Source organism: Pristiophorus japonicus, unplaced genomic scaffold (assembly GCF_044704955.1).
Source record: "Pristiophorus japonicus isolate sPriJap1 unplaced genomic scaffold, sPriJap1.hap1 HAP1_SCAFFOLD_382, whole genome shotgun sequence".
In the NCBI taxonomy this organism is placed as follows: domain Eukaryota; kingdom Metazoa; phylum Chordata; class Chondrichthyes; family Pristiophoridae; genus Pristiophorus; species Pristiophorus japonicus.
In genome coordinates, this window is record NW_027253674.1 from 438,527 (window position 1) to 510,615 (window position 72,089).

The following is a 72,089-nucleotide window of genomic DNA, read 5'->3' on the forward strand; positions in this document are numbered from 1 at the left end:
TTATGCGGAACTATTTACACTGAGGCTTTTTCCCCGATATCCCGTATACGTACTTATTGTCCCAACACTTACAGTACTTATTTACATTGTCCTGACGCACCTTTCAACTGGATTTACTGGCTGCATGGACTCTACCTCAGATTCGTTGAATCTCTGGTTACTTTGCGAGGAGAATTTCTCAAGGTAACTCTCTACTCACTCATTATTCGGTTGGTTTGGCTTTTTGAGTACAATCTGCCCGTCCCGTAGATCCTGCTGACTGCGCCAAGTTGTTAGAGTTAACTTCAAACCACCACTCGGAGATACAAGCTGGTAGGTGAGCTACCCTTGAATGAATGCTCAGAGAAACTGCCAGAGACATCATATTTTATACAGTTTCAGATTATCGTCTTACTTAATTATGCAAATTACAATTAATATGTGCTGATTAATTAATACATGATTATCTGGGAGTTTGCTTCCTCCAATCTGGCCTCTATATACTTTAATTAGTAATTCAGGATACATGTTGTTCTGATTCCTTTTATTTAACTTGTATCTTATTACAGAATTCAAATTCTATGTTATCTGTGTCTGTGCCCAGCTCCCAAGGCCTTTGGTCTATGAATTGGAACATCTGACCCTCTGCGGAAGGCATCCCACACATGCTTCCCACATTCTGAAAAACAGGCTGCGGGATCTATTTTAAAAATCTGCTAACTCCATTTAAAAAATCACAATTATTATTATTAATTGTAATTACAATTTGTGATGTGCCCTTTCAGTCGATTATGGGGTATCTTATCGAAGGCCTTTGGAAATCTAGATAAATTACATCTACTACATTACGTTAGTTAACGCTATCTGTTACTTCTTCGAAAAATTCAAAGAATTTGGTCAATTCAAGACTTTCCCACTTATAATCCATGCTGACTATTCATTTTTGGTTTCTAGTTGTTCTTCCACTTTCTCCTTTAGTAGGGAATCCATTATTTTTCCTCCCAACGATGTTAAGTTGACTGGACTATAGTTCCTCAGACACGTTCTACCTCACTTCTTAAAAATAGGTATTATATTAGGTATCTGCCAATCCTCTGGCACTGCACTTTATTCGAACGAAATATTAAATATGTTTATTAATGCCTCTGCTATCTCTTCCCTCGATGTAATTTGTCCGAAGCCGGCATTTTATCCATTTTCGGTTTGATTAGTTTATATAATATTTTCTCTTGTTTTTTCAAATGCAGTTATTTCATTTCTAATATCATCCAATGTCATGTCCACCTGTGTTGACTCCCTGATAAATATTGATGCAAAGTAATTGTTTAATATTTCTTCCTATCTCTGCCTGTGGGCAACCTTCTGAGCCACGTACCTTGGTATGTATTGTGGATGTCCTCCACGCAATCATTATCCTTATCGTTGGGCAGGAGCAGTGTCTCATTCTCAGCCTCTTCTCATTTCTCGCTTCACGGCACCCAATCAGCCACGGACTTTCCTGAACCTGCGCTTTTCTGTGGGATGTGACTGATTTCTGGATTAAATCACTTATCCTGTGTGTTTCAGAGTGTGTCGAACTCGCACTCCAGCCCAATTACCCTGAGCCAGAGCGAATAAAGCAGAGACATTTCCTGCAGATGTGGGAATGTGGGACAGATTTGATGTCCACAAACTCACACACATTACAGTCTCGACTCATTGCCTAACCTGCTATCTTTAGTTATTTTTTATAAATGTATTTGCTTATTTACACACTGAATTAATTTAATTACTTAGTTTTTATTCAATGGTTATTTATAATGATATTAATTAATTAGTAATTATAGTTAAATTATTAATTGAATAAAGTATTGTTATTGCTCCCAGGTCTTAGTGTGGACCAAGCTTCGAGAAAAAAGGTAATACTCACCAAACGTTCATCTACCTGCTTTATTTTGGAGGCCAAAGCAACACCTCCTTCAACCACTGTTCCCATTCAAACTCTCACCACATTCCGTTTAATATCACTGTGCAGAACACACTGTGAATCAGCAGTTCGTGTTTAGTTTTATACCATTGGAGCCACACACAAGTTACAAGTGCTGTCTCAGCTCCATGCCCATTGCTCGCAGTAATTAGCACATATTTAAGACTAACACTTACAGCTGACTGATAGTTAACTATCACTAACAGGCAGTTTCTGCTAACTTCTGTATTTAAAGTTCTAAGTTCAATTCAAAACGTTAATCTAAATGTCCCTTTTTACAGCTAATACTCAGCCAGACTCACCCCGGACTTACCACTGAATCTCACTTTCTCTACGTTCCCAAGTTTACCACTCTCTTTGTGCACTCTGTTTAAGATCAGGATGTGGTGATAGAGTAAACTATCGCATGCTCTGCTGGGCTGAAAGAGTCGGGGTGGGGAAGGTCGCTCTGTAAATTTGCAGTCCACAGGCAGACGGGCTGCTAACTCCCAGCACCCCCAGGGAAACCTCAGGGGAACGCCTCAGACCAGTTTGCAGCCGCGAGCATCGAATGGCCTATTTCTGTGCTGCAGACATTAAGTAACTCTATGTAAAGTGAGGTGTGAAGGAGAAGGGATGTCTGAAATGCGACTCTGGGTCAACCACAGACCAGGGCGTGGTCAGAAGGGCAGGTCTGTGATGTCACAATACTCAGGCACAGTGTCATGCAAGTCTTCCGGCTTTATTACATCACACATACTGCAATACCTAGCAACAAAGCTCGTTACCACCCTCCCTGAATGTTGCATATTATGGGCTATGTTTAGCACGGAGATTATTGAGAGAGTGAGGAGGAGCTGAGTTTAATGTGTGTCGAGTGTGTACGGGTAACACTTCATCCTGCAGATCACCGCATTGTTCAGGCAAACTTACAAAGGAACGTTATAATGGTGAATGTCACTGGGATATACTCCGTCTGCAGGAGACCCTTTAATCCCAAAGGTAGATTATCTGAAACAAGGATACGTCGCTATCACCAGGCGTTGGGGCTGCTCAGGTTAAACCCCATTGGGAGAAAAACACAAGGAGCCTGCAAAGGGATGAAAGCACTGACCTTTGAGCCTTTGAAACCTTCCCTCCCTGGCTGTTGTTTGGTCCCAGGCCATTTCCCTCCAGCTTTCCCTGGGAGTGCTGGGGACTGAGCGGCCCGCCCGTGGACTGAAAAGTAACAGAGCCACCTTCCCCGTGCCGCTCCCTTTGGGTAAACACATCCGACACGAGCCTGGCGGTCGGGAGCTTTATAAACCCGTCCCAGGCCGCAGCAGACGTCTTAGTGGGGATAAAACCTGCAGGAGTCCAGCGGGACTGATCTCCGTGGACTTCCCCACCTCTATCATTTTTGTTAGTCGCTGAATCCGCGCGGTGAAAGATGAAAACAGGCCTCACTGTGTGTGTATAACAGAGATGAGGGGATTGGGCAGAACACCCGCCCATAACATTGTGTGATTCTTATTATTTAATACATTTAACAATTACAGTAAAGGGATATTTCACCACATTCTTCAACTCCTCTCTGAATTTCGACTGGGTCACGGCATAAATACATGTGTTGGTGCAGGAACTCAGGAGCTGAAGCATCAATCCCATTTCCTGTACATATTCAGGTAGATATACAGGAATAAAGTTTAACGAATACAATCGTTTAACCACAGAATATAACAGAAACACTGCCCATAACAGGATAAAATTGCCGGATATAACAAACAGTAAAATGATGGATTTCCTTCGCTTCTCCATCTCTGGGTCACTGGGAATCTCCCCACTGCTGTGGGCCCGGAGTCTCCTGCGGGCTCTGCTCGATACTAAAACGTGTCTGACAGTTAAAGTATTGAGCAGAAGGATCAGAACAAATGGAATAAACGGTGTTATAATATAATGAAGGAATTCAATTACTGCCCATGATAGTGAGTCAGAGAATTTCCATGTAACAATACAAAACCAGGGACTATTGGAAATATTATACATACCTCCATACATAAAGTACCAGAAAGTGTTCTTTACACAGAACAGCGCACTCACTGTTCCCACAACCACAGTCGCCGTTTTCTCGGTGCAATATTTGGTTTTGAGCTTCTGACAACAAATGGCTATACATCGATCAAAGGTAAAAGCAACTGTGAACCAGACGGAACAGTCTGTGACTGCGTAAAACAGGATGGCATGGATATTACACACTTTACTCTTCCACATGAACTCAAACGCGGTCCAATAAAGAATAGAAATCTGCCTGGATATCAGGTCGAGGATAACGACCAGTAGATCCGCCGCTGCCATTGCCACCAGGTAACGGCTGACACACTTGGAGAGACCGCACCTTCCTCGAGACAGGATCATTATCGTCACTAAGTTCACTGCAAGAAAGAGAAAAACGGAATTTATATTTCAGATTGAGAGCAACAACAGCTGTCTCAAAGAATTATGTGTGAAATGTGTCAGGATTAAATGAACCAGCCAATGGGACGTGTGGTGTTTGGGTCAGGACTGATTACACCAGCGGATGGGTCGTGTGGTGTTTGGGTCAGGACTGATTACACCAGCGGATGGGTCGTGTGGTGTTTGGCACAGTTACTGAAATAACCAATATATAGGACGTGTGGCTGTCGGGATAAGGACTGAATGTACCAATGGATGGGACGTGTGGGTGTCGGGGCAAGGACTGAATGTACCAGTGGATGGGATGTTTGGGTGTTGTGACAGGGAGTGAGTGAAGCGGTGGATGTGATGTGTGGGTGCTGGGTCATGACTGAAAGAATTAATGTGTTGGACTTTTGCCGGGGTTTTAAAGCGCTGAATGAGACTAATATATAACGGCATATCCAAGTCAGAGTGAGCAATAATTCAGCACAAGAAGCCGCGAGTTTGTCAACAACCTGTGTCCATTGAGGGGAATAGAGTCATTGTCCAGGGATGGGAATGTAGTCTGGGGACAGCGAGGGGAATGGAATCTGTATCCAGGGAGGAGAATGGAGTTGTGGGCCAAGGGAGGAATGGAGTCTGTGGCCAAGAAAAGGAATGGAGTCTGTACAGGGAGGGGAATGGAGTCTGTGGCCAAGGTGGGGAATGAAATTTGTTGCCAGAGAGGGGAATGGAGTCTTTGGCGAGATTATGGCGGTTGTGTCAAAGGCTGAAGAAGATGACTTGAATTGCATTATGTATCGAAATCAGAACCTTTCCAACAATTGTATTGAAAGTACACTTTGTAACTGGCTTAAGCTGACTTTCCAAGAATATTGCAAATAATCTTTAAAGAAGGGACTGTCGCTTTACAATAGACTAATGATGACCCATGTTGTATGATGTCACAGAGGATTTTCGAACGTGTCTGTTTACAGCTGGAACAATGTCAACCTGCTGCCTTTCACCTGGTATGAGAAAGTTACAGACTTCCAGTTGACAGAGAGAGTTTGAGACTGGAAATATTAAAATATTTCACAATATAGTGCTACATTTTGAATAGTTGCTACCGTGCGGCCCACACCGAGATCCCCTGAACTGTGGCTGAACAAGGGAAATAAATCAATTCAAGCACAACTGAATAAACATTTTACTGAGTCCGTATTGCAGTTTTAACCCTGTCCTGACCATCTGGAATTAGTGACTGTGAGGCAGAGCGGGAGGCGGTGAAAATTACGACAACTGTCTATAGTGAATCATTAGTGGATAATGTCTCATATCTCAATGTATTTGTGAAGGGTCTCTCAACGCTGATTTCCACAGAGCAGTGTCATTAACAATAACCAGCGGTCCTTAAAACACGTATTACCGCTGAACACATATTTATTATCCAACACTGGGCATCAGTGCAGAAAGCTGACTGCAAGCTGTTCAATAATCTAATCGTTCACTAACATATCTGTGTCAATAAAATCAAATTTCTGTCAAATCCTGTAAACCACTATTACTGGAAACAAGTTGTGGAAACAACACACTGTTTACTGAACTGGGAGCAGCGAGTCAGCAAATGATCAAACATTATATGACAGAAACTTCTGTGCATTGCCAGACACAGAACAAGAGGTTTAAATTGTGAAAACAACATACTGTTCATTGAACTGGGATCAGCGAATCAGCAAATTATCAAACATTACATGACAGAAACTTCCGTGCATTGCCAGACACAGAAAACAGGTTTAAATTGTGAAAACAACATACTGTTCATTGAACTGGGAGCAGCAAATTAACAAATGATCAAACATTACATGACAGAAACCTCTTTTCATTGCCAGACTCAGAACAAGAGGTTGAAATTGAATACAATTAATAAGTAGAACTAAAGGACAAGGACAGAAAATACAGAGAAACATGGGTTACATAATTAATTGCAGATGAAGGACTCACCAGGAACACCAACAGCAGCGAGGAGCGGGTAATAAATACGTTCCACTTTAAAAAATGCCCACAGGATCCAAAGCTCAGTTGGAATCTCCCAGAACATGATTTGACTTTCTGTGACCTCCAATGAGCGCTGTTCGTTTTAGACAACAACTTCAGTCAAACATTGCTATACAGGCTGAAAGAAAATCCCTATTTATAGCCTGAGTGAACTCTCCAGTGAGACAATTAAACTGCACACTGAAGGATATTATTCACAGTCACTGAATAAACAAGTTGTCCGAACCTTTTCTTTGCATCACTTTCAATTGCAAAATATCTTAAAAGCAACGTGGCTTTGAGATCAAATAACTTTATCCAAATCCAAGCACTATTTGTAAAAGCAGAAATAGTTAATTCCACAGAATCACAGCATGCATATGAAGGGAGCAACTTTCATTTAGGGAGTTTCTATTATTACTGAGATGTAAAATAACTCTGTAATTTCAGATTTTCAATTCACTTCTCGGGGTAACACAAGTGAAATAAAACAAATGGAAGGATAGATGCAGGCTAAGTAAAGGTCAGTAACATGCATGGGGACTGACAGTACAGTGCTAATTAAGGATACATGGGCACTGATAAAACAATGGTCAGTAAAGATATATGACGACTGATCATACAATGATCAGTAAGGATACATGGGGACTGATAATACAATGGTCAGTAAGGGTACATGGGGACTGATAATACAATGGTCAGTAAGGATACATGGGGACTGATAATACAGTAGTCAGTAAAGATATATGACTACTGATCACACAATGATCAGTAAGGATACATGGGGACTGATAATACAATGGTCAGTAAGGGTACATGGGGACTGATAATACAATGGTCAGTAAGGGTACATGGGGAGGATAATACAGTGGTCAGTGAAGGTACATGAGCACTGATAATACAATGGTCAGTAAGGGTACATGAGGAGGATAATACAGTGGTCAGTGAAGGTACATGAGCACTGATAATACAGTGGTCAGTAAGGGTACATGGGGACTGATAATACAATGGTCAGTAAGGGTACATGGTGACTGTTAATATAATGGCGAGTAAGGATACATGGGACTGATAATACAGTGGTCACTAAGTGTACATGCGGATGGATAATACAGTCGTCAATTCGGATACATGGGGACAGATAATACAATGGTCAGTAAGGGTACATTGGGAAGGATAATAAAATGGTCAGTAAGGGTACATGGTGACTGTTAATATAATGGTGAGTAAGGATACATGGGGACAGATAATACAGTGGTCAGTAAGGGGATATGGGGCATATAATATATTGGTCAGTAAGGGTTCATGTGGACAGATAATACAGTGGTCCGTAAGGGCATATGGGGGCAGATAACATATTGGTCAGTAAGGGTACATGGGGACAGATAATACAATGGTCAGTAAGGATACATGTGTGCTGTTAATACAATGGTCAGTAAGGATTCATGGCGACCTATGCCATACAGATAGTCACACGCCATGCTATTGTTTATTTTCCTCAGAGCAGGGAATGTAGAGACTGGAGGTGAGGAAAGGCGATGAAAGGAGCAGAGAGGTGAGGAGGGGAGAAGAGAGAGGACAGGAGGCGGGAGGGGAGTAGGCGAGAGGAGATGAATGTGGAGGAGAGGAGAGGAGGGGAATAGGAGAGCAGAGGTGAGGGGAGGAGATGCGTTGAGTGGAGAAGACAGCAGAGCAGAGTAGAGGATAGGAGGTGAGAGGAGAGGTTGGAGGAGGAAAGAGAGAAGATGAGCAGGAAGGGGAGGAGGGTTTAGTGGAGGAGAGGATAGAGGAGAGGGGAAGTAGAGAGGAGAGCAGAGCAGAGATGAGTAGAGGAATGGAGAGGAGAGTTGATAAGAGGTAAGGAGAGGACAAGAGAGGAGAAAAGAGGGCAGAGGAGAAGATAGGAGAGGGGAAGAGAGGAGAGGAGGGGAATGGAGATGAGAGTGTAGGGGAGATGGTAGGAGAGGAGAGTGGAATAGAGGTGGGGAGAAGGTAGGGGAGAGAAGAGAGATGAGAGGTGAGAGGAGGAGAGGAGCGGAACGCAGAAGGGAGGAATGGATGGAAGTGGAGAGGGGAGAGAGGATGCGAGGGAAGGAGAGTAGAGCAGAGGAGAGGGGAAGGGCGGCGGGAGAGTAGAGGAGAGACCATCAGAGGAGAAGAGAGGAAGAGAGTAGGGAGAGCAGGGGCGAGAAGAGATGAGAAGGGAGGGGAGGAGAGGGGAGAAGAGAGGGGAAGTGGGGAGGAGAATGGAGGGGAGAAGAGCTGTGGAGAGTCGAGCAACGGAGAGGAGAGTAGAGGAGATGAGAGGAGAGAAGAGAAAAGAAGAAAAGGAGAGAGGAGGGTAGTAGATTAGAGGAGAGGAGAGGATGAGACATGGGACAAGAGAGGAGAGTAGAAAAGAGGGCAGGAGAGGAAAGAAGAGTGGGTAGTGGAGAGGTGAGTAGAGGTGAATGGAAAAGAGGGGTGGTGAAGTTAGGGGAGAGGAGAGGAGAGAGAAGACAATGAATGAGAGGAGGAGGTGAAAAGAGGGTAGAGGAAAGGAGAGCAGATGGGAGGAGAGGGTAGGAGGGCAAGGAGAGGAGTGGAGAAGAGAGGAGTGGAGAGGGTACAGGAAAGCAGAGGGAACGAGAGGAGCGGGAAGGAGAAGAGAGGGGAGAACATCAGAGGACACAAGTTGAGGAGAGGAGTTAAAATGAAAGGGGAGAAGAGGTGAGACGGAGGGGAGAGGAGAAGAGGGGAGAATTTAGGGGAGCGGAGTAGAGATGATTGGAGTGGAGAGGAGAGTAGAGATCGAAGCGACTTGAAAACAGGGGGGAGGAGAGGATAGAGGAGGAGAGGAGATGATTGGACATGAGAGAGCAGAGGAGATGAGAGGAGAATCGAGGAGAGGAAAGGGGAGGAGAAGAGGGTCGGGTGAGGGGAGAATGGAATAGAGGCATGGAGAAGGTAGGCGAGAGGGGAGAAAATGAAGACATAAGAGAGTTGAGGAGAACAGCTGAAAGGGGAGGAGAGTTGTGTAAAGGCGGGGAGATGGGAGAGGAGAGAGGAGAGAACGGGAAAACAGGTGAGAGAAGTGGAGAGGAGAGAGGAGGAGATGGGAGAAGGGATGAGCCGAGTGGAGAGGATAGAGGAGGAGAGGGGAGAGGAGGAGAGAAGATGAAAGGAAAAGGAGGTGAGCAGAGGAGAGAGGAGATGAGAGGAGTGTGGAGGAGAGGGGAGGCGAGAGGAGGAGAGTTGTGGAGAGGGGAGGATAAGAGGGACGAGCGGAGAGAGGAGGGTAGAGATGAGCAGGGAGGGGACGAGAGTGTAGGGGAGGAGAGGTGAGAAGAAAGCAGAGCAGGGGAAAGTAGAGGAATGGAGAGTAGATGTGATGAGAGGAGAGGAGAGGAAATTGGAGTGAAGAGGGGAGGGGATTAGAGGAGAGGACTGGGCAGGGGACAGGAGAGGGTAGGGGCGAGGGTAGGAGAGGAGAATAGAGTAGAGGAGGGGAGAAGGCAGGGGAGAGGAGAGGAGACGAGCATAGGAGAGATGTGAGGAGAGAGGAGAGGAGAGGGGAGGGGTGAGGAGGGGAGGTGTTGGGGTAAAAAGGAGGCTTCTCTCCTTTAAGGTGGACTAACTGATGTAGTTAAACGACATCTCGCCCAGCTTCCCACTGTATAAAGACCAAGGAAGTAAACAAACGAAACCTCAGGTTTATTGGTTTTATTCCGAGCAATGCACGGGAAGGTTCAATCTTGGAACCTCTGAAATAGAAGGGTTTTCAAGCATAATTTATACAGGTGTTGGAGAGGAGCTTTCCTCCTGAAAAATCATCGATAGGTCTATTGCTATTAGCGAAGTTACATTGATTTGTTGACTCTTATCAGACGGGCTGTGAGTGGTACATGCAACTGCCCATCTCTCATCTTTGTTTTGTTCCATTTTGCCCTCTACCCCAGTCTATCCGATGCCTGGTATGGTTGTCCTGGCTTCTTTATCTCTTCTCAGGGACTTGTAAAGAAAACTGCTGATTTTGGCTAAGGTTAAGCTATAATATACTGCGTATAAGTGTGTTACACCTTTATAAGCAAGTGTTACATACATAGGTAATTGATAAGTTCACAACCTTCAGCATAATTCTGACCCCATATCTACAACCTTATTATTTATCCTTTACAATTCCCCCTAATGGCCCTTGGCTATATGCCCAAGATAGGCCATTTCGCAATTAATTCCACATGGGTGAGCTTCCAGGGGTGACCTTTCACTTGGGTAGTGCTACTTCCCAAGCTCCTGGACCTATCTGTTGGTTTTCCCATCAAGGTTATACTAAGTCCTTTCTGCCGGACTGTCTGATTTCCCTTTCTTCAATATTTTATCCATAGTACGGACTAGGGCCTGCCTCTTACGTCGGTTACAGCTTTTTAAAGGATAATACTAGCAAGGTGAGTTCCCTTGCACTACAACCAGTACATTGAGTGCAGCATAGTTCGTGTATAATTCCTTTCTAGCCAATATTTTCTCGGTGTTCGAATTATGCCCCGCCTGGGGTATCCTCTCTTTCTTCTATTTTTCCTCCACTTGGGGTCTTCTCTATTCTACCGAATTCCTGCCCTGCCTGGCGTATCCTCTATGTTGTCGAATGGCGTTCAATTCAGTCCAGTTTGTTTCTCGTTCAGTTGGAGTATTGGTTTTCCTTGTTGTCCGATGGCCTTCACATAACCTCCTCAGGTACTGTCCATCATTGCCCCGTCGATCTTTCCTCCTTTAGCTCAGGGGTTGTAATAAACCCATTTATATCTGTCTCGTCAAGTGGAGTAAAGCAGAAGTCAATATCCATAATGGTGCATGAGGTGTTCCTTTCTTCATTTCAGTTGCCGTGGTGCTCACACATCAATCTCCATATCCTCGTGAAACAGCGATAATTTTGTAGTCCTGTGTTAGTGGGGGTGATGCTCAAGGTGCACCCGTCCACTTGGTTATATCCACAGTCATCTTTGATCATTCGTAGTGGATCTCGACATAAAGCAACTTGGTTATTTTTATAACAATCTATATATGTTGAGACTCTTAGTACTGTTGTTCTCTTCAATTACATTTCTGGTTTGTCATCATACCACACGCGAGTTTGATTCATTTTTACTCCTACATTGTTTGATGTAGAGTATCTACCATTGTCACATCATACTGTCATATAGATAATAAAAAATCTATTTAATGTGCGGTAACACAGCTGGCCTTTGAAACCCAAGCATGACTGTTTCTCTGAACCTCGCAGGCATGAGTCATGTTTTTGTCTAAGGTCCAGTTGGTAAATATATCGAGTGTTATCCAATCCGGCACCTTTCCAATCTGAAGCTTTTCAATGTTATGTTGTATTCCATTCAGCAACCATACTCCATATCCTACACATACTAGTTCTGTCTGTATGGTTTTACTTAAGTTCGTTTCTGCTCTATTCATTTATATTTCTGGCGTGGTCTCGCAATGTGTGGGCCAGTTTAATAATTCCCTTTCTGCGCCATTACCCAGTTGTGTCTGTAACTTTTCATGATTCTCATCCCTTTCCAGCAATCGCTGTAAGGTTTGTGTTTGGGCATTAACTCGATCATCTATCGTGTCTGGCTCTATAGGTTGCAACTCCCGCAACGTATCCCACCGTATACCATTTCTAGCATCCCTCTTTTTCCCCTGTCCCGTTTTTTACCTGACCCTCTTTCGACAATAAACTTCATGGTTTTGGATTCAGCGCCTTTAGTGCTCGAAGGATCATGTTTCTATACAGGCTTATACTGTTTAACCCGCAGATGTTGGGGTAGCTTTATTGTTTAATTTTAGGAATACAGTAATTATTCGCTGAAGTACCCTGAAGTGTATCTTATCCTTGGTCTACCTTATCAATTTCTCTTTTGCCCCAGTGTTCACAGTTGGACACGTTTGTGGCGCTGGGGGTGTGATGGTCGAGGCCCTGGTAATGCTCACTGTTGCTAAACTAGTGGATGGGACCGTGTTGGTGGGTCTATCTCTGGAGATATCCCTCCACCACCATTCATAGATGTTAGTGAAATCTGCACCCCCTTCCCCTGTTGCAGTATGTTTGTCCCTCCTGATTATAAAACACACCGCGGTCTTATTCCCACTAATTATGGTTCTATATTATTGGCTCATCCCCAATGTTGTTTCGTTTCCTTGTAACGTTGTTTTATGCCCGTTATTTAACTCTACTGTTGCTCCGTCCGACACCATCAGTGTTTTTGATGTTTTATTAAACTAATGTCGCCCAAGTCCCTGTAATACAGGCCTTGCCATCCCTCAGTCTGTTGTCCCTGATATGAGGCTGCGTTACTCCACGTTATTTCCACGAGCTCTCGAGTCCTGCAAAAAGCAATATTTTCCGGTCGTCACTGGTTAGTTAGTGACCATGCTTTTTTAACTGGGTCCAGAGTTTCCACTTGCCGATACTCCTTATAAGTACCATAACTTACCATGATTACCTGATAGAGACCGATCCATTTGGATGCGATCCCGAACCTCTCTGGGGTAATCTCTTGACTGCCTATTTGGGGTGTTTGGTATTTCTGTTTCTTAGTGTCATTCTCTAAATCCATCACCAGCATCTGGACATCAAGCTTATCATGTTGGTTCTACCTGTATGGACATACCCGTGGTATAAATTTAATAGGCTCCCCTGGATGCATTCCGGGGCCACCACATTCCCATCTTTTCTCCATATCCCGTTGGTCCCTTGTTTGACCCATCTCTGCTTCCACTCCTCCTGTTCCTGCGGAGTGGCCTCTCCCTGTACCTCAAGCATATTTACTTCCTCAGGCCCAATTTTACATGCTCTGCCTTGGGCTTCCCCGGCCAGTGTACCTGCCACACGCTTGGCTGCTTCATTTGTCCATGCATTCCCCTGTTCATACTGATCATTATTTTTTACGTGTACTTTGATCTTTATTATCGCACACTCCTGGGCTAGGAAGGAGGCTTCCACTAGATGTTTCCCAATCTCCTCATGTTTAATCGGTCCTCCTCCTGAGGTTGTGTATCACCGTCTGCTCCAGGCTATCATATAATCATGCTCTACTCCGAAAGCATATCGACTGTCTGTATAGATATTTACTCATTTTCCCCCAGCAAGCCTCAGAGCCTCAGTGAGAACCACTAATTCAACCACTTGAGCTGATAGATTCTCTTCTAACCGTCCTTCCCCTTTGACCTGACCGCTGCGATCTACCACGACCCATCCTGTCTGTGGTGTCCCATTGATATAGCGCCGAAACTCATCTACATTTCGATCCATGTCTGCCTCCTCAAGCAGGGTTTCACTTGCCTGACTACTTCCCTCATCTTCTGTTGTGCTACACTGATGCTCCTCTCCCTCTGTAATGATCCACCCTGCAGACGTCTTTTATTATTGTTACCGTCCCGTTGGGTGGGGTGGGGGGTGGCGGGAGAGGAGGGGGGAGAACATTATTTACCACCTCGCCATTTGTGCATCGAATACATTTTTAGCCTTCCAGTGTTAAGTTATTCTACTAATGTACGCTGGGTATGTAGAATAATGCACCCTGACATTATTATTGGTTCGTTAACTCTGATGGCCCAAGCCGCACAGTCGAGGGCAGCAACGCACCTGGACAGTCCTGCAGCTACAGGTTGCGGTTTATCTGAGTAATATGCCACGGTCTATGCCTGTCGCCATGTAATTGAATCACTACCGCGTTATAATGATGGTTAATATGGTAGGTATAGACGTGAAAGGGCCTATTCTGGTCTGGTAGTCCCAGGGCTGGAGCAGTTGTGAGAGTTTGTTTTAACCGCACACATGCAGTTTCTTGATCTAGGCCCCAGTTTACTGGCTCTTAGGAGGGTTTCCACCCTTTGACCTGTTTCTGTATAGGTTAGGCCACCTTGGCATATTCGGGAATAACATTTCTGCAGTAGTTTAATAACCATAGTACCTGCCTGACCCCTTTCACGGTTCCTGGTCTGGGGATTGATTGAATTGTTCCATACTGTCCTCGGGCATCTGTCTCTTCCCTTCCGATATTATGTATCCCAGATATGTTACTTCGCTCCATCTTTCTCCTAAGTCTACTGGTTCCAAAATCATTGACAATATTCGATGAAATATGCTCCAGCTGTTATTGAATCCCAGTGGTACCTTCGCCCATGTGTATTGTTATCCATTTACCTTGAAGATAAATTTTCCTTGAGACTCTTTGGCTAAGGGAATGGTCCAAGTTTCATTCACTATATCCAGCATGGTGAATATCTTATGATCTGGATCCAGGCCATTAAATATTGTGGCTGGACTTGCCACTATTGGGTGTTCTCCGGAAGTCAACTTATTCAGGGTGGTATAATCGATAGTCAATCGGTAAGACCTGTCGGGTTTCTTCATCAGCCACACAGGTGAATTAATGGAGGCTATTATATGTTTCAATATACTTTGCTCCTCTAATTCATGCACTATCTGACAGACCGCTACCTCAGCTTCGGGTGTTAATTGGAACTGTCGGTGAGCTTTGTGTTCGGGTCCAGGAATTTTGATGGGTGATATCTCTGCTAATCCATAATCTTGTTTGCATTGTGCCCACAGAGTCGGGTATAATTGGCACACGCTACCCCATACACCCTTTGTTTCCCACTCGGGTTGGATTACGGTTGTTCCTACCACTCGTTGCTGCTGGTGTCCCGGGTTTTCGAACTTAATTCGGTTTCGTGCTTATCTCCCAAAATTATCCGATTACACTGAAGAGCTATCAGTACCCCTATCTCCCTTAATGTATCGCTGCCTTCTGTATGCCTTCTTTATGTTGCCTTCTGTATTCTGACAGCACCAAAACTGAACAGGTAGCATAACCCCTGTACTTCGACAACACCATCTCACTTAGGGTTGCTTTCTGATATCCCCCACTCTCTCCTTGTATGTTGATGGTCCTATGGGTCAGGGGCAAATCTAAGTTGGTTATTGGGTGTTCTCGGGTTGGGGCGGTGGTGGCCGTGGTACTAGTGGTGCTGGTACCTGTCTGAGCATGTCCATCAGATCTTCCCTGGTTAATGGTATTCCCTTCTTTGCCTGTTTGTGGTCTCGCCATCCAGCGCCTTCCTCATAACTCCAGCAATCTTTGGCCAAATGTCCAAGTTTACCACAATTTTGACATGTCCCTTTAGAATTGCTGTAACGTCTGCTTTTCTGCAGGCAATCCCTACTGAAGTTACCTTCCTGATTGCAGTGTAAACATATCAGTGGAGCTGCGCGGGAGTCTGTCTCTTCCTCCTTCGTCTCTGCTGCTAACGCTGTTGCTGCTATTTTTGCTCATTTATCCCTTGTTCTAACTTTAACCACTCTACATGTTCTGCCCATTCCAAAGTTTCATCATAATCATCTCCTGTCTTAAATACTCACTTAATTATCTTTAGATGTGCCTTTCCTAGTCCATCCTTAAACATTTTCAAGAATGCTGCATCATTTCTGTTGCGGTCATCAGACCCAGAGTGGTTTTTGTATTCAATCCACTTTCGTTCCCCGTACTCCCCAACCTTTTTCCCTGCCTTTTGAGTCACAGTATTCTACTCCAGTCTTTTGTCAGAGTTCTGTATCTCTACTATTTTGCTTTAGCGGGTGGTAACTTATTCAATAGAATTTGTCTCCTGTGGGCTGAGGGGCACCTCCTGTATGGTAATGTGGGCTGCTCTACATCCGCTGGAGCGAATGGTGGTCGTGCGTATCAGTGCCACTGATAAATAGCCATTATCATGTGCTGGGGCCCCTCTACTCCAAACTCATTATCCCTGTCTGATTGACTGTTGGGTTGGGGTTGTGGACTGCACTTACCCACCTTGGGGTACATTATCTCTATTACCGTAGGTGATGGTGCTATGGTTGTGCTCTGCACTATCTATCTGGTCCTGTCTTTTTCTCTGCCAGCTTATTTATCTTAGCTTCTAACTCTTGAATTTGATGTGTTTAAGTATCTATCTGTCCTCTGTAGCAGGTGAGTCTTATTACATAGGCTTTCTTCGTTTTGTTTTCATTCTGAATATCCCCACATTTCTTCTGTCTGTCAGGTGAGTCTTTTTTCTTTTATTAAGAAATCCAAACTAATAATGTCCAGTATAAAATATCTTTCAATGGAAAGGGTAAACTCCACTACAGGTTTGTAAGAAGGTCTGGCATCATTACGTGACTTCGGGTATCCATCTGAAAATATTACCCCAAGTCTTTGTGCTTTCAAAACTTGATAAGAAATTAGGAATCCGTTAAAATAGCAGATATTGTTGGTAAAGTTGTCAAAATAAAACTTTCTCAGCGGGAAAGGCAGCATTTTAGATTAAACTCCAATTTCTCTACACATCCAATTCAAATACGTGCCAACGAGTTTTTCATTGATTTAAAGCGAGACCACACATTTTAATAGCTATTTTGTTTACAGAAATCCAATTTCCACGCAAGCTATATACATTCCAGCATTTTGTTTTTTTATGGTCCCGTTCACTGAGCAAATCTTGTGTTTTATTTCTCTCGGCACAAAATCTAAACTTCGGTGCCGGTCCATCTTTTTAAGAATCCTGTAATTCCCAGTTTTTTCTTTCTGTGCTGAGTTCACATAGCTTAGATCTTTTCCCCCTTTTGAATCTGAAATTAATCATTTTTTGATGACCTTACTCCAGTCCATAGTTAAACATCTTTGTTTCTCTTCCTCGGCACAAAGCGTTGTCGGGTTTAACTCATAAGTTTTTATATTTCAACCAATATCCTTTTCACAGCCAATTTAAATGTCGTTTCTTCAAATTAGGTTTTGTATTTTGATGATCTTCCTCCAGTCCATTTTGCTCAACATCTTTGTTTCTCTGCAGCTTTCAAGGTCACATTTCTATCTTTTGATAAAAACAAACTGTCCTTTGTAAATTCAATTTGATATCCAACATTTTTCTTTTCTTTTATTAATTTTCCATTTATCTCAGCGAGCATTTTATCCCACTGGCCAGTTTTCCTAGGATCCTGGGGTCCCACCCCACGGTTTAGGTTGTATTCCTTCTTGTTTGCACCGCACACGATCAATACCAGCTTCACTGTGTGATTACCACGTCATGCTTCAGGACATACACCTTATATTTCCCATAACGATCGCTGGGGTCCACTCCCCATGCGGTTGCATTCCTTCTTTCTCAGGCATACACCTATCCCACCCTTGGTTTTCAGCCATCTGTGGTTCGTTATAAGTTGTCCTACAGCTGACCCCTTCAAATTCTTTATACAAATTAACTCCTTCCCCGTCAATGCTACAGCTGCATGTGGTAAAAAACATGCTCACTACCATTTAGCTGTCACGTGATCCAGGTCGGAAGGTCTGCATCCGGTTCATGACGCCAAATGTTGGGGTTAAAAAGGAGGCTTCTCTTCTTCGACGTGGACTAACTGATATAGTTCATCGACACCTCACCTTTCTCCCACTGTATAACGACCACGGATGTGAACACACGAAATCCCAGGATCAACTGGCTTTTATTACGAGCAATTGCAAGGGAAGGTTCAGTCGTGGAACCTCCGAAATACAAGAGTTTTCAAGCATAACTTATACAGGTTTTGGAGAGGAGCTATCCTCCTGCAAAATCATCGATAGGTCTATTGATATCAGCGGAGTTACATTGATTTGTCGACTCTTATCCGACGGTCTCTGAGTGGTAAATGCAACAGTCCATCTCTCCTCATTGTTTTGTTCCATTTTTCCCTCTACCCCAGTCTATCCGACGGTTAGAGTGGCTGTACTTGCTTATTTATCTCTTCCTCAGGGACGTAAAAAAACTGCTGACCGGCTGTTTAAGTATTACAGAGGTTCTGGAGTCAGTTCAATGCGTTATACATTTGCACTATACCTACATAAGCAAGTGTTACCTACGTAGCAATTATAAGTTCAAGACCTTCATCGTAATTCTGAGCTCCTATTTGCAACCTTATAATTTATCCCTTGACGGGGTCGATGCAAAGCCTCCATCATTGTTCCCCATGAGTCCTCTAATTGTTTGGTGAGACGTTTATTCTCTCTGCTTAGATCTTCATTTTAAATCTCAAGATTTCCTAATTGTTTACATTGCAGCCCCTACGTGAATTGCATTGATACTCTGCTGTTGGATTACTGCAGTAGCTGAGGCAAATTGACTGCAAATTCACAATTTTCTGTTTAATGTCTGAATCTATTTTCTGCAATTCTTCATTCTTAGCCGAATTTTTTTTTCCAGTTCTGATATTTTATCCTCTAATTCTTTCTTGACCTTTGATTGACGTCCTGCGAAGTACGAAGCTGCACAGGTGACTAGACTCATCGCCTTACCCAGCTTCCATTTCTTAGCTTTAATCTGTTCATCAATAAAAGTGACCGTATCCTAAAGGGATACATTCGGATTCTTCCCTCAGCAATTTAGCAACAGTGTCTGCACTTGCGTTTCGTCACATCTTTTTTCTAACTTTTTCTGATACTCTTCCAAGAGACACTCCTCCGGCATCTGAAAATTAATTATTTTTAAGTAAGCTTCCTTAATGAAGATAACAGTCACTAGCAGTTGACGTAAATCAACCTTACACAAGATTTGATCTGTCTTGCATCTGCTGGTGACACACAAGAACTTGTTTTCAAATAGACAGAAAAAATTACAAGAGTTCCCAATTAACTTGATTATTGAGTATATTGCATTTTGTTCAATATCTCTTTGTTTTGTTCCTTCGTGGTCGCCAGATGTAGTTTTTAACCAATGAGTAGCTTTTTGCCGCTTTGCTAACTATAGCAATTCAGCTATTTCCAGGGTATATACTTAATTCAAACTGGGAGACTCTTGTTCACATCATACCAAATACTTTTAATACAGGTATAGTGAGTAAAAACAGTGTTTTATCAAGTAAATTACATTCTGTTACAAAAAGTAATACTTAACAAATTATAGTCACAGCCTAATTCTCGATAGCGTCCTCTCGAGCTGACCGTGGTGCCGACTCCTTATCTCCTGTTCGCTTGATTCGCACTGCGTTCTGAGTAGAAGAGCTGTTACTTTATACCATTTTTCTCCCATTCAAAAGCTGTGAAAAATTACAGCTGTTGTCGCCTTAAAGTAGATCATATTATCTACTGCCTTTGACTTTCTATGTTATCTCTATCTCCCTCCCTCTCTGTGGCAGGAATCACTTCTCTGAGAACAATTATACAGACCATGGTCACACAGAATTCATTACTGAGCTTGGCTTTACAAAAATATGACAAGAACTGGTACGCAATGTATACCTTTATGTTATTGATTAATAATTTTGGCCTTGAAGCTTTATCAGCAGTTACAAAAATGGATAAAATAATAATGACTCAATTTTAAAATTATGCTTTGTTCATGTTTGTAAATGTATATATGTGGTTATGTCGAAATGTTTGTTTATGTTGAGGTGTATGTGTGTGTGACTTTTCGTGTAACATTGTGTTCACATGTAAGTGTGTGTGTGTGTGTGTGTTTTGTGTTAGTTTGTGTTTGGATTGAAAGGCATGTCCATGCTTGTGTAAGTGTGTTGAGGTATGTGTTTTCCTGTAAGTGTATGGTTATGTCTCAATGTTGTTCATGTTTGGTGAGTGTTTGTGTGTGTATGTTTCGTGTAAGTGTGTGTTTTGATGTGTGTGTATAAGTGCAATAGTGTGTTTGCATGTAAGCATGTGTGTGTTTTGTGTAAATCTGTATTTGATTTGATGCATTTGTTTACGAGTGTGTGTGTGTTTTGTGCAAGTCTGTGTGTGGATTGACGTGTGTATTTACCTGTGTGTAAGTCTGTTTTTGTGTTTTGTGTAAGTGTGTGTGTGGATTGATGTGTGTGTAAGTGTGTTTTTGCAAGTGTGTGTGTGGGTAGATGTGTGTGTTTATGTGTGTGTAAGTGTGTATAAATGTGTTTTGTGTAAGTGTGTGTGTGTGGATTGATGTGTGTGTTTATGTGTGTGTAAGTGTGTGTGTGCTTTGTGTAAATGTGTGTGTAGATTGATGTATGTGTTGATATGTGTGCAAATGTGTGTAAGTGTGTTTTGTGTATGCGTGTCTGGATTGATATGTGTGTCTATGCTTGTGTAAGTGTGTATAAGGTTCCGTTGTGTTAGTGTACGTTTCGATTGACGTGTATTATTGTTTTGTTCAAAGTTTCAGAGATACCAATAACTGGATTTGACAATGATGGTTTTCATTATATTCTAGTAATGTATAATATTATGTTTCAGGTTGTTAGTATGTCTTTATATGTAAGTCTTTGTGTGTTCATGTGTAATTGTGCACTTACACAAAAACACAAACTTATACAAAATCATCAAAACACTTACATGTGAACACACACAAACTCACTTTCACATGTATTCTCCTCCGCTCTATGTAAATCTGTTCTGTGTGAGGCGCAATGTGATATCAGCCGAACGAATGCAACAATTCAACCGATGGGCTTCAGCAACATCAGGGACACAACTGTGAGAAACTCGGAGAGGATTCAGTCACCAGTTTAGACATGGCCCATTAGAATTCAACATGTTAGTTTACAATTAACATTGACTGTTGCATCCCCAAGCCTATTTAAAAATATTATGTGGAATAAATAATTATTTCAGAATATAATACTCATATGGCAAGTTTAACATTTTTAGATCATGGATTAGAATGTACGATGGCAACTTAGTGCATTAAAAAGAGAGTGGTTCACTTCCCATCTCCCTGCGGGAGGGGCAGTGGGGGTTACATGAATTACACGTTTCCCTTTCTCCTCTCGCTGGTGCGTGTGAGAGGTACAGTGAGTTAAAATTACCCTTTACTCCCTCTCAGTTGAAGTTACCTTCAGGAATCCTGTAATGAGAGAACTCCACCCAGTTTCTAATTCATGCTGTATCTGAGCTGGGAGCGCTGGCTGTACAAGCCTTGGGACCAAGATCCGCAAACACCCTACTTCAGATAAACAGCCCTCACATTGGCCAAAATAGGAAACATAATTAATTGAGTGGCTGTGTGTTCAACTCACGATTGAAGAAAAGCCCTTTATTGTTTTTTATTTAAGGACTGAAATGCAATCGAGACATTCTCATTGACAAGAATGACTAAGAAAGCAATAAAGGAAGGAAAGATAGATTACAAAGGTAAACTTGCGCAAAACATGAAAACGGATAGTAAAAGCTTTTACCGATATGTAAAACGGAAAAGAGTGACTAAAGTAAATGTTAGTCCCTTAGAAGATGAGAAGGGGGATTTAATAATGGGAAATGTGGAAATTGCTGAGAGCTTAAACAATTATTTTGCTTCGGTCTTCACAGTGGAAGACACAAAAACCATGCCAGAAATTGCTGGTCAAAGGAATGTGGGAAGGGAGGACCTTGAAACAATCACTATCACTAGGGAGGTAGTGCTGGACAGGCTAATGGGACTCAAGGTAGACAAGTCCCCCGGTCCTGATGAAATGCATCGCAGGGATAAAGAGATGGCGGAAGTTATAGCAGATGCATTCGTTAAAATCCACCAAAACTCTCTGGACTCTGGGGAGATACCAGCGGATTGGAAAGCAGCTAATGTAACACCTCTGTTTAAAAAAGAGGGCAGGCAAAAGGCAGGTAACTATAGGCCGGTTAGTTTAACATCTGTAGTGGGGAAAATGCTTGAAACTATCATTAAGGAAGAAAGAGCGGGACATCTAGATTGGAATAGTGCAATCAAGCAGACGCAGCATGGATTCATGAAGGGGAAATCATGTTTAACTAATTTACTGGAATTCTTTGAGGATATAACGAGCATGGTGGATAGAGGTGTACCGATGGATGTGGTGTATTTAGATTTTCAAAAGGCATTCGATTCGGTGCCACACAAAAGGTTACTGCAGAAGATAAAGGCACGTGGAGTCAGAGGAAAAGTATTAGCATGGATAGAGAATTGGCTGGCTAACAGAAAGCAGAGAGTCGCGATAAATGGGTCCTTTTTGGGTTGGAAATCGGTGGTTAGTGGTGTGCCACAGGGATCGGGGCTGGGACTACAACTGTTTTCAATATATATAGATGACCTGGAAGAGGGGACAGAGTATAGTGTAACAAAATTTGCAGATGACACAAAGATTAGTGGGAAAACGGGTTGTGCAGAGGACACAGAGAGGCTGCAAATAAATTTAGGTAGGTTAGAGAATGGGCTAAGATTTGGCAGATGGAATACAATGTCGGAAATTGTGAGGTCATCCACCTTGAGGGAAAAAAACAGCAAAAGGGAATATTATTTGAATGGGGAGAAATTATAACATGCTGCGATGCAGAGGGACCTGGGGGTCCTTGTGCATGAAACTCTTTTAGGAGCAAACAAAAAACATTAAGCCGTGCCCCCCGATCTGGGGGAAACACCAACATTTACAAGGTTTATTTTTGGCACAAAAACATATTTTTTCTCCAAGTGCCCCCTATAAAAGGGGAGGGGGACAGTAAAAGCACCGGCAATTAAAACAAATTAACTTAAAAATATGAAATCAAGTTAAAATTTGGTTGCCGGGCGTGATGATGCACTCCAGTCCCTCCGGTGCCCACCTCTTGCGGAAGGCCACGAGCGTACCGGTGGACAATGCATGCTCCATCTCCAGGGACACCCTTCACCGGATGTATGCGCGGGAGAGAGGCAGCCAGTCTGGCTGAACGACCCCCTCGACCGCCTGCTGCCTGGACCGGCTGAGGGCCCCCTTGGCCGTGCCCAGGAGCAGTCCTACGAGGAGGCCCTCGGACCTACCCGCTCCCCTCCGCACAGGGTGCCCAAAGATCAGGAGTGTGGGACTGAAGTGCAGCCAGAATTTCAGGAGCAGCCCCTTTAAATAACAAAACAGGGGCTGCAACCTCGTGCACTCAATAAAAACATGGAACACGGACTCTTCCAGACCGCAGAAATTGCAGGCGGACTGGGAGCCCGTGAACAGGCTTAAACATTTATTGCACGGCACTGCTCCGTGCATCACCCTCTAGGCCAAGTCCCCGGCAAATAGTGGGAGGACCCCTGCGTAGAGTGCCCTCCATCGGGGACCCCCGCCTCCTCTGCACGGCAAGATGGTACACCATGGCGTGTCCGGACGGCCGGCGAGGATGGCAAAGTTGAGTGTGAAGGAGCAGCCCGTACAGGAAACCCCTCCGCGCGGAACTGAAAGGCACGGAGGGGATTTCCCCGAGGCGGCTGAAGTTGTGAGGCTCCGGCCCCCGAGGGAGGTTCCGGGGTTTGGCGCCGATGAGGAATTCCGTCCGGACGGGGGTCAGTTCGGATGGGATCTCCCCACGTGCTTGAGCCTCCTCGATGCACCTAACGGCCCAGAGCTGTTTTTAGCGACTCGATGGCATCGGCCGCGTGGCGGACGTTGGCAGAATTTAGGCGCCGCGCCAGCGTGTCTGGTGCCATCCAGCCCGCTCCTCCACCATCGAGTAGGTCCCTGACCCTGGTCACCTCACCAGCCACAGCCCTCTCTTCCGACTGCCACAAAAAACCTTGGTCGTGGAGGTACGGATTCCCGAGCAGCGGCTCCTGCAGGACGGCCGCCACTCCAGCCGGTGGAGAGCTGCGCTTAGGGGAGACTTTGTTCCAGACCCTGATGAGTTCCTTGTAAAAGACAGGCAGCTCCCGGCGGGCTGTCCTGACGCCCCCCACACTCACAAACAGGAGCTGCTTGTCGTAGTTGAGGCCGTGCTGCTGGCGGAAGAAATACCTCGCCAGAGCACACCACCTAGGAGGGGGCTCGACGTAAAGGTATCTCTGCAGGGTCTGAAGACGGAAAGTCGCGAGCTGGGTGCTGCCGCACACCAACGACTGACCGCCCTCCTCAAGCGGGAGACTCAAGACCGCGGCAGAGACCCAGTGCTTCCTGTTGTTCCAGAAGAAGTCCACCAGCTTCTTCTGTATCTTGGCGACAAACGCAGGGGGAGGGGTCAAAGTGACCAGCCGGTACCACAACATGGCGGCCACCAGCTGGTTTATGACTAGCGCTCGACCCCTGTAGGACAGCACTCGGAGCAGTCCTGTCCAGCGCCCTAGGCGAGCGGCGACCTTGGCCTCCAGCTCTTGCCAGTTCGCCGGCCAGGCTTCCTCGTCGGGGCCAAGGTAGACTCCCAGATAGAGGAGATAGGTCGTGCTCCAGGCTAAAGGCCTGAGCTCCTCCGGCAGGGAGTCCACCCGCCACTGACCCACCAGGAGTCCGGAACATTTCTCCCAATTGATTCTGGCGGAGGACGCGGCCGAGTAAATCTCCTGGCACTCACGCATACTCCGCAGGTCAGCGGGATCCTCCCCCGCGAGGAGCACGTCATCGGCGTAAGCCGAGAGGACGACCTCCACGCCCGGCCCTTGCAGAGCCAGTCCCGTCAACCTCGTCCGCAAGCGCGCAGGAAAGGCTCCACGCAGATGGCATATAACTGGCCAGACATGGGGCATCCCTGGCGCACCCCTCTCCTAAAGCGAAGGGGCGCCGTCAAGGACCCGTTAACCTTTATCAGACACTCCGCAGCGGCGTACAAAAGTCGGATCCGGGTGACGAAATGCATCCCGAACCCGAAAGCGCGCAGAGTTCCGAGCAGATAGTCGTGATCCACCCTGTCGAACGCCTTCTCTTGGTCGAGGGATAGGAAGGCGACCGACAGACCAGCCTCTTGGGAACAATGGATGAGGTCCCGGACCAGATGGATGTTATCGTGGATTGTCCGGCCCGGGACCATGTAGGACTGGTCGGGGTGGATCATGTGGTCCAGCACGGCACCAAGGCGAGCAGACATCGCCCTGGCGAAGATTTTGTAGTTTGTGCTGAGGAGGGAGACCGGGCGCCAGTTCTTAAGGAGGCGGAGATCGCCCTTCTTAGGCAGCAGGACGATGACTGACCTGCGCCAAGAGAGGTGCATCTCCCCGGTCGCCAGACTTTCCCCCAGGACCCGCGCGTAGTCGCTCCCCAGGACGTCCCAGAATGCCTGTGGAACTCCACGGTCAGCCCGTCCAGCCCCGGGGATTTTCCCCTCGAGAGCCAGTCGAGGGCACCGGTCAGCTCCGCCAGGCTTAGCGGAGCTTCCAGATTTTCGGCGCCTTCCAGGCTGACCTTCGGCAGGTCCTCCCACAAAACTCTACGCGCTTCCTCGCTGGACGGCTCCGGAGAGACAAGGGCCCGCCCGCGGCCATGGTTTTAACTGCGGCACGGACGGAAGCGACGAGCAGCCCCGGCTCGGACCATCTTTCCAGGGCCAGACGGGCTTGGTCGCGGCGACCCCGGCACTGGACCAAAAAGTCCCGGAGTTCCTTTACAGGAATGAGGAGGGTCTCAGCGGCGGCCGCGAGCAGATCCACCGGCTCACTGGCGATGGACTCGAGATCTTCACCCGCGTCCCCCACCGAGTCTCCGTCCCCCTCCGGGAGGTCGCCGCCAGCAGCCGGCCCATCGACCGCACGAGGTACGGCAAACGGCCCGGCCGCTCCATCCGGCCCTGGCTCTGCCCCGATCCCACCCCCATGATCGTCGGCAGAGGAGTCCCCACTGAGCTCTTTTAAAAGTGGTGCTGGGTCGGGAAGCGAAAACGGAAGGGGTTCCTCCTCCGCCCCAGGAGCCGGGGAACACGGAGAGACCTGGTTAAGGAAATTCTCCAGGTCCACCAAGTCCCTCAGCTCCAAAGTAGGGGGCGAGGGTTGTTGTTCTTCCCCCTCCCGCCGCCACCCCCCGGCCCAGCGTGTGGATGTATATTACAGTTGTCTCCAGTGTCAGCTTCTGCCGAGTCGAGCAAATCCCAGGGGAAGTTGGGTATTGGCTGGGCGGGCTCAGGTTCGGCCTTTTCGGCCTCGCACGCCTTAGTCCCCGGGACGCTCGACCCGGCGGCTACGGATTCTTCCGCTGGCCCCACGCCCCTCACGACAGGCAGATCTTCCACGTCATCCCCAGGAGGCAACGGCTGGGCAGCCTCGACTGCCTCACCCTCCCCGGGGACAGATTCCTCGCGCCTACAGCGCAGCTTGGAGGTGCTGGTGGGGGACGCGGGACACGCAGCGGGCACCGACTCCTCCGCGGAGGGATGTTGTTCCCCCTCCACCTCATTGGAGCGGCGCCTCCTTTTTTTCCTGGGGGTGCGCGGAGGCAGGGAGACCTCCATGTCTGCCGATGCCTCCCGCTCCACTCCCCCCTTTTTCTTGTCTTGCCCACGCCCGAACCCCTCTGTGATACTAGTCAAGGGCTCGGGCACGGGCTCAGGGCACCCCGCGCTCGCCGGTGACGGGGTTTGGCCGAGCGCGGTAAACAGTCTTTGGGGTGATCTTCGGGTGGGGAGAGAAGATGTCTTCACCTGGGGCAGCTGGAGCCACACAGGTACACACTCCCAACGATGTTAATTAGGGTGATTGAGTTTCTTCAGCCTGGCAGCTCCAGCTATCCCAGGCTAGGCAATTGGGTGACGGGTGCTTCAGTGGTGTGTGGGCCTAGCTGTAGGCAAGACCCCCACACACACTTCCACATACACACCCCCCCCCCCCGCGATGTTCTGGCCCTCGATTGGTCTTCTTTCCTCCCCCCACCGATTTTGGTGAATGCACCAAAACACACCCACCTTTCGCTGAAGAAGTCTTTTCCTCCTTCCACACTGGTAAGTTGTTGTTCTTTTTTCCACCTCTTTCCAACTCTTTGTTGAAATAATGAAGGTGTTGCTGTCTTCTGCTCTCCTCCTCTCACTCTAGATGAATGGTAATGAAGCCCCTTCCTACCTCCTGTTCCTGGGCTGGTCTCAGGGCTCACTCCAGGCCTTCCAGACAGAAGCTAAAGCAGGGAGTTCCTTCTCTCACAGCAGCCAGACTCCAAGTGCATAGGCCACGCCTCCAAAGCTCCATCATTGGTCCTTGTGCATGAAACTCTTTTTGGGAGTAAATAAAAAACATTAAACCGTACCCCCCCCCCCCCCCCCGATCTGGGGGAAACACCAAACATTACAGGCCCTTTTATTTTTTGTGGTATTTTTTGGGGGGTTTTTTTGGGCACAAAAACATATTTTTTCTCCAAGTGTCCCCTATAAAAGGGGAGGGGGACACTAAAAGCACCGGCAATTAATGTTAGTTTGCAGGTGCAACAGGTAATCAGGAAGGCGAATGGAATGTTGGCCTTCATTGCGAGAGGGATGGAGTACAAAAGCAAGGAATTCCTTCTACAACTGTATAGGGTATTGGTGAGGCCGCACCTGGAGTACTGCGTGCAGTTTTGATCACCTTACTTAAGGAAGGATATACTAGCTTTGGAGGGGGTACAGAGACGACTCACGAGGCTGATTCAGGAGATGAGGGTTACCTTATGATGATAGATTGAGTAGACTGGGTCTTTACTCGTTGGAGTTCAGAAGGATGAGGGGTGATCGATAGAAACATTTAAAACAATGAAAGGCATAGACAAGATAGAGCGGAGAGGCTGTTTCCACTGCTCGGGGAGACTAGAACTAGGGGGCAAAGCCTCAAAATACAGGGGAGCCAATTTAAAACCGAGTTGAGAAGGAATTTCTTCTCCCACAGAGTTGTGAATCTGTGGAATTATCTGCAAAGGGGAGGAATTGAGGATAGCTCATTGAATGTATTCAATTCACAGAAAGATAGATTTTCAACCAATAAGGGAATTAAGGGTTATGGGGAGCGGGAGGGTAAGTGGAGCTGAGTCCACGGCCAGATCAGCCATGATCTTGTTGAATGGCGGAGCAGGCTCGAGATGCAAGATGGCCTACTCCTGTTCCTAATTCTTATGTTCTTATGTTCTTATGAAGGTGTCCATCAGAACAAGGGAAATGCTTTACCACTGGATTTATTGACGGTTCTGTTGGTGATTATCAAGGGGATCGCTTCATGTCCCACCACACAGGAGTAAGAAGCGCCGCTGGCCCATACCTCGGCTGCAATGGATAGCAGGCTGTACATGAAGAAGGAGCTGCTGCCGTTCTCCTCCATCACCTCGGTGTTCTTGTAGTTGCCGGAATCCACCGGCTTGTCATTGACGGTCCATTTGATGAAGATCTCTCGGGGGGAGAAACCTCTCACTAAACAGGTGAGGCTGACCAACCTCTGAGCGGAGACTTCTTCTGCTGAGGGCAGGAGGACAGACACGGCTGGTTCCCGCGGATCTTTCGCTGTAGAACAGTTACAATAAAGACCAATGAACTGGATAGTTCCAGAGACAATGGGGGAATTTCAACCCAATACAGCGGGCGGGTTTTGGGCGTGAAGGTTGTTAAATTGGTAAAAATTAGAATCCCGACCTCAACTCGCTCACTTCCGGTTGTAATATTATATTTGAGTAATATATTTAAATGAGACTTGAATCCTCTATTTTAACCACCATTTGGTGTTTAACAGTCGCTGGTCCGGTTTGACACACTGTGTAAATCTCAGCAGTTACAGCAAGGTGGAGATTGCTGCTCCCAGGTGGTAATTGCCCTTACACCTACGTCCTGGATCCAGGGTCCCTGCCTAACCCACCCCCCGCGATCCACGACCTCCTCACTCGGCTTCCAATCCTCCCGTTCTCACTGGTGGCCTGTAAGACCAACGCCCACAACTCGCCTTCCTCATTTAAATTCAGCCAATTTCCGGTGGTTAGATGTGAGAGAAATGGACTCCGCATTGAATTTTGACGCTTTTCCTTTTCCCCTCTGTTGCCTCTCTGGTTTTCCATCCCTTATCCGATTTTCTATGTTTCTATGTTTCTATGTAATCTTTCTCTCTGAAATCTTGAAGCATTGGACTGGAAAATGACAAAGAATTTAATGCACAGAACGAGGAGATTTGGCTAACTGGTCTATGCCGGTGTTTATGATCCAAACAAGCCTCCTCCGAGCCCACTTCATCTAAACCTAATAATATACCCTTCTATTTCTTTCTCGCTCATGGACTTATCCAGTTTCCCCTAAAATACATAATGTCAGGTCCCAGAGTGCTGAGTTGGTGGAATTACCAACCTGAATGATCAGAGTAGCCATTAAACACTTTATATAATCAATTGGCCCTTGCACACGCATCGAAATTGTCGCAGTGTCTCACTTATTGCAACAATCTCCCCGCTCACCCTTTTCCTTGTGGATGGAATCTCTGAGAGGAGTCGGCATATCCTGATGGCTCACCACGCAGTAGAACTTATCCCCACTCAGCCAGTCTTGTGTCGAGATGTTTAAGTTGCTGATCACACTGTTGGGATCCTCTCCGGGTTGGACGGCAATCACTGATTTTAAAGTCTTGTTTTTTCGGGTCCAGGTCACGGTGAGCCCATAAGGAGCATCAGACACGACGTAGGTTAAGGTCATCGTCGCCTCCAGTAAAACCTGTTCCAGTGACGGTGGGCGAAGAGTGATTTTTAATCGCTGCATGGGACATCCACTGCGAAACAGGAATGAAAGTCAGGAAAAGCCGCATCTTCAGAATCAGGACACCAATAATTAGCCTTAACTCTTTCAAGGGGAATAACTCACTTTTGAGATATCAACCTCTCGCTATTGCTTGAACACCGTCGTTATGGAAGGACAATGAATTGGCAACGATTCCGGGAGGTCTGTAATATTTCCTGTGTATTTGAGCCAGAGCCACCTGTAATGGGCTGTGAAGCAAATACCTGGCGTAAAATGGGAATACATTGGGACGCAATTGTGATGGGCATTGAATATCGCTCTTCCTGAAATCCCTTGCTCCTTTACGCCCGTCTATAGATTCTTGCACCCAAGTGCATCTCCACTGGTTATAATAGCTGAAGCCCGAATATCCCCAAGTTCAAGAGGTCTACACCAGCATTAAAGTGGTTCAAAACCAGTGTCAAATTAATTTCAGGATTTATGGGACAACAGTAAACAAAGTTAAGTTTCTAGTCTCTTGCTGCTATTTTTGTTGCGATGAAAATGTGCAGGAACCAGTCACATCCGCCGTCACAGGAGAAGGGCAAGGTCCGGATAATGGAGTTGCAAGGAATCTTTTGTGGTGGGGCATCATTTGTAATGATGTGAGGTAGTTTGTTAATATCTGTAATTACTGAACATTTATCATGTCTGGTGAGAGAGATTCAGAAAGCACTATGACCTCAGGGCATTAATAGCAACATAGGAACAGGAGAAGGCCATTCAGCCCATCCATCCTGTCCCGCCATCCAGTTAGATCATGGCTCATCAACACTGAACACCATCTTCACGCCTTGGTTATGTAACCCATGATAACCTTGCCGAACAAAAATCTATCAATTTCAGTTTTCAACTTTTCAATTGAAAGCAAGTGTCAGCAGCTTTTGGGGAGGGAAATCCCGACTTGCACTATTCTTCCTGTGAGAAAATCCTTTCTGACATCACCTCTGCACGGCCTAACTCTAATGTTAAGGTTCTGCTATTTGTTCTGGACTCTCCCATCAAACTAAATAAATGTTTCTATATCTACTCGATCAATTCCATTTGTCATCTGAAACACCTCAATTGGATCATCTCTTAACGTACTATACTCGCCACCTGATCATTTTACATTATTAGCCCCGGTATAATTAGGGTAAACCTGCAGTTTAGCACCTCCACGTATATATTTCCTGAGGTGCGGAGCGCAGAATTGGGCTCAGTACTCTGAATAGGGTAGATGCCCATTCTTGCAGTGGGTTCCTGGCCAGTTATCAGTAAAGGATTCGAGACTCCTAATGCCATTTCGTATATGATCAGCCAACTCAGGATAAACCTGAGACTAAGGACACTTCACTCACTGCCTGACACCAGAGCAAGGGGAAAGCTTTTTTGGCGAGGTTAATATACCCTGAGCAATGAGGAATCCTGAACCAGAAGATCGTGGGTTAAAGTCCCACTCCAGATATTTGATCAAAATATGTAAGCTGAGTCTCTCAGTGCAGTACTGGGGGCGTGGTGCATTGTCGGAGGTGCCGTCTGTCGGATCATGTGTTAAACCAAGAATCCGTCTAACCTCTCAGGTGGAGGTAAAAGTTCCCCTGGAATTATTTCAATGGAAAGCAGAGGAGTTCTCCCTGGTAGCCTTGGAATATTAATCCCTCAAGAAATAACACTAAACAAAACAAATGGTCATTATCACACTGCTGTTTGTGGGAGCTTGCTGTGCACTAACTGACTGCCGCACTTAGTACATTACAACTGTGACCACATTTCACAACTGAATTCATTGCCTGGCAAGCGCTTTGGTTCAGTCTGTCGTCGCTGAAGGCGCTGTATAAAGGCAAAATTGTATTGCAAGAATACACAAACTGCATGATTGGCAATTAAGAATATTCCTCTGCTTTCTACTAATTTCAATAAAAGTACTGACTGAGATCAGCGCTCAGAATGGTCTGGAACCTCCCTGGATTGTGCCTCTTACCCTGAGATCTGCTGAAGTTACGGCTTTGTGCGCCCCCTTCATGAGTGACCTGGCAGGTGTAGACCGAGCCGGTGAACCATTCCCTGGCGGGGAGTGTCAGCCGACTGGCCGTCAAAACTTTTCGGTTCATCTCAAAGGTGGGAGAGGTGATGAAGCCCGTATCCAGGAGTTGTCCACTCTTCAGCCAATTCAAGGTCATGACTTTGGCCTTAATTCGATGATTGAACACATGGCGCTTGCATATCTGCTGCTGATGATTTGTTCAGTGGAGCTTAGCAAGAGGAGAACAATTGGAGGAACGATGATCCGTTCAGGACCTTCACGAGAAGGCATTTTATTGACATTGCTTGCAAAATAAATGATTAAGAAATGCAAAGTGTCCTTATATTTTAACTAGTTCTTTGCTGTCTGATTCACACTAACCTGACATTTGCAGAGAGCAAAATTGTGCACAGTATACTCAGTGTAATATGCAGACCAGAACTGTGCATAATATTCTAAGTGCGATATGGGGATCAGAACTATGCACAGTATTCTAAGTGTGATATGGAGAGCAGAGCTGTGCATACTATTCTAAGTATGATAAGGAGACCAGAACTTTACACCGTATTCTAAGTATGAGATGGAAACCAGAATTGTAAACAATATTCTAAATGTGATAAGGAAACTAGAACTGTGCACAGTATATTCTAAGTATTATATGGAGACCAGAACTATGCACAGTACTCTAAGTGTTGTCTAACCAAGTTTCTTTACAAGTTGAACATAACTTCTCACCTTATCACAGTTTGCCCTGTATCCCACATCATTAACCTGACATTGTGATGTTCCACATCGACCCACCACGTCGAACCTCGCAGCAGATTGTGCTGCTCCCCACCTCGGACTCTGTGATGGTTAACTGGCTGCTCAGGGTGTAGGTTCCTTTCTTTTAGAGCAATGACGGGTAGGTCTTCAATCCAGTGGTGATCGGCCCTTTATCTTCCTCCCAGAAAAGGCTGATGATGTCAGGGGAGTAGTCCATCACCAAACAGCCCTACGTGATGGAGCCATCGGTGCTGGGTTGTTCACAGGAGGAGAGCAGTGTGTAGAGGGTGGGGGGAGACCGTGTTACTGGGAAGGAATGGCCTATTGAACAAGTTAGACTCTGTAATCCCTGCTTATAAAAGAAATAAATAAATCGAAATTTGACTGCAGAATAAACTAATTCCACCGTTTCTCCATCAAAGACTACACAGGCATTTGAGCTTCTGTCAGTTCTATCGTAAGCACCTGTCAATGCGCTGGTCAGGAAAGCACCTCTCTATCACCGAGCTCTATCACATTACACAACAAGAACCTTTACACAACTCGCCAATAAAGAAGCCTTCATTGGATCATACAATAGCAGAACAGAGACGTGTTCCTGTTATTTCGGCCTGCATTTATTTCTCAATCAGCACCATTTCTTGTCCTTTATTTAATTGCAGTTTGGGGAAATTTGCTCTGTGCACATTGCCTGAGGTGTATCCCGACAAAACAACAGTGACTACTTCAAAGTAACAGCGGAATTCCTGCTTAGGACGTTAGCAAAAAACCCTCCAAACTTGGCTACCACATAATTCAACAGGTAGCATTTCCATAGTCTAGTTTCTAAGATGCAAGTTGCTGATGAACCGCGATTGAATCGAATTTCTCCCTTATTTTCTCAGCATTTGAGGGAGAGCGATGTCCTTCAGCGCACTGTGACCTGAGCTCTATTCCATCCTATTGAATGCACGTCTCTTGAGTAGCCTGCTTCCTGCCACTCAATTAATAATCTGAATAAAATACCATTCCAAAATCCGGTTAATTGGAAGTTACTCCTTAAATGGCCCGTTTCAATTCCCATTGTTGTTCTTGTTATATAACAATGACATGGACTTGGTTACAGGGAATACAATTTCGAAGTTCAAAAATGATGCAAAACCTGGTAACGTAGCCTATAGTGAGCATGAAAGCAGCCGATTCTATGAGGAGACAGATGGACCAGTGAAACAGGCTGGGACATGGCAATTGCAATTAAATGCGAATCATTGAGAAGCGATGCACATTAGGTGGAAGTTGGAGAGGCAGTATAATCTAAATAGTATTGTTTTGAGGGGATGCACGAATAGAGAGATCTGGATGTACATATTCACACATCTTTGAAGGGGGCAGGGCAAACTGGTAAGGCTGTTAGGAAAGCGTATGGGATACTTGACTTTGTAAAAGGGGCATTGACTACAAAAACAAGGCGGTTATGCTAAACTTACAGATCACGTGTTAGGCCTCAGCTGGACTAGCATACAGTTTTGTCACCACAATGTAGGAAGGATGTCAAGCCCTTGGGGAGTGTAGAGGGGAGGCTTTTACCTGGATGATGCCAGGGATGGGGTCTTCAGTTATGTGGAGAGATTGGAGAAGCTAGAATATTCTCCTTAGAGCAGAGGTGAAGAGGAGACCTAAGAGAGATATTCAACATTATGTCAGGTTTTGATATACTAAGTCGGGAGAAATTGTTCCGCTGGAAAGTAGATGGGTAACCAAATGTCACAGGTTTAAAATAATTGTGAAAAGATCAGAAGGTGAAATTAAGGTGATTTTTTTCACACAGAGGGTTGGTAATTTCAGGAATGCTCCAGGCAGTATCTCCTGTACGTCAGGAGGACTCATTTGCACGTTTACAATGAAAACTCTGGGGAGTTGGACTAAATAGGACAGCTCTTTCAGAGCCGGCACAAGCACGATGCCTGAATGGCCTCTTCCAATGCTGTGAGATGCTATCAGTCTACACGAGTGAGAGGGAACAGTTCTTCTAGATTTCATGGAAGGACACACTTCATATTTTGGACACCTCTACCAGATCTATTTTTATTGTTCATTATAATGAAAGAGGATATTTAAAATAAAAGGATCTTATAAATATGACGCAAATTAGTCAATCGCTTGCTGTTAGAAAGGCTTAGATTCATTGCGAATGATGACTTATTGCAGGTTGACTCTCTCTCTTTAAATGTTTCACAGAATTGCAGCTCAGTGACTGTGTGCCTTGTGTTGTGACCCAGGCCAATAGTGCATCTCGTCACAGTTTGTCCCTGGCTTTAATCTTCTCAGGAAGAATTGGACAACATAATTTTTCTAAACATGAGCTCCCCATGACGGTTATTTGAAGTGGGAGTCTGGATATTCTCTATTTTAATTGTGGAAATTACTTGTAACCTGCCATCAGATCAGAACAGGCGCTGCTTTCTGGAGCGTTATTCACTTCCTGAAACTGTTTGTTCTGAAAGTGAGCTGAGGATCAGGCCAATCATGTTCATTAGTAATCTGGTGCTGAAAATGTTCAAACATTAATAACTCATTAAAAATTGGGCATTTTTTCAGAAAGAATATAAACATCAAAGAATGTGCGCTTTTTAATCTGGGCAATGGGACGAATTATTGTCTATATCTGGCACAAGCAGTTTATCTGCTATCTGTTAGTCGCAGATAACGGTGCCTAGAACACTGCCTGACCAAGCTCTCTCAGGTCAGATACAGCACGGATAAGAGAGCAAAGCTCCCGCTATGCTGCCATGTGGGTCAGGACAGGTATAGCAAGTGTTGCACACAGAGTAATATGTTATCTATACTATCCCGTCAAACATTCCCAGCTCAAGTACTGCAGAGATGTGCTAGGAAATGTCTCCCCATAAAATGCGTTATCAAATTGACCGATTAATTAAGCGCAATTATGACGAGTACAATGAAAAGCTTCCAATACACTGTCCCATTAAAGCGCACCACCCCTCCAAAGCTCTGATTAAATAGAAGATCATTCTATATTGAAGGACCCAATTAAGTTCCACGTCCTTGTAAAGAAAAGGTTAAAGACTGATTAAAGCTATCTCTGCAATGTCCCATCAAGCACTGCCACATAAGATAACGCACGGGTTAGTTCCAGAGTAAAGCTGTCATATCAAACACTGTCAGAACAGGTACAACCGGGTTAGAAACTGATTAAAGCTCCTTCGACTGTCTCCCAGTGGTGTTTCGGAACTGCTCCTTCTAACTGTCACAATCTGGGTTATGATCTCATTTCTACGGCGACTCCTCAACCTTAAAGTCAATCTTTCACGTTTCTCACATATACAAGTTTCTTAAATAACTGAATTAAATGACACTCCCCGCTATACAGGATCACAACCCAGAAGGTTTACAACCCGTCAGGAGGACTCCTGATTCTCACACAGTGAGCAGACGCACAGAAACAGAACAGACACAAACGGTACAACAAGGGTGCTCCAGGCAGAGAGAGACCAGTTCAATCTGTTAATTTCAATGAAGCTGTTTGATTTCTAGTTTATTTCTTGTCAATTTCCAACCACCTCAACGCTGCAGATTCTTCGAAATTTATCTGATATTAATTTGAGAGACTCTTCAACATCCAGCCATTTCCCCATCACTGTCAGCTATCTTGTAAACCGTGTAACAATTAACTTCCCTGAAAGCAAGTATCTGGAAATAATTCACATTCCACGGGAATTTGCTGCCTGTCACACGGGACTCGGTGACAGAGTAAGAATGTCACCATCCAGGAGACATATCCAGCGATACCTAATCACCCACTGATGTTATATGTTTTCATCAGTAAATATAACCTATAAAATCATCGCGGAAAAACAGGAAATTAATTCACTAAAATCTGCTGCGACACCTTGTCGAACTCAGCACAGCCGAGTTATAAATGTATTGTTTTCTAAATTAATTTATGAATGAATTAAACATTATCTCCAACCCTTGAAATTTTGCAATAATTGTAATACTGACCAGTATGCAACACAATTGTAAGGGCTCGCTTATCTATTAATGAATTAGCACTGATGTTACATTCTAATTTAATGTTCATGTTAGCTGAATATTGAAAATAATCTGAGTGCCAGTCTGGCCCTTCCTCCTCAGAAGTATACCTACCTGGAACTTTTGAAATTAAATTAACGTGCTTGAATTTCAGCCATACAAATACAAATAAATTATTAATAATTTTAAAACCTTTTTCTGGCTGATAACTTGTGATATATTATGGTTTACTTAACTTACCATAACAATTCATCAATATTAAAATATTAAGCAGCATATTAATGCATAACTACTCAGACAAACACCTTATTTTTACTGAAATGGAATCAAATTTGAATAATTGACAATAATCAAGCAATTCTACTAATGTCCCGCTCTCGACCGACACCTTTTTAAACTCTGCATGTTTCTAATGTAGCATAAACTGCATCTATTCACAGAGAATATTTCACATGATGGAATTGGGGGTGGACTAATTTAAATAGTTCTCTGTCCAGCCGGGGTCACAACTCCGATGGGCTGTAAACCGCTTGTTTAATAATGCTGGAATCTCGAGCTGAAATATTCTCCTCAATCTTAAACCCCAAAAATGTAAATCTCCTCTGTCTTCCTTCTTTGTGTCTCAGCTTCCTGTCTTACTCCCTTGCTCCTGATGTGTCACTAGTTATTCTCAGGATTGTGACTACAAATCTTATTTACAACGCATTAGTCTTGTGGCTAATTTTTTCTGGCAGGTATAGGGCTGATTAATTTATGCTCACAGGTAACATTTCATTCTGCACATTGTCAAATAACAACATTACTTTTGTCCCAAGTTTAACTACCACGCAATTTCCCAAGCTAAATTCCCCTGGTTTACAATATTCAGGTAACATTTTTTACACACTTATCTTGTGGCTTCAAGACAAATGCTCCTGACACTTAGATGCCGCCCCCTAGAGGCTGCTTTACGTAGTTGTTGTACCCTCCGCTGTGGTTAAATGCTTCTGGGCCCCCTCGGGGCGGCCTTGTAGCTTGTCCTTGTAGAATCGGAAGGACGGTGATGATCACGATTATATTCTGTTGATAAAACACATCCTGGATAATCCAGGTTTTAGTTAGAGTCTTACCATTTCCATTTCAACCGGATTTTCCTTTCACTAGCCACTGTATTGGTTCTGCAATTGCTGTGGTTAGGCACAAAATTCCGACAATAGCTAACGAACTCCAGTACATTACAAACCCCTCAGACTGCTTTTGGTCGGGGCATAATCCTAATGTCCTCCTTCCTGTCATTGGACATGGTCCGAGTTCCTTGGGATATTTCGTGTCCCAGGTACTGTACCACAGCTTGTCCGATGTGTGCCTTTTTGGGATTTACTTTAAATCCTGCTTTCCGTTATCTCAAATATATTTTTCATAACTAGAACAGAGTCTAGCACGGAGGCTTTGATAGCTGCTTTCTGTTATCTCACATGTTCCAGTTTCAAAGCCTTTCCGTCTCAGTTTCTGTGGTTCTTCAACCACTGTATCTGAAGTCACAAGTTCAACTTATATTTTCCTTTGTGCTTAACTGCTAAAGCCTGCCGTTTTAACATTTAATTTTTTTTTAAATTCGTTTTACGCTTTCGCAGATAGCTCCCCACTTGCCCAGGAGTTTGACCTGATCCCTGAAGGTATTTATACATTGTTTTCAAACATTATAGTTTTATTTATTTTTTGTAAGAGAGCAGATTTAACTTTTTATTTTAAATGTATCTCATTTTGTTGTGTATTTACTAAAACAGTGGTACTTGAAATCTTCACAACAAAATTAACTCTTCACTGCTCCCATCCTAATTTCTGCTCCCCTTTTGTAGTATTTGTATTTATTGTTGAATTTTGAAATGTCAAATATGGTAATACTGTTTTTTAATCGGACTTATCATTTATGCTTATGGTGATTCACAGATCACAGAATGCAAAGTATTGTTTTGTAATTATGTACCTAACTTCTGTTTTAGAAGCTGAACATCAAAAACTCCAATCTTTTGCGCTGTAACTTCAATTTTGTGATACAGTATCTCATAAATTTAATCTTTTTAAGCTTCAGCTTCTGACGCAATATGTTAACTTTTATTAAAAGTCTTCCAAACCCAAGATTTTCCAATACAACCAAAATGTTTATCAAGGAGAATCACCAGAAATATCTCAAAATCCCAATTCAAATATGCCAATCTTTTATTTAAAAATCATATTACTGAGCTAGAAGCTTTCGCATCAAGATTTTACACAAAGAAATATGGGGGCGTACTTCCCCAGCCCGCAGCCTTGAGACACCCACGCAGGATTCTTTTTTTAAGGCATTACAATTTCCCTTCTCCATTCTTTATCTCATTCCTAGACTAAATGTATTGTCTTTCAAACAAATGTAATCAATGATTACATGTTTTCTTTTGACAAGTGAGCGTATCGAAAACATTTTTTTAAAACCATCGGGACCACACATTTTTTATCTTTTGCTCAACAAACCTATCCTTTGTGCATTTCCTAGCTCCATAATATATCATCTGAATAAATCCACACCTGGGTTTCTAAATTAAAATGTAATTCAATTCTATGTTCACACTTTCTTAAAACTTCCTTCATACAGGACAACACTGCAAAGGGCTAAAACAAATTCACTCTGTCTGAAAAAGTAGGTGGGGCCATAACAACAGACAGCTCTACCACTTTCTGGAGCAGGCTTTCAGACACCTGAAAAATTCATTAATTCCCACCTCAAATATTCCGCATTCAAAAATCACACAAGCACTTTCATTCAAAGACAGACATTCACAACAATCTCTCTTCATTCAACAAAGTTTATTGTTTGGCCGGCTCTATTTTTGTATCCATACTTCACTTAAGATAGTCACTAACAGTTTTTGTTATGGACTTCCGAAAAATATCTACTAAGCTACTCTTCTGGCACCCAATCAATACTTTATTTTCCTCAGATCCTAATCATAACCCTTTTAATGTGACATACAAATTTGGGCCAAATTCCTCTGTCCATTCCCTTCTGTCATCTATATCTATTTTTATACTTACATCTTGTTGTCTTGTGTCACTTTCTCTGTCCATCTCACCTTCGGGTATCTTTCTATTCATCTTTCCGGCTGTTAAAATTATCTTTTTCCCTTCATCATATCCTGCCTTAACCATCTTCATGACCTTTTCAGATTTATCTCTCAGAAACTCTTCTGGTAGTTTATACCTCAGCCCTCCAAGGGCCTTGGCAGATTCCTTTGCCATTTCATACATTGGGGCTTTTTCTCCAGTTCCTGTTTTACCATCTTTACTTAAGCAGAACTTTTTAAACCAAGGCTTTTTACCGAGTGCTGTTTTTCCGCCTTTACTTATGTGGAACTATTTACACTGAGGCTTTTTCCCCGATATCCCGTATACGTACTTATTGTACCGACATTTAGTGTATTTATTTACAGTGTCCTGACGCGCCCCTCAACTGGATTTACTGCTGCATGGACTCAAGCTCAGATTCGTTGGATCTCTGGTTACTTTGCGAGGAGAATTTCTCAAGGTAATTCTCTACTCACTCGTTATTCGGTTGGTTTGGCTTTTTGAGTCTAATCTGCCCGTCCAGTAGATCCTGTTGACTGTGCCACGTTGTTAGAGTTAACTTTCAAACCACCACTCGGAGTCCGTTAGCCTTAAAGTAAATGCAGTTTTAATTAATAAAAGATTCAAGCTGGAAGGGGAGCTATCCTTGAATGAATGCTCAGAGAAACTGCCAGAGACATCTTATTTTATACAGTTTCAGATTATAGCATTACGTAATTACGCAAGTTACAATTAATACGTGCTGATTGATTATTACATGATTATCTGGTAGTTTGCTTCCTCCAATCTGCCCTCTATATGTTTAATTAGTAAGTCAGGATACATGTTGTTATGAATCTTTTTATTTAACTTGTATCTTATTACAGAATTCAAATTCTATGTTAGCTGTGTCTGTGCCCAGCTCCCAAGGCCTTTGGTCTATGAATTGGAACATCTGCCCCTCTGCGGAAAGCATCCCACACATGCTTCTCACAGTCTGAAAAACAGGCTGTGGGATCCATTTTAAAAATCTGTTAACTCCATTTTAAAACATCTCAATTATTATTATTAATTGTAATTACAATTTGTGATCTGCCCTTTCAGTCTATTATGCGGTATCTAATCGAAGGCCTTTGGAAATCTAGATAAATTACATCTACTACATTACGTTAGTTTACGCTATCTGTTACTTCTTCGAAAAATTCAAAGAATTTGGTCAATTCAAGACTTTCCCTTTTCTTATCCATGCTGACTATTCATTTATGGTTTCTAGTTTTTCTTCCAATTTCTCCTTTAGTAGGGAATCCATTATTTTTCCTCCCAACGACGTTAAGTTGACTGGACTATAGTTCCTCAGACACGTTCTACCTCCCTTCTTAAAAATAGGTATTACATTAGGTATCTGCCAATCCTCCGGCACTGCACTTTATTCTACCTAAATATTAAATATGTTTATTAATGCCTCTGCTATCTCTTCCCTCGATGTAATTTGTCCGAATCCGGCATTTTATCCATTTTCGGTTTGATTAGTTTATATAATATTTTCCTCTTGTTATTTTAAATGCAGTTATTTCATTTCTAATATCATCCAATGTCATGTCCACCTGTGTTGACTCCCTGATAAATACTGATGCAAAGTAATTGTTTAATATTTCTTCCTATCTCTGCCTGTGGACAACCTTGTGAGCCACGTACCTTGGTATGTATTGTGGATTCCTCCTCGCAATCTTTATCCTTATCGTTGGGCAGGAGCTGTATCTCATTCTCAGTCTCTCCTCAGTTCTCGCTACACGGCACTCAATCAGCCACGGACTTTCCTGAACCTGCGTTTTTCTGTGCGATGTGACTGTTTTCTGGATGAAATCACTTATCATGTGTGTTTCAGAGTGTGTCGAGTTCGCACTCCAGCCCAATTACCCTGAGCCAGAGAGAATAAAGCAGAGAGAATAAAGCAGAGACAGATTTGATGTCCACAAACTCACACACATTAATGTCTCGAATCATTGCCTGCCCTGCCATCTTTAGTTATTTTTTATAAATTTATTTGCTTATTTACACACTGAATTAATTTAATTACTTAGTTTTTATTCAAATGGTTATTTATAATTATATTAATTAATTAGTAATTATAGTTAAATTATTAATTTAATAAAGTATTGTTATTGCTCCCAGGTCTTAGTGTGAACCAAGCTTCGAGAAAAAAGGTAATACTCACCAAACGTTCATCTACCTGCTGTATTTTGGAGGCCAAAGCAGCACCTCCTTCAACCACTGTTATCATACCAACTTTCACCAAATTCCGTTTAATATCACTGTGCAGAACACACTGTGAATCAGCAGTTAGTGTTTAGTTTTATACCTTTGGAGCCACACACAAGTTACAAGTGCTGTCTCAGCTCCATGCACATTGCTCGCAGTAATTAGCACATATTTAAGACTAACACTTACAGCTGACTGATAGTTAACTACCACTAAGAGGCAGTTTCTGCTAACTTCTGTATTTAAAGTTCTAAGTTCAATTCAAAACGTTAATCTAAATTTCCCTTCTTACAGCTAATACTCAGCTAGACTCACGTCGGACTTACCACTGAATCTCACTTTCTCTACGTTCCCAAGTTTACCACTCTCTTTGTGCATTCCGTTTAAGATCTGGATGTGGTGATAGAGTAAGTTTTGACATGTTCTGCTGGGCTGAAAGAGTCGGGGTGGGGAATGTCGCTCTGTAAATTTGCAGTCCACAGGCAGACGGGCTGCTAACTCCCAGCACCCCCAGGGAAACTTCAGGGGAACGCCTCAGACCAGTTTGCAGCCGCGAGCACCGAATGGCCTATTTCTGTGCTGCAGACATTAAGTAACTCTATGTAAAGTGATGTGTGAAGGAGAAGGGATGTCTGAAATGCGATTCTGGGTCAACCACAGACTAGGGCGTTGTCAGAAGGGCAGGTCTGTGATGTCACAATGCTCAGGCACAGTGTCATGCGAGTTTCCCCGCTTTATTACATCACACATACTGCAATACCTAGCAACAAAGCTCGTTACCACCCTCCCTGAACACTGCATATTATGGGCTATGTTTAACTCGGAGATTTTACAGAGAGTGAGGAGGAGCTGTTGTGTGTGGCGTGTTTGCGGGGATCACTTCATCCTGCAGATCACCGCATTGTTCAGGCAAACTTACAAAGGAACGTTATAGTGGTGAATGTCACTGGGGCATACTCCGTCTGCAGGAGACCCTTTAATCCCAAAGGTAGATTATCTGAAACAAGGATACGTCGCTATCACCAGGCGTTGGGGCTGCTCAGGTTAAACCCCATTGGGAGAAAAACATAAGGAGCCTGGAAAAGGATGAAAGCACTGACCTTTGAGCCTTTGAAACCTTCCCTCCCTGGCTGTTGTTTGGTCCCAGGCCATTTCCATCCAGCTTTCCCTGGGAGTGCTGGGGACTGAGCGGCCCGCCCGTGGACTGTGCAGTAACAGAGCCACCTTCCCCGTGCTGCTCCCTTTGGGTAAACACATCCGACACGAGCCTGGCGGTCGGGAGCTTTATAAACCCGTCCCAGGCCGCAGCAGACGTCTTAGCGGGGATAAAACCTGCAGGAGTCCAGCGGGACTGATCTCCGTGGACTTCCCCACCACTATCATTTTTGTTAGTCGCTGAATCCGCGCGGTGAAAGATGAAAACAGGCCTCACTGTGTGTGTATAACAGAGATGAGCGGATTGGGCAGAACACCCGCCCAAAACATTGTGTGATTCTTATTATTTAATACATTTAACAATTACAGTAAAGGGATATTTCACCACATTCTTCAACTCCTCTCTGAATTTCGTCTGGGTCACGACATAAATACATGTGTTGGTGCAGCAACTCAGGAGCTGAAGCATAAATCCCATTTCCAGTACATATTGAGGTAGATATACAGGAATAAAGTTTAACGAATACAATCGTTTAACCACAGAATATAACAGAAACACTGCCCATAAGAGGATAAAATTGCCGGATATAACAAACAGTAAAATGATGGATTTCCTTCGCTTCTCCATCTCTGGGTCACTGGGACTCTCCCCACTGCTGTGGGCCCGGAGTCTCCTGCGGGCTCTGCTCGACACTAAAACGTGTCTGACAGTTAAAGTATTGAGCAGAAGGATCAGAACAAATGGAATAAACGGTGTTATAATATAATGAAGGAATTCAATTACTGCCCATGATAGTGACTCAGAGACTTCCCATCTAACAATACAAAACCAGGGACTATTGGAAATATTATACACACCTCCATACATAAAGTACCAGAAAGTGTTCTTTACACAGAACAGCACACTCACTGTTCCCACAACCACAGTCGCCGTTTTCTCGGTGCAATATTTGGTTTTGAGCTTCTGACAACAAATGGCTATACATCGATCAAAGGTAAAAGCAACTGTGAACCAGACGGAACAGTCTGTGACTGCGTAAAGCAGGATGGCATGGATATTACACACTTTACTCTTCCACATGAACTCAAACGCGGTCCAATAAAGAATAGAAATCTGCCTGGATATCAGGTCGAGGATAACGACCAGTAGATCCGCCGCTGCCATTGCCACCAGGTAACGGCTGACACACTTGGAGAGACCGCACCTTCCTCGAGACAGGACTATTATCGTCACGAAGTTCACTGTAAGAAAGAGAAAAACAGGGAATTTATATTTCAGATTGAGAGCAACAACAGCTGTCTCAAAGAATTATGTGTGAAATGTGTCAGGATTAAATGAACCAGCCAATGGGACGTGTGGTGTGTGGGTCAGGACTGATTACACCAGCGGATGGGTCGTGTGGTGTTTGGCACAGTTACTGAAATAACCAATATATGGGACGTGTTGTTGTCGGGACAAGGACTGAATGTACCAATGGATGGGACGTGTGGGTGTTGGCTCTGGACTGAATGTATTAGTGGATGGGATGTTTGGGTGTTGTGACAGGGAGTGAGTGAAGCGGTGGATGTGATGTGTGGTTGCTGGGTCATGACTGAAAGAATATATGTGTTGGACTTTTGCCGGGATGTTAAAGCGCTGAATGAGACTAATATATAACGCCATATCCAAGTCAGAGTGAGCAATAATTCAGCACAAGAAGCCGCGAGTTTGTCAATAACCTGTGTCCATTGAGGGGAATAGAGTCATTGTCCAGGGATGGGAATGTAGTCTGGGGACAGCGAGGGGAATGGAATCTGTGTCCAGGGAGGAGAATGGAGTTGTGGGCCAAGGGAGGAATGGAGTCTGTGGCCAAGAAAAGGAATGGAGTCTGTACAGGGAGGGGAATGGAGTCTGTGGCCAAGGTGGGGAATGATGAAATTTGTTGCCAGAGAGGGGAATGGAGTCTTTGGCGAGATTATGGCGGTTGTGTCAAAGGCTGAAGAAGATGACTTGAATTGCATTATGTATCGAAATCAGAACCTTTCCAACCATTGTATTGAAAGTACACTTTGTAACTGGCTTAAGCTGACTTTCCAAGAATATTGCAAATAATCTTTAAAGAAGGGACTGTCGCTTTACAATAGACTAATGATGACCCATGTTGTATGATGTCACAGAGGATTTTCGAACGTGTCTGTTTACAGCTGGAACAATGTCAATCTGCTGCTTTTCACCTGGTGTGAGAAAGTTACAGACTTCCAGTTGACAGAGAAAGTTTGAGACTGGAAATATCAAAATATTTCACAATATCGTGCTACATTTTGAATAGTTGCTACCGTGCGGCCCACACCGAGATCTCCTGAACTGTGGCTGAACAAGGGAAATAAATCAATTCAAGCACAACTGAACAAACATTTTACTGAGTTTGTATTGCAGTTTTAACCCTGTCCTGACCATCTGGAATTAGTGACTGTGAGGCAGAGCGGGAGGCGGTGGAAATTACGACAACTGTCTATAGCTGAATCATTAGTGAATAATGTCTCATATCTCAGTGTATTTGTGAAGGATCTCTCAACGCTGATTTCCACAGAGCAGTGTCATTAACAATAACCAGCGGTCCTTAAAACACTTATTGCCGCTGAACACATATTTATTATCCAACACTGGGCATCAGTGCAGAAAGCTGACTGCAAGCTGTTCAATAATCTAATCGTTCACTAACATATCTTGTGTCAATAAAATCAAATTTCTGTCAAATCCTGTAAACCACGATCACTGGAAACAAGTTGCGGAAACAACACACTGTTTATTGAACTGGGAGCAGCGAGTCAGCAAATGATCAAACATTACATGACAGAAACTTCCGTGCATTGCCAGACACAGAAAACAGGTTTAAATTGTGAAAACAACACACTGTTCATTGAACTGGGATCAGCGAATCAGCAAATTATCAAACATTACATGACAGAAACTTCCGTGCATTGCCAGACACAGAAAACAGGTTTAAATTGTGAAAACAACATACTGTTCATTGAACTGGGAGCAGCAAATTAACAAATGATCAAACATTACATGACAGAAACCTCTTTTCATTGCCAGACTCAGAACAAGAGGTTGAAATTGAATACAATTAATAAGTAGAACTAAAGGACAAGGACAGAAAATACAGAGAAACATGGGTTACATAATTAATTGCAGATGAAGGACTCACCAGGAACACCAACAGCAGCGAGGAGCGGGTAATAAATACGTTCCACTTTTAAAAATGCCCACCGGATCCAAAGCTCAGTTGGAATCTCCCAGAACATGATTTGACTTTCTGTGACCTCCAATGAGCGCTGTTCGTTTTAGACAACAACTTCAGTCAAACATTGCTATACAGGCTGAAAAAAAATCCCTATTTATAGCCTGAGTGAACTCTCCAGTGAGACAATTAAACTGCACACTGAAGGATATTATTCACAGTCACTGAATAAACAAGTTGTCCGAACCTTTTCTTTGCATCACTTTCAATTGCAAAATATCTTAAAAGCAACGTGGCTTTGAGATCAAATAACTTTATCCAAATCCAAGCACTATTTGTAAAAGCAGAAATAGTTAATTCCACAGAATCACAGCATGCATATGAAGGGAGCAACTTTCATTTAGGGAGTTTATATTATTACTGAGATGTAAAATAACTCTGTAATTTCAGATTTTCAATTCACTTCTCGGGGTAACACAAGTGAAATAAAACAAATGGAAGGATAGATGCAGGCTAAGTAAAGGTCAGTAACATGCATGGGGACTGACAGTACAGTGCTAATTAAGGATACATGGGCACTGATAAAACAATGGTCAGTAAAGATATATGACGACTGATCACACAATGATCAGTAAGGATACATGGGGACTGATAATACAATGGTCAGTAAGGATACATGGGGACTGATAAGACAGTGGTCAGTAAAGATATATGACGACTGATCACACAATGATCAGTAAGGATACATGGGGACTGATAATACAATGGTCAGTAAGGGTACATGGGGACTGATAATACAATGGTCAGTAAGGGTACATGGGGAGGATAATACAGTGGTCAGTGAAGGTACATGAGCACTGATAATACAATGGTCAGTAAGGGTACATGAGGAGGATAATACAGTGGTCAGTGAAGGTACATGAGCACTGATAATACAATGGTCAGTAAGGGTACATGGTGACTGTTAATATAATGGCGAGTAAGGATACATGGGACTGATAATACAGTGGTCACTAAGTGTACATGCGGATGGATAATACAGTCGTCAATTAGGATACATGGGGACAGATAATACAATGGTCAGTAAGGGTACATTGGGAAGGATAATAAAATGGTCAGTAAGGGTACATGGTGACTGTTAATATAATGGTGAGTAAGGATATATGTATACAGATAATACAGAGGTCAGTAAGGATACATGGGGACAGATAATACAGTGGTCAGTAAGGGGACATGGGGCATATAATATATTGGTCAGTAAGGGTTCATGGGGACAGATAATACAGTGGTCCGTAAGGCCATATGGGGGCAGATAACATATTGGTCAGTAAGGGTACATGGGGACAGATAATACAATGGTCAGTTAGGATACATGTGTGCTGTTAATACAATGGTCAGTAAGGATTCATGGCGACCTATGCCATACAGATAGTCACACGCCATGCTATCGTTTATTTTCCTCAGAGCAGGGAATGTAGAGACTGGAGGTGAGGAAAGGCGATGAAAGGAGCAGAGAGGTGAGGAGGGGAGAAGAGAGAGGACAGGAGGCGGGAGGGGAGTAGGCGAGAGGAGATGAGTGTGGAGGAGAGGAGAGGAGGGGAATAGGAGAGCAGAGGGGAGGGGAGGAGATGCGTTGAGTGGATAAGACAGCAGAGCAGAGTAGAGGATAGGAGGTGAGAGGAGAGGTTGGAGGAGGAAAGAGAGAAGATGAGCAGGAAGGGGAGGAGGGTTTAGTGGAGGAGAGGATAGAGGAGAGGGGAAGTAGAGAGGAGAGCAGAGCAGAGATGAGTAGAGGAATGGAGAGGAGAGTTGATAAGAGGTAAGGAGAGGACAAGAGAGGAGAAAAGAGGGCAGAGGAGAAGATAGGAGATGGGAAGAGAGGAGAGGAGGGGAATGGAGATGAGAGTGTAGGGGAGATGGTAGGAGAGGAGAGTGGAATAGAGGTGGGGAGAAGGTAGGGGAGAGAAGAGAGATGAGAGGGGAGAGGAGGAGAGGAGCGGAACGCAGAAGGGAGGAATGGAGTGAAGTAGAGAGGGGAGAGAGGATGCGAGGGAAGGAGAGTAGAGCAGAGGAGAGGGGAAGGGCGGTGGGAGAGTAGAGGAGAGACCATCAGAGGAGAAGAGAGGAAGAGAGTAGGGAGAGCAGGGGCGAGAAGAGATGAGAAGGGAGGGGAGGAGAGGGGAGAAGAGAGGGGAAGTGGGGAGGAGAATGGAGGGGAGAAGAGCTGTGGAGAGTCGAGCAACGGAGAGGAGAGTAGAGGAGATGAGAGGAGAGGAGAGAAAAGAAGAAAAGGAGAGAGGAGGGTAGTAGATTAGAGGAGAGGAGAGGATGAGACATGGGACAAGAGAGGATAGTGGAGAAGAGGGCAGGAGAGGAAAGAAGAGTGGGTAGTGGAGAGGTGAGTAGAGGTGAATGGAAAAGAGGGGTGGTGAAGTTAGGGGAGAGGAGAGGAGAGAGAAGACAATGAATGAGAGGAGGAGGTGAAAAGAGGGTAGAGGAAAGGAGAGCAGATGGGAGGAGAGGGTAGGAGGGCAAGGAGAGGAGTGGAGAAGAGAGGAGTGGAGAGGGTACAGGAGAGCAGAGGGAACGAGAGGAGCGGGAAGGAGAAGAGAGGGGAGAACATCAGAGGACACAAGTTGAGGAGAGGAGTTAAAATGAAAGGGGAGAAGAGGTGAGACGGAGGGGAGAGGAGAAGAGGGGAGAATTTAGGGGAGCGGAGTAGAGATGATTGGAGTGGAGAGGAGAGTAGAGATAGAAGCGACTTGAAAACAGGGGGGAGGAGATGATAGGGGAGGAGAGGAGATGATTGGAAATGAGAGAGCAGAGGAGAGGAGATGAGAGGAGAATGGAGGAGAGGAAAGGGGAGGAGAAGAGGGTCGGGGTGAGGGGAGAATGGAATAGAGGCATGGAGAAGGTAGGCGAGAGGGGAGAAAATGAAGACATAAGAGAGTTGAGGAGAACAGCTGAAAGGGGAGGAGAGTTGTGGAAAGGCGGGGAGATGAGAGAGGAGAGAGGAGAGAACGGGAAAACAGGTGAGGAGAGAAGTGGAGAGGAGAGAGGAGGAGATGGGAGAAGGGATGAGCCGACTGGAGAGGATAGAGGAGGAGAGGGGAGAGGAGGAGAGAAGATGAAAGGAAAAGGAGGTGATCAGAGGAGAGAGGAGATGAGAGGAGTGTGGAGGAGAGGGGAGGCGAGAGTAGGAGAGTTGTGGAGAGGGGAGGAAAAGAGGGACGAGCGGAGAGAGGAGAGTAGAGATGAGCAGGGAGGGGACGAGAGTGTAGGGGAGGAGAGGTGAGAAGAAAGCAGAGCAGTGGAGAGTAGAGGAATGGAGAGCAGATGTGATGAGAGGAGAGGAGAGGAAATTGGAGTGAAGAGGGGAGGGGATTAGAGGAGAGGACTGGGCAGGGGGCAGGAGAGGGTAGGGGCGAGGGTAGGAGAGGAGAATAGAGTAGAGGAGGGGAGAATGCAGGGGAGAGGAGAGGAGACGAGCATAGGAGAGATGTGAGGAGAGAGGAGAGGAGAGGTGAGGGGTGAGGAGGGGAGGTGTTGGGGTAAAAAGGAGGCTTCTCTCCTTTAGGGTGGACTAACTGATGTACTTAAACGACATCTCGCCCAGCTTCCCACTGTATTACGACCAAGGAAGTAAACAAACGAAACCTCAGGTTTATTGGTTTTATTACGAGCAATGCACGGGAAGGTTCAATCTTGGATACTCTGAAATAGAAGGGTTTTCAAGCATAATTTTTACAGGTGTTGGAGAGGAGCTTTCCTCCTGAAAAATCATCGATAGTTCTATTGCTATTAGCGAAGTTACATTGATTTGTTGACTCTTATCAGACGGGCTGTGAGTGGTACATGCAACTGCCCATCTCTCATCTTTGTTTTGTTCCATTTTGCCCTCTACCCCAGTCTATCCGATGCCTGGTATGGTTGTCCTGGCTTCTTTATCTCTTCTCAGGGACTTGTAAAGAAAACTGCTGATTTTGGCTAAGGTTAAGCTATAATATACTGCGTATAAGTGTGTTACACCTTTATAAGCAAGTGTTTCATACATAGGTAATTGATAAGTTCACAACCTTCAGCATAATTCTGACCCCATATCTACAACCTTATTATTTATCCTTTACAATTCCCCCTAATGGCCCTTGGCTATATGCCCAAGATAGGCCATTTCGCAATTAATTCCACATGGGTGAGCTTCCAGGGGTGACCTTTTACTTGGGTAGTGCTACTTCCCGAGCTCCTGGACCTATCTGTTGGTTTTCCCATCAAGGTTATACTATGTAAGTCCTTTCTGCCAGACTGTCTGATTTCCCTTTCTTCAATGTTTTATCCATAGTACGGACTAGGGCCTGCCTCTTACGTCGGTTACAGCTTTTAAAGGATAATACTAGCAAGGTGAGTTCCCTTGCACTACAACCAGTACATTGAGTCCAGCATAGTTCGTGTATAAGTCCTTTCTAGCCAATACTTTCTCGGTGTTCGAATAATGCCCCGCCTGGGGTATCCTCTCTTTCTTCTATTTTTCCTCCACTTGGGGTCTTCTCTATTCTACCGAATTCCTGCCCTGCCTGGGGTATTCTCTATGTTGTCGAATGGCGTCCAATTCAGTCCAGTTTGTTTCTCGTTCAGTTGGAGTATTGGTTTTCCTTGTTGTCCGATGGCCTTCGCATAACTTCCTCAGGTAATGTCCATCATTGCCCCGTCGATCTTTCCTCCTTTAGCTCAGGGGTTGTAATAAACCCATTTATATCTGTCTCGTCAAGTGGAGTAAAGCAGAAGTCAATATCCATAATCGTGCATGAGGTGTTCCTTTCTTCATTTCAGTTGCCGTGATGCTCACACATCAATCTCCATATCCTCGTGAAACAGCGATAATTTTGTAGTCCTGTGTTAGTGGGGGTGATGCTCAAGGTGCACCCGTCCACTTGGTTATATCCACAGTCATCTTTGATCATTCGTAGTGGATCTCGACATAAAGCAACTTGGTTATTTTTATAACAATCTATATATGCTGAGACTCTTAGTACTGTTGTTCTCTTCAATTACATTTCTGGTTTGTCATCATACCACACGCGAGTTTGATTCCTATTTACTCCTACATTGTTTGATGTAGAGTATCTACCATTGTCACATCATACTGTCCTATAGATAATAAAAAATCTATTTAATGTGCGGTAACACAGCTGGCCTTTGGGACCCAAGCATGACTGTTTCTCTGCAACTCGCAGGCATGAGTCATGTTTTTGTCTAAGGTCCAGTTGGTAAATATATCGAGTGTTATCCAATCCGGCACCTTTCCATTCTGAAGCTTTTCAATGTTATGTTGTATTCCATTCAGCAACCATACTCCATATCCTACACATACTAGTTCTGTCTGTATGGTTTTACTTAAGTTCGTTTCTGCTCTATTCATTTATATTTCTGGCGTGGTCTCGCAATGTGTGGGCCAGTTTAATAATTCCCTTTCTGCGCCATTACCCAGTTGTGTCTGTAACTTTTCATGATCCTCATCCCTTTCCAGCAATCCCTGTAAGGTTTGTGTTTGGGCATTAACTCGATCATCTATCGTGTCTGGCTCTATAGGTTGCAACTCCCGCAACGTATCCCACCGTATACCATTTCTAGTATCCCTCTTTTTCCCCTGTCCCGTTTTTTACCTGACCCTCTTTCGACAATAAACTTCATGGTTTTGGATTCAGCGCCTTTAGTGCTCGAAGGATCATGTTTCTATACAGGCTTATACTGTTTAACCCGCAGATGTTGGGGTAGCTTTATTGTTTAATTTTAGGAATACAGTAATTATTTGCTGACGTACCCTGAAGTGTATCTTATCCTTGGTCTTCCTTATCAATTTCTCTTTTGCCCCAGTGTTCACAGTTGGACAGGTTTGTGGCGCTATGGGTGTGATGGTCGAGGCCCTGGTAATGCTCACTGTTGCTAAACTAGTGGATGGGGCCGTGTTGGTGGGTCTATCTCTGGAGATATCCCTCCACCACTATTCATAGATGTTAGTGAAATCTGCACCCCCTTCCCCTGGGGCAGTATGTTTGTCCCTCCTGATTATAAAACACACCGCGGTCTTATTCCCACTAATTATGGTTCTATATTATTGACACATCCCCGATGTTGTTTCGTTTCCTTGTAACGTTGTTTTATGCCCGTTATTTAACTCTACTGTTGCTCCGTCCGACACCATCAGTGTTTTTGATGTTTTATTAAACTAATGTCGCCCAAGTCCCTGTAATACAGGCCTTGCCATCCCTCAGTCTGTTGTCCCTAATATGAGGCTGCGTTACTCCACGTTATTTCCACGAGCTCTCGAGTCCTGCAAAAAGCAATATTTTCCAGTCGTCACTGGTTAGTTAGTGACCATGCTTTTTTAACTGGATCCAGTGTTTCCACTTGCCGATACTCCTTAAAAGTACCATAACTTACCATGATTACCTGATAGAGACCGATCCATTTGGATGTGATGCCGAACCTCTCTGAGGTAATCTCTTGACTGCCTATTTGGGGTGTTTGGTATTTCTGTTTCTTAGTGTCATTCTCTAAATCCATCACCAGCATCTGGATATCGAGCTTACCATGTTTGTTCTACCTGTATGGACATACCCGTGGTATAAATTTAATAGGCTCCCCTGGATGCATTCCGGGGCCACCACATTCCCATCTTTTCTCCATATCCCTTCGGTCCCTTGTTTGGCCATCTCTGCTTCACTCCTCCTGTTCCTGCGGAGTGGCCTCTCCCTGTACCTCAAGCATATTTACTTCCTCAGGCCCAATTGTACATGCTCTGCCTTGGGCTTCCCCGGCCAGTGTACCTGCCACTCACTTGGCTGCTTCATTTGTCCATGCATTCCCCTGTTCATACTGATCATTATTTTTTACGTGTGCTTTGATCTTTATTATCGCACACTCCTGGGGTAGGAAGGAGGCTTCCACTAGATGTTTCCCAATCTCTTCATGTTTAATCGGTCCTCCTCCTGAGGTCGTGTATCACCGTCTGCTCCAGGCTATCATATAATCATGCTCTACTCCGATAGCATATCGACTGTCTGTATAGATATTTACTCATTTTCCCCTCGCAAGCCTCAGAGCCTCAGTGAGAACCACTAATTCAACCACTTGAGCTGATAGATTCTCTTCTAACCGTCCTTACCCTTTGACCTGACCGCTGCTATCTACCACGGCCCATCCCGTCTGTGGTGTCCCATTGATATAGCGCCGAAACTCATCTAAATATAGATCCATGTCTGCCTCCTCAAGCAGGGTTTCACTTGCCTGACTACTTCCCTCATCTTCTGTTGTGCTACAATGATGCTCCTCTCCCTCTGCAATGATCCACCCTGCAGGCGTCTTTTATTATTGTTACCGTCCCATTGAGTGGGGCGGGGCGGGGGGTGGGGAGTGGCGGGAGAGGAGGGGGGTGAACATTATTTACCACCTCGCCATTTGTGCATCGAATACATTTTTAGCCTTCCAGTGTTAAGTAATTCTACTAAGGTACGCTGGGTTTGTAGAATAATGCACCCTGACATTATTATTGGTTCGTTAACTCTGATGGCCCAAGCCGCACAGTCGAGGGCAGCAACGCACCTGGACCGTCCTGCAGCTGCAGGTTGCGGTTTATCTGAGTAATATGCCACGGTCTATGCCTGTCTCCATGTAATTGAATCACTACCGCGTTATAATGATGGTTAATATGGTAGGTATAGATGGAAAAGGGCCTATTCTGGTCTGGTAGTCCCAGGGCTGGAGCACTTGTGAGAGTTTGTTTTAACCGCACACATGCAGTTTTTTGATCTAGGCCCCAGTTTACTGGCTCTTAGGAGGGTTGCCACCCTTTGACCTGTTTCTGTATAGGTTAGGCCACCTTGCCATATTCGGGAATAACATTTCTGCAGCAGTTGAATAGCCCAAGTACCTGCCTGACCCCTTTCACGGTTCCTGGTCTGGGGATTGATTGAAATGCTTCCTTACTGTCCTCCGGCATCTGTCTCTTCCTTTACGATATTATGTATCCCAGATATGTTACTTCGCTCCTTCCTTCCCCTACATCTACTGGATCCAAAATCCCTGACAAATTCGATGAAATATGCTCCGGCTGTTATTGAATCGCTGTGGTACCTTGGCCCATGTGTATTGTTTTCCCTTTACCGTGAAGACAACATTTCCTTGAGACTCTTTGTCTAAGGGGATGGTCCAAGTTCCATTTGTTATATCCAGCATGGTGAATATCTTATGATCTGGATCCAGGCCATTAATAACTGTGGCCGGATTTGCTACTATTGGGTGTTCTCCGGAAGTCACCTTATTCAGAGCGGTATAATCGATCGTCAATCGGTAAGACCTGTTGGGTTTCTTCATCAGCCACACTGGTGAATTAATGGAGGCTATTACATGTTTCAATACACTTTGCTCCTCTAATTCCTGCACTATCTGACAGACCGCTACCTCAGCTTCGGGTGTTAATTGGAACTGTCGGTGAGCTTTGTGTTCGGGTGCAGGAATTTTGATGGGTGTTATCTCTGCTAATCCATAATCTTGTTTGCATTGTGCCCACAGAGTCGGGTATAATTGGCACACGCTACCCCATACACCCTTTGTTTCCCACTCGGGTTGAATTATGGTTGTTCCGACCACTCGTTGCTGCTGGTGTCCCGGGTGTTCGAACTTAATTCGGTTTTCGTGCTTATCCCCCAAAATTATCCGGTTATGCTGAGGATCTATCAGTACCCCTATCTCCCTTAATGTATCGATGCCCAATATGTTGTCTTCTGTATTCTGACAGCACCAAAACTGAGCAGGTAGCATTACCCCTGTACTTCTAACAACAACATCTCACTTAGGGTTGTTTTCTGATATCCCGCACCCTCTATTTGTAATTGACGGTCCTATGGGTCAGGGGCAAATCTAAGTTGGTTATTGAGTGTTCTCGGGTTGGGGCAGTGGTACCAGTGGTGCTGGTACCTGTCTGAGCATGTCCATCAGATCTTCCCTGGTTAATGGTGTTCCCTTCTTTGCCTGTTGGTGGCCTCGCCTTCCTACGCCTCTCCCATTACTCCAGCAATCTTTGGCCAAATGTCCAAGTTTACCACAATTTTGACATCTCCCTTTAGAATTTCCGTAACTTCTGCTTTTTTGCGGGCAATCCCTACTGAAGTTGCCTTCCTGATTACAGTTTAAACATATCAGGTGAGCTGCGAGGGAGTGTGTCTCTTCCTCCTTCGTCTCGGCTGCTAGTGCTGTAGCTGCTATTTTTGCTCTTTTATCCCTTTGTTCGAACTTTAACTCCTCTGCATGTTCTGCCCATTCCAAAGTTTCATCATAATCATCTCCAATGTTAAATACTCACTTAATTGTCTATTGATGTGCCTTTCAATGTCTATCCTTAAAAATTTTCAAGAATGCTGCATCGTTTCTGTTCTGGTCATCAGCCCCAGAGTGTTGTTTATATTCAATCCACTTTCGTTCCCCATACTCCCCAACCCTTTTCCCTGTCTTTTGCGTCAAAATATTCTACTCCAAACTTTTGTCAGAATTCTGTATTTCAACTATTTTGCTTTAGTGGTTGGTAACTTATTGAATAGAATTTGTGTCCTGTGGGCTGAGGGGCACCTCCTGTTTGGTAATGTGGGCTGCTCTACATCCGCTGGAGCGAATGGTGGTGGTGCGTATCGTGTCACTGATAAATAGCCATTATCATGTGCCGGGGCCCCTCGAATCTGCAGTCATTATCCCTGTCTGATTGACTGTTAGGTTGGGGTTGTTGACTGCACTTACCCACCGTGGGGTACACCATAGGGATAGTACACTGCACTATCCGTCTGGTCCTGTCTTTATCTCTTTCAGCTTATTTATCTTAGCTTCTAACTCTTGAATTTGTTATGTTTGAGTATCTATCTGTCCTCTGTAGCAGGCAAGTATTATTGCATAGGCTTTCTTCGTTTTATTTTTATTCTGACTATCACACCATGTCCTCTGTCTGTCGGGTGAGTCTTCTTTCTTTTATTAAGAAATCCAAACTAATAATGTCCAGTATAAATAAAACAGCTGTCAATGGAATGGGTTAACTCCACTACAGGTTTGTAAGAAGGTCTGACGTCATTACGTGACTTCGGGTATTCATCTGACAATATTTCCCCAAGTCTTTGTGCTTTCAAAACTTGATAGAAATTAGGAATCCGTTCAAATAGCAGAAATTATTAGTAAAGTTTTCAAAATAAAACCTTCTCAGCTGGAAAGGCAGCATTTTAGATTAAACTCCAATTTCTCTACACATCCAATTCAAATACTTGCCAACGAGTTTTTCATTGATTTAAAGCGAGACCACACATTTTTAATAGCTATTCTGTTTAGTTTACAGAAATCCAATTTCCACGGAATCTATATACATTCCTGCAGTTTGGATTTTTTACGATCCCGTTCACTGAGCAAATCTTATGTTTTATTTCTCTCGGCACAAAATCTAATCTTCGGTGTTAGTCCATCTTTTTTAAGAATTCTGTAACTCCCAGTTTTTTCATTCTGTGCTGAGTTCGCCTAGCTTACTACTTTTCTCCCTTTTGAAACCGAACTTAATCATTTTCTGATGACCTTACTCCAGTCCATAGTTAAACATCGTTTTTTCTCTTTCTCAGCACAAAGCTTTGTCGGGTTTAACTCGTAAGTTTTTAGATTTAAACCAATATCTTTTTCACAGCCAATTTAAATCTCGTTTCTTCAAATTAGGTTTTGTAATTTGATGATCTTCCTCCAGTCCATTTTACTCAACATCTTTGTTTCTCTTTCAAGCTGCTGCAGCTTTCAAGTTCACATTTGTATCTTTTGGTAAAAACAAACTGTCCTTTGTAAATTCAATTTGCTTTTCCAACATTTTTCTTTTCTTTTATTAATTTTCCATTCATTTCAGCTAGCATTTTATCCCACTGGCCAGTTTTCCTAGGATCCTGGGATCCCACCCCACTTTTTAGCTTGAATTCCTTCTTGCTTGCACTGCACACAATCAATACCAGCTTCACTGTGTTATTACCATGTCATGCTTCAGGTCATACGCCATATATTTCCTCTAACGATCGCTGGGGTACACTCTCCCTTTAGTTGTAATGCTTCTTTTTCAGGCAATACACCTATCCCACCCTTGGTTTTCAGCCTTCTGTGGTTCGTTATAACTTGTCCGACAGCTACCCCTTCTAATTCTTTATACAGATTACCTCCTTCCCCGTCAATGCTACAGCCATGTTGCTCCTTTCAGAGTACAACACTGCATATCTGGTGCGATCCAAGTTCCTCCCTTCTTAATCAGATATCTTGGATATTCCTCATACTGTTTATGGATCGGACCTAACTCAGTCTTCCACCCTTGCGAACAATTCTACCCTATACACCGTCCAAGGTTTCGTTTCATTTCCATTTTTCCTTAGCAAAGGCAAGACCAATCCCACTGGTCTAATATTTTCACTTCTTTCTCCTTTCCTAGGGGACAAAATCCCCATTCCTATTGGCTGCATCACATCAAAGCCTATGACTTTATTCCCCTAAACCATTTTCTCAGTTGTCCTTCATGAATAACCAAAGGGATTTGATTACTCTCTCTCTTGTCTAGTCCCTTCTGTACCACATTCATCATAAATGTCAGAGGCTACACATGATACCACCAGTAAGCCACATCGTGTTCCCATTCACTTTCTATATCTATTCTGTTTACTCCTGCTAACCTTGCTGTGGCTCCTATTCTGAGCTATCCTGTCAGCTCTCACTTTCCGTGCGATTTAAACTGATTCTCCTTGTGTTCCCCATCTTCCTCATCCCTTGGCTCCTGTTTTCTATTCTTTACTAACATATCCTTTACTAATTATCTTCCAATTTTGTCTATTAACTGTGAATATCTCCCTTCACATAATCTAGTTGATAGATTCAAGCTCATGTTTAAATCTTTTGATTTCAATTCACAATTTAAAAACACACATTGTTATATAATACATTTCCTGATTCAGTTACTTCTAGTCCATTAAAATGTGGGTTCTTTTACTGGATCGGACAGGTCGAGTTCTTTTTGTGAGGTGGGATGTCATTTTATTTAAGTCCCACATATGATGATCACCATCAGCATTTGTACTTGGCAAACCAATAGTTAACATTACTGATCAACATACGACATTTCTTACTTTAAAATAACCTGCCGTCATTACCTTTTTAGTTTGTATTGAAGTATTTTATAATGGTCTTGAATTACTTATTGTCCTGGTGTGATACTAATTCTTTAAGTGAACACTATTAATTTAGTGTTTGGGATCAGGGTGTGTCCCAACCCACCTGGTTCAGGGGAGTCTTCCTGGTCTCCCAATCTTCCCAAGGAGCACGCTTTAGGGTTCTTTCTCTATTACCACCAAAACTATGCTTTTGAATGTCTCTGCCTCGGTTTATCACGGATTCCAAAACTAACCCATTTGAGTTCCTCTGCTTCCTCCTGGAGATTGCCTCTCACTTGGATCCATGTTTTGTTATGGAACCTGTAAGGTCTGGGCTCCTGATCTCCCACCTTCAGCTTGTAGCTGATCTGTACACAGCCATGACCACCTTGTCCAGACAGAGACAGGCTGACTGTTTTTGTTTTTAGCCTCTCTACAAGCTTTCTTTGTTCAGTACTTAATGGAGGCCTTGAAACTGACGACCATTCCAGCTGTAAGGAAATCCTAGTTTGATCAGCATTCTCGCCACTGTTAATTCTAATGCCTCTGACAGGTAGCAGTGTGTTTAACTCTATCCGGATTATTTCAAAGTCGCTTTCTCTATGGAGAATGTGTCACGATCTTGATGGTTTAAAAAGTTCTCTCACTCTCCTGAGCCACATTAGCCATTTCATGTTGTGCTGTTGTCTATAACTGAGCATGCCTGAGACTCGTTCACACACACACACAGCGGTATCCCAGTATCATGCCACATGGGACATCTGATCCAAGCCATTTGAGATGATCTTATCAAAAGATCGTGGGGTGTCTGAAGATCTTTGCTCATCTCCCTCTGCACGATCCCGATGTCTCGGGTAGTGGCCAGGCGATCAAATTCAGTTTTCTTATTGTTCAGTGTAGGCAATGACACAAACATCTGAGAGAAATCTTAGCAATTTCCTACACTTCCCTGACTTGAACAAGATTTTATATTAACACCAGATTGTACCCAGGTGATTTATGACAATTCGCCCAGGAACAATGAGTTAAGAAAAATTGCTATTTGGAGGTGTAACTTTCCTGTTTTCCTCTTATATCCTCACTCATTTCCTCTCATTACATTTTATACAGTGTTCACCATTTCATTCATGAGCCCGGAGGAACTTTACTGTCTAATACAATATTGTCATACTGTCTTTAAACATCGATCAAACATTCGCACTTGGTTCAAGTTTTGACCCAGTTTCTTTGTTTAATTTTATTTAACCAAACCTCTTCTTGGACCTTTTATTCTCCAAAACATGCCAGAGAGCAATTCAGTCTACAAGAGGAAGGATGTTAGTTATCTTGAGCATAACAGTCACCCCCAAAAACTTATTTCCGAATACATAGTTTGGACAGAACCACAGAGACGGGACATTTTCAAAAATAAAACTTAATTATCTCAATTTTCAGCAAAATTTTCCTTCCCATGTGTTTGTCCAGCGATGCTTAGCAATATATATATTATATACATATATATATAAAATCAGTTTTAATTTCACAAACAAATTATGCCCAGACTTTGTAATTTTACAAAGAAGACAAAAGTAACAATTGCGTTTGGATGCAAGTCATTTATCTTCCCCTTCGAGCAGTGTGACTTGGACAACAGGATTACATCGGATATAGGACCCAGAAACTGGCCATTCGGCCCAACCAGTCCATGCCGGCGTTTATGCTCCACTCGAGCCTCCTCCCTTCTTTCCTCATCTAACTATATCCACATAACCCTCGATTCCCTTCTCCCTCATATACTTGTCTAGCCTCCCCTTAAATGCATCGATACTATTCGCTTCAACCACTCCCTGTGGCAGTGAGTTCCACATTCTCACCACTCTCTGGGTAGAGGTTTCTTCTGAATTCCCCATTTGATTTCTTGGTGACTATCTTATGTTGATGGCCTCTAATAATGCTGGTCCCCACAAGTGGAAACACTGTGTCTACTCTATCGAAACCTTTCATCATTTTAAAGACATTAGGTCACCCCTCAACCTTTTTTTTCAAGAGAAAAGAGACCCGGCCTGTCCATCCTTTCCCGATAGGTACACGATCGCCTTTCTGGTATCATCCTTGTAAATCTTCTCTGCACCCTCTCCAGTGCCTCCTTATCCTTTTTGTAATATGGTGACCAGAATTGCACACACAAAGTCTAACCAAGGTTCAATACAAGTTTAGCATAACTTCACCACTTTTATATTCTATAACAATTCAATTCTAAAATAATCGATCGCAATAATTTAACTCAATATTTAAATTTTCACGTCCAACTTTGTCAGCATGCTGCGACATTCGATGTCTGCAGATAACTGGAGATAATTTTGTTTTAACTGCTGTATCTTTTGCTATGCCATCAACCTCTTATCCAACTGGAACTGGCATTGCCTGATATGGTCGTCTTTGGCTATGGCACAGTCCAGAGACACAAGTCTGCATTTTCTTCAACATACATCAACAATGCTGGAAGCACTGGTCTTCCTGTGACAAGCACAAACCACTAGTCTTTGAACTCTTCTTATTCTAACATAATATTTCTAATCTAAACATTCGATGATGAAAATATCCTCGGCCAGTTGGTTGCAAACACCAACTGTTGCTCAGTGAAATCTCTCTCTAATGATAACAACCACATTTTCCCCGATATGGAATGAACTAAACATGAACACCTTTCAGAAGCTGAATTAACCGAGTTCCCTATGCCAACACCCCTCTCACCTTCCATTCACTTCAACTGAAAGGAAAACGCCAGATTGTACCAGTCGGGATTTGAAAGATATTTACAACAGATGCTAGATATTCTTAGAGTTAGCATTGATCTATATTCTGTCTACTCGAGAAGTTTGATAACAAACTTGCTACTGTCAATGTAGAGCTGGAATATTGGGCCGGGATGTATTTACTTGTTCATCTTGATGACTCGAAACCGTTGGCAATTATTTGATGCGATCTGTATTTTCTTAAATACATTTCCTGAGTGGATTCAAGTTTAAATTGAACCCAGGTTTGCAGGCGTGATGCTCCATTCACACATCGAAGGTGAGAGATGCTGTGGGGCACACGCTAAGTCCAGTATCTGAAAGTGATTCACAGACTGGGTTTTGTGTTCAGGGCTCCCAGTCATGTTACCGACACCTTCCCACAATACCAAGGCGAGGAGAGGCACTCTGGAAGGTAAGTGGAACTGGTATTTGTCCACGAGAGTAACCGAAGGTATGAGAACTGAAATAATCCAGAGTTAGAAAGGAGAAAAGGCCCCAAAATGGTGCAGTCAGTAACAGGACATCAATTAGTCTCCCCTTATCTTGGAACATTAAATGTCGACACACTCTGTTATTGAAATATCAAAATATTATATTCCAGCCCAGTTATAGGGTTATTATCATCAGAAACAAACGTCAACTGTCGGAATAGACACGATTCAGTCGGGATGTGATTAACAGCTGCAATGATAGCAGAATCCAACCCCTGCAGTCACTTGTGACCTTGCTGGTGTCTCCGCAGGTGGGATGACACAGTGAATCACTTCCCACACTCAGAGCAGGTGAACAGCCTCTCCCCAGTGTGAACTCGCTGGTGTATCACCAGGCTGGATGACTGAGTGAATCGCTTCCCACACTCTGAGCAGTTGAATAGCCTCTCCCCAGTGTGAACTCGCTGGTGTATCACCAGGCTGGATGACTGAGTGAATCGCTTCCCACACTCTGAGCAGGTGAACGGCCTCTCGCCGGTGTGAACCCGCTGGTTTGTCAGCAGGCGGGATGAAACACTGAATCCCTTCCCACACTCTGAGCAGTTGAATAGCCTCTCCCCAGTGTGAACTCGCTGGTGTTTCACCAGGCTGGATGACTGAGTGAATCGCTTCCCACACACGGGGCAGGTGAACTGCCTCTCCCCAGTGTGAATGTGTTGATGAATTTTCAGCGCAGACGGGGAGCTGAATCCCTTCCCACAGTCCCCACATTTCCACGGTTTCTCCGTGGTGCGGGTGTGCTTCCGTCTCTCCAGGTTGGATGATCAGTTGAAGCCTCCTCCACAAACAACATGTTTACAGTTTCTTCCCGCTGTGAATGGTACGATGGTTTTTCAGGATGTGTAACTGGTTAAAGCTCTTTCCACAATCAGTGCACTGATACACTCTCACTCGGGTGTGTGTCTCAGTGCTTTTTCAGTCACACTGATGTTTGTAATCTTTCCACATAAACAAATCAAAAAAACATTTCTACTTCGACATTCAAAGGCCGATGATATTCAAGTCCTGATGAATCGAGTGAGTCTATCAGATCTTGACGTGACGTTTAGTTTGAGTTTCCCTTCTTCAAATCCTCCCCTTCTAACACCCTGCAAAAGGAGTTTACAAAAGTCATCACTGTAAGTACAGGATCGAAATTCAGAAGAGGCAATTCTAGTTTCTCTGGAACATTTTTTCCTTCTGCTGTGTGGTTTTAATATTAATTTAATAAAAATAATAAAGAGGGAGAAGGTAGATTGAGAGTAAACTGGCAAGAAATATAAATACAGTCAGAGCTTCTGCAGATATGTAAAAAGGAAGAGATAGCTAAAATAAAGGTTGGTCCCTTCGAGGATGAGACGGGGAATTAAAAATGAGAAACAGGGAAATGGCAGAGACTTTAAACAAATATTTTGTGTGGTCTTCACGGTGGAAGACACTAAAAGCATCCCAATAATAATAGATAATCAAGGGGTCACAGGGAGCGAGGAACTTAAAACAATCACTATCACTAGAGAAAAAGTACCAGACAAACTATTGGGACTAAAGGTGGACGTCCCCTGGACCTGATGGCCTGCATCCTGGGGTCTTAAAAGAAGTGGCTGCAGAGAAAGTGGATGGATTGGTTGTAATCTTCCAAAATTCCCTGGATTCTGGCAAGGTGCCAGTGTATTGGAAAACCTCAAAAGCAACACCCCTATTCAACAAGGGAGGGAGGGAGACAGAAAGCAGGAAACTATAGAGCAGTTAGCCTAACATCTATCATTGGGAAAATGCTGGAGTCCATTACGAAGGAAATAGTAGCAGGACATTTAGAAAATCATAATAGTCAAGCAGAGACGGCATGGTTTTATGAAAGGGAAGTCACGTTTGACAAATTTGCTGGAGTTCTTTGAGGATGTAACGAGCAGGGTGGATGAAGAGCAACCAGTAGCCGTTGTGTATTTGCATTTCCAGAAGTCATTCGATAAGGTGCCAGATAAAAGGTTACTGCACAATATAAGAGCTCGCAGGGTTGGGGGTAATATATTAGCATAGATATAGGATTGGCTAACTAACAGAAAAAACAGATAAATGGGTCATTTTCAGGTTGGCAAAGTGTAACTAGTGGGGTACCACAGGGATCAGTGCTGGGGCCTCAACTATTTACAATCTATATTAATGACTTGGATGAAGGGACGGAGTGCACTGCAGCCAAATATGCTGCTGATACAAAGATAGGTGGGAAAGCAAGTTGTGAGGAGGACACAAATAACCTGCAAAGGGTTATGGACAGGCTCAGTGAGTGGGTAAAAATTTGGCAGATGGAGTATAATGTGGGAAAATGTGAGGTTTTGCACTTCGGTAGGAAGAATAAAAAGGCAAATTATTATTTAAATGGAGACTACAAAATGCTGCGGTACAGAGGGATCTGGAGGTCCTTGTGCATGAAACACAAAAAGTTAGCATCAGGTACAGCAAGTAATCAGGAAGGCAAATGCAATGTTGGCCTTTATTGTAAGGGGAATGGAGTATAAAAGTAGAGAAGTCTTGCTACAACTGTACAGGGTTCGTGAGATGATTTTGAGCAATAGACAAAATATCTAAGCATTGATAAATGCATCATCTAACATCTCCAACTGAGCTAACCTGCTCTAACTATGTCAGTATTTGTGTCAGCTGTGACTCAGTGGGTAACACACTTGCCTCTGGGTCACAAGGTTGTGGGTTCACGTCGCACTCCAGAGACATGAACACAAAACTCTCGGCTGATGCTCCAGTGCAGTGCTGAGGGACTGCTGTACTGTCGGGGGTGCTGTCTTTTGGATAAGATGTTAAACCGAGGCCCCGTCTGCTCCCTCAGGTGGATGTAAAAGGTCCCATTGCACTATTTCAAGCAGAACAGGGGAGTTATCCCCGATGTCCTGGCCAATATTTTCCCTTAACATCAGTAAAGCAGATTATCTGGTCATTATCACATTGTAAATTGGTTGCTGCGTTTCCTACATTACGATAGTGACTACACTTCAAAAATAACTGAATTGACTGTAAAGCGCTTTGGGGCATCTGGTGGTGGTGAAAGGTGCAAAATAAATGCAAGTCTTTTTATTTTCTATGTGTCTTTTATTACTCTTCCTTCTCCCATTGTGCCTCCTTTTGTCTGCTGTCACTTCCCCACCTCCTCTTCCCCACCCAACTTTACAGTTCATTTCTTGTGTACATGGTCTCTCTCTCTCTCTCCTTTCCCTCACTATCGCTCCCTATAAGCTGTCCATCTGCCATATCTCCCAGTTCTGATCAAATGCTCTCCCTGACCCATCATCATTTCTCCTTCCTTTATAGACAACAACTTTCATTTATATAGCGCCTTTAAGAACATAAGAGTTATGAGCAGGAGTAGGCCATACGGCCCCTCGAGCCCGCTCCACCATTCAATAACATCATGACTGATCATCAACCTCAACTCCACTTTCCCGCCCGATCTCCATATCCCTCGATTCCCCAAACACCAAAAATGTATCTATCTCAGCCTTGAAATAACTCTGTAAAATGGGCCCCTGGTGCTTCACAGGAGCATTATCAGATAGAATTTGACTCCGAGGGTCAAAGAGGCACATTTTAAAGAGGGTTAAAAAGGAAAAGAGTGGCTAAAGTAAATGTTGGTCCCCTGGAGGATGAGACTGGGGAATTAATAATGGAGAACAGGGAAATGGCAGAGACGTTGAACAAATATTTTGTATCGGTCTTCACGGTAGAAGAAACTAAAAACATCCCAATAGTGGATAATCAAGGGGCTATAGGTAGGGAGGAACTTAATACAATCACTGTCAGTAATGAAGTGGTACTAGGTAAAATAATGGGACTAAAGGCGGACAAGTCCCCTGGACCTGATGCCTTACATCCCAGGATCTTAAGAGAAATGGCTGCAGAGTGGATGCATTGGTTTTAATCTACCAAAATTCCCTGGATTCTGGGGCAGTACCAGCAGATTGGAAAACCACAAATGTAACGCTCCTATTTAAAAAAGAAGGCAGACAAAAAGCAGGAAACTATAGACCAGTTACCCTAACATCTGTCGTTGGGAAGATGCTGGAGTCCATTATTAAGGAAGCAGTAATGGGACATTTGGAAAAGCATGGTTCAATCAAGCAGAGTCAGCATGGTTTTATGAAAGGGAAATCAGGTTTGACAAATTTGCTGGAGTTCTTTGAGGATGTAACGAGCAGAGTGGATCAGGGGGAACCGGTGGATGTGGTGTATTTGGATTTCCAGAAGGCATTCGATAAGTTGCCACATAAGAGGTTACTGCACAAGATAAAAGCTCACTGGGTTGGGGGCAATATATTAGCAAGGATAGAGTATTGGCGAACTAACAGAACACAGAGTCAGGGTAAATGGGTCATTTTCCAGTTGACAAACAGTGACTAGTGGGGTGCCGCAGGAATCGGTGTTGGGTCATCAACTATTTACAATCCATATTAATGACTTGGATGAAGGGACAGAGTGTAATGTAGCCAAGTTTGCTGATGATACAAAGATGGGTGGGAAAGTAAATTGTGAGGAGGACACAAAATATCTGCAAAGGCTCAATAAGTGTCAAACATTTGGCAGATGGAGTATAATGTGGGAAACTGTGAGATTATCCACTTTGGCAGAAATAATAGAAAAGCAAATTATAATTTAAATGGAGAAAAACTGCAAAGTGCTGCAGTACAGAGAGACCTGGGGGTCCTTGTGCATGAAACACAAAAAGTTAGTATGTCGGTACAGCAAGTAATCAGGAAGGCCAATGGAATGCTGGCCTTTATTGCAAGGGGGATAGAGTTTAAAAGCAGAGAAGTCCTGCTACACCTGTACAGGGTATTGGTGAGGCCACACCTGGAGTACTGCGTACAGTTTTAGGCTGTTTATTTAGGAGGGATATACTTGCATTGGAGGCTGTCAGAGAAGGTTCACGAGGTTGATTCCGGATGTGAGGGGGTTGTCTTTTGAAAATAGGTTGAATAGTTTGGGCCTACACTCATTGGAGTTCAGAAGAATGAGAGGTGATTTTATTGAAACATATAAGATAATGAGGGGGCTCGATAAGGTGGATGCAGAGAGGATATTTGCATCCACTCATAGGGGAATCTAAAACTAGAGGACATAGTCTTAGAATAAGGTGCCTCCCATTTAGAACTGAGATGGGGAGAAATTTCTTCTCTCAGAGGGTTGTAAATCTGTGAAATTCTCTGCCCCAGAGAGCTGTGGAGGCTGGGGCATTGAATATATTTAAGGTGGAGATAGACAGATTTTTGAACAATAAGGGAGTAAAGGGTTATGGGGAGCGGGCAGGGAAGTGGAGCTGAGTCCATGATCAGATGAGCCATGATTTTATTGAATGGCGGAGCAGGCTCGAGGGGACAAATGGCCTACTCCTGCTCCTATTTCTTACGTTCTTAGCGTGTTAATGGAGGAGGGAGAGGTTTTGGGAGGGAATTCTGGAGCTTCGGGCCTAGGCAGCTGAAGGTATGACCACCAATGGTGGTGTGATTAAAATCAGGAATGTGCAGGAGGCCAGAAATCCTGGAGGGTTGTAGGGCTGGAGGAGGTTACAGAGATAGGGAGGGGCGAGGCCACGGAGGGATTTGAAAATAAGGATGAGAATTTTTAAATTGAGCTTCGTGCCCAGTCATCATTTCTCCTTCCTTTACAGACGCTCCCTGACCACTCACCATTTCTCCTTCCTTTACAGACGCTCCCTGACCACTCTCCATTTCTCCTTCCTTTACAGACGCTCCCTGACCACTCTCCATTTCTCCTTCCTTTCCAGACGCTCCCTGACCACTCTCCATTTCTCCTTCCTTTACAGACGCTCCCTGACCACTCTCCATTTCTCCTTCCTTTACAGACGCTCCCTGACCACTCTCCATTTCTCCTTCCTTTACAGACGCTCCCTGACCACTCTCCATTTCTCCTTCCTTTACAGACGCTCCCTGACCACTCTCCATTTCTCCTTCCTTTACAGACGCTCCCTGACCACTCTCCATTTCTGCTACATTTTTTGAAATATTTGAAGAGTTTAATAAATCTTTGAAGGTTGCAGGACAGGTTAACAAAGCTGTTGATAAAGCGTAAAGGATCCTGGGCTTTATAAATCGAGGCACAGAGTACGAAAGCCGGGAAGTTATGCTAAAGCGATATAAAACACTAGCTCGAGCCCAGCTGGAGGATTGGGCCCAATTCTGGGCACACTTCAGGAAGGACACAAAGGCTTTGGAGAGGGGACAGAAGATATTTACTGGAATGGTGCCAGGGATGAGGAACTTCATTTATGTGGAGACTGGAGAAGCTAGGATTGTTCTCCTTGGGGCAGAGAAGGCTAAGACGAGAATTGATAGAGGTGTTAAAAATCATGAAGATGAGATAGAATAAATAGAGAAACTGTTTGTAACACTGATAACCAGAGGGCACAGATTTGAGGCGATTGGCAAAAACAGAGGTCACATGAGGAAAACCATTTTCCCACAAGGAGTGGTTAGGGTTTGGAATGCACTGCCTGACGGAGCGGTGGAGACAGAGTCAATCGTTGCCTTCAAAAGTGAACTGGACAAACACTTGAAGCAGAATGATATTGCAGGGATTTGGGGAAAGAGCGGGGGAAGTGGGATAACCGGATTGCTCCCCGAAAGTATCGGCGCAGACTCGATGGGCCGAATGGCCCCCTTCTGTGTTGCAATATTCTGTGATTCTAGAATTCTTTACAGACGCTCCCTGCTCAGTCACCATTGCTCCTTCATTTACAGACGCTCCCTGGTCCATTACTATTTTCTCGTTGATTTACAGACGCTCCCTGAGAGTTTGACGCAGACGCAGCACATGCACTGACCGCTCCTTCGGGCTGGAACGGACCCAGGACCCGGCAGGCAGGGGGAGAATGTTCCCCGGTTTATATCTCCCCCCGGTGTGGGGAGAATGTTCCCTGGTTTATATCCCACCCCCTCCAGGTATCGGGAGAATGTTCCCCGGTTTATATCCCCACCACCCCGGTGTGGGGAGAATGTTCCCCGGTTTATATCCCACCCCTCCCCCGGTGTGGGGAGAATGTTCCCCGGTTTATATCGCACCCCTCCCCCGGTGTGGGGAGAATGTTCCCCGGTTTATATCCCCCCCCCCGGTGTGGGGAGAATGTTCCCCGGTTTATATCCCCCCCGGTGTGGGGAGAATGTTCCCCGGTTTATATCCCCCCCCCCCCCCCCGTGTGGGGAGAATGTTCCCCGGTTTATATCCCCCCCCCCCGGTGTGGGGAGAATGTTCCCCGGTTTATATCCCCCCCCCCGGTGTGGGGAGAATGTTCCCCGGTTTATATCCCCCCGGTGTGGGGAGAATGTTCCCCGGTTTATATCCCCCCCCGGTGTGGGGAGAATGTTCCCCAGTTTATATCCCCCCCGGTGTGGGGAGAATGTTCCCCGGTTTATATCCCCCCCGGTGTGGGGAGAATGTTCCCCGGTTTATATCCCCCCCGGTGTGGGGAGAATGTTCCCCGGTTTATATCCCCCCCCGGTGTGGGGAGAATGTTCCCCGGTTTATATCACCCCCCGGTGTGGGGAGAATGTTCCCCGGTTTATATCCCCCCCCCCGGTGTGGGGAGAATGTTCCCCGGTTTATATCCCCCCCGGTGTGGGGAGAATGTTCCCCGGTTTATATCCCTCCCCCCGGTGTGGGGAGAATGTTCCCCGGTTTATATCCCCCCCCCCCCCGGTGTGGGGAGAATGTTCCCCGGTTTATATCCCCCCCCCGGTGTGGGGAGAATGTTCCCCGGTTTATATCCCCCCCCCCCGGTGTGGGGAGAATGTTCCCCGGTTTATATCCCCCCCCCCCCCGGTGTGGGGAGAATGTTCCCCGGTTTATATCCCCCCCCCGGTGTGGGGAGAATGTTCCCCGGTTTATATCCCCCCCCCCCGGTGTGGGGAGAATGTTCCCCGGTTTATATCCCCCCCCCCCCCGGTGTGGGGAGAATGTTCCCCGGTTTATATCCCCCCCCGGTGTGGGGAGAATGTTCCCCGGTTTATATCCCCCCCCCCCCGGTGTGGGGAGAATGTTCCCCGGTTTATATCCCCCCCCGGTGTGGGGAGAATATTCCCCGGTTTATATCCCCCGGTGTGGGGAGAATGTTCCCCGGTTTATATCCCCCCCCGGTGTGGGGAGAATGTTCCCCGGTTTATATCCCCCCCCCGGTGTGGGGAGAATGTTCCCCGGTTTATATCCCCCCCCCCGGTGTGGGGAGAATGTTCCCCGGTTTATATCCCCCCCCCGGTGTGGGGAGAATGTTCCCCGGTTTATATCCCCCCCCCCGGTGTGGGGAGAATGTTCCCCGGTTTATATCCCCCCCCCGGTGTGGGGAGAATGTTCCCCGGTTTATATCCCCCGGTGTGGGGAGAATGTTCCCCAGTTTATATCCCCCCCCGGTGTGGGGAGAATGTTCCCCGGTTTATATCCCCCCCCCGGTGTGGGGAGAATGTTCCCCGGTTTATATCCCCCCCCCGGTGTGGGGAGAATGTTCCCCGGTTTATATCCCCCCCCCGGTGTGGGGAGAATGTTCCCCGGTTTATATCCCCCCCCCCCCGGTGTGGGGCGAATGTTCCCCGGTTTATATCCCCCACCCCCCCGGTGTGGGGAGAATGTTCCCCGGTTTATATCCCCCCCCCGGTGTGGGGAGAATGTTCCCCGGTTTATATCCCCCCCCCCCCCGGTGTGGGGAGAATGTTCCCCGGTTTATATCCCCCCCCCGGTGTGGGGAGAATGTTCCCCGGTTTATATCCCCTCCCCCGGTGTGGGGAGAATGTTCCCCGGTTTATATCCCCTCCCCCGGTGTGGGGAGAATGTTCCCCGGTTTATATCCCCCCCCCGGTGTGGGGAGAATGTTCCCCGGTTTATATCCCCCGGTGTGGGGAGAATGTTCCCCGGTTTATATCCCCCCCCCGGTGTGGGGAGAATGTTCCCCGGTTTATATCCCCCCCGGTGTGGGGAGAATGTTCCCCGGTTTATATCCCCCCCCGGTGTGGGGAGAATGTTCCCCGGTTTATATCCCCCCCCCGGTGTGGGGAGAATGTTCCCCGGTTTATATCCCCCCGGTGTGGGGAGAATGTTCCCCGGTTTATATCCCCCCCCCGGTGTGGGGAGAATGTTCCCCGGTTTATATCCCCCCGGTGTGGGGAGAATGTTCCCCGGTTTATATCCCCCCCCCGGTGTGGGGAGAATGTTCCCCGGTTTATATCCCCCCGGTGTGGGGAGAATGTTCCCCGGTTTATATCCCCCCCCCCGGTGTGGGGAGAATGTTCCCCGGTTTATATCCCCCCCGCCCCGGTGTGGGGAGAATGTTCCCCGGTTTATATCTCCCCCGGTGTGGGGAGAATGTTCCCCGGTTTATATCCCCCCCCCCGGTGTGGGGAGAATGTTCCCCGGTTTATATCCCCCCCGGTGTGGGGAGAATGTTCCCCGGTTTATATCCCCCCCCCCGGTGTGGGGAGAATGTTCCCCGGTTTATATCTGGGCCCGGGCCTGCACTTGGTGTTGTTGTCCCCACCGTTTCTTTAATCCACTCCCTGGATCTCGCTCACCTCCTGCGTCAGCGTCTGCCACCGCCGCCTGCACATGCTCAGCTCACACTGCCCGGGTGATTGACGGCAGCTCCCCACCAATAGGAAGAGCGGGGCGGGGCTGGAGGACCGAATGGGCGGTTGGTCCTCCAACCAATTGGAGTGTGTGAGGGGCGGGGCTTCCGGCAGGCTGTAACTAGTGGGGTGCAGCAAGGATCAGTGCTGGGGCCTCAGCTATTTACAATCTATATTAATGAACGAGATAAAGGGACCGAGTGTAATATTTGCTGACGATACAAAGCTCGGTGAGACAGTAAGCTGTGAGCAGAACACAAGAGTGCAAAGATATATAGACAGACGATGTGAATGGGCAGTAAGGTGGCAGATTGAGTATAATGTCGGGAAATGTGAGGTTATTCACTTTGGTAGGAAGAATAGAAAAACAGAATATCTTTTAAATGGTGAGAAACTTTAAATGTTGGTGTTGAGAGAGATTTGGGTGTCCTTGTGCAAGAAACACAGAAAGCGAGCATGCAGGTACAGCTATCAGTAAGGGGGTGGAGTATAAGAGTAAGGATCTATTGCTACAATTGTACAGGGCCTTGGTGAGACCACACGTGGAGTACTGGGCAGTTTCAGTCTCCTTATCTAAGGAAAGATATACTTGCCTTGGAGATGGTGCAACGGAGGTTCACAAGATTGATTCCTGGGATGAGAGAGCTGTCTTACGATGAGAGATTGTGTAGAATGGACCTATACTCTCTGGAGTTTAGAAGAATGAGAGGGGATCTCATTGAAACATACAAGATTCTGAAGGGTATTGACAGGGGAGATGCTGAGAGCTAGAACTCGGGGGCTCAAAATAAGGGGGAGGCCATT

General features: G+C 44.8%; 1 pseudogene; it reads right to left on the bottom strand.

Annotated features, from left to right (window-relative positions):
- Positions 1-28,108: 28,108 nt before the first annotated feature.
- Positions 28,109-54,582, bottom strand: LOC139250478 (Ig heavy chain C region-like; annotated as a pseudogene).
- Between the last annotated feature and the right edge of the window lie 17,507 nt (positions 54,583-72,089).